The following is a 69083-nucleotide window of genomic DNA, read 5'->3' on the forward strand; positions in this document are numbered from 1 at the left end:
AACTAATGTGGAGTCTAGAAGAGCTAAGATGAAGTTCCTATGGCCACACTTTTTGTTCATATAGCCACAGTGACTCCATTTGTGCTATTCCAGTACTAGTGATTTATTTGATGCTTACAGTTATCTCATTTACTCATCATTTTACTACTGATATCTATAAGCCTTATGTTTATATGATCAAACTAATACAATTGTTCACAACTATAGTGATTCAACCTTGTTTATAACTGTATTAGCCTATCAGCCTATATTTATCCATAACTATAGTGGCATACTGACTTATCACCTTTCACTGTTCCATATCTTTTTCTTGTGGCTTAAATCCTATGTATTATGGTTACATGATTTTATTGCTATTACTTAGGCTTACTCCTGATAAACTTATCTATGAACTTCTATGTTACTATTGCTTATCTATGTTATCTTACCTTATTCCTATAATCTATAACCTATAACCTATGTCTATGACTTATTGATTATATTGATTAGTTCACAGCACAGCAGTTTAAATGATTATCTCTACTTTGGAGAAATGTTAGTGGAGAGAAGAGAGAGAGAGAGAGAGAGAGAGAGAGAGAGAGAGAGAGAGAGAGAGAGAGAGAGTCATCTATTGCTTAAGAGGAGTTTTTTCAGAGAAATGTCTCCAGACAAAATTTCATCATTGTGTGAACATCATACATTTACTCAAACTAGGATGTCTATAACATCACTAAGCAATATATTCTTCTGGGACCATCTTCATATATGTGGTTTGGCATTGAACAATAGGTCATTATGGACATTTCACTATACACAGTTAGCCCTCCATATCTACAGCTTCTGTATCCACGGATTTAACATTGCTTGAAAATACATAATGTGAAATCTAACTCAAAACTTTGTTTTATACTATTTACAAAACAATTATTTTGGGAAACATTGGTGCCATTCACTCTACCTTTTAAAATTTATATGAAAAAAAATATTTTCAATCCTTTTTTTCTCAGAAAAAAAAACTAGAGCCTGACTTTTGTAGCATACAATTGTTTATCATGTGTACTTATTGCTACTCTTCCCATTAAGATGAAAAGTAAGTAAACTTATATTATAGAAATATTGATTTTCATGTATAATATCATCTTTTTTTAGTTCATGTATATATAAAAATTAATCTTAACTCAGATGGGAGAAAAATATTGTTTACCATGATAGAATTATACTGTGTATTTTAATAGCATATTTTGAAAGAAATTAAAAATATAAAATGCCATAAAATGACACGTGAATACATGAAGTGTTTCAATTATATTTTAGAATTACAAATAAAATACTTCAAATGATAAAAAGAAGTTTCATTTTTTATTTTTCACTATAGACACTGCACAGTTCCTGGTTTAATTTTAGCAATAGATAATTCACCAGGTATAGCAGTGACCCCCTCCCCACCCCAGTACATAACCATGTAAGTCTTAAGTAGTGGTGCTTAATTCTTTGATCCTCCTCCCATTCAATACCCCCTTCTCTTGAATCTGGTGAACCTGTGACTATATCAACCAGTCAAGTACAATAGATGTATGCCATGAGAATTCCAAGTTTTTATTTCAAAAAGCCATGCAATTTCTGCCTTGTTTACTAGAATTATTGGTACCAGAGTTGTGAGCTAAATCCTAAAAAAGCTGACTTCTTCTGACAGCCATATTGAAGAAGTATTCTATTGGTATTCAAGAAAACACGTCAGCTAAGACCAAACTTCCAGCTGTTCTGCCAAAGCACCAGGTATGTCAGTGAGGCCATCTTGAATGTTGCAGAGTAGCTTCTTCCAGCTGACTACCACAAAGTGATTCCACATAAAACCACATGGAACAGGAGAGTATGCCACCCAACTACTGCCAGAACTCTTTCCCACAAGTAAGTGACTATATTAAGCATATTGTACCTTTGAGTCATTATCTTTTGAAAGAGTTTTTTACAGTAATAAATACATAAAAACATATATCAAAATGATTTCAGATGTTTCACTCCTCAGTCAAATATCCAGAGAAAACACTGCCTATAAATGTGTCACATAAAATTCCCAAACCATTATTAATTATAAGTTATTGAAGCCAAAAAAATATTTGCTTCTGTTTATTGAATGTTTGGTTTTTCCAAACATGGGACTAAATATTTTGTGAGTAACTGATAAGAATCGCACTATCTTGATTATATACACTGTATATGATAGCTGACTCCAGGTATCATATCAAAAGCAGAAAATTGAGAGCAAGGAACTTAGAAAATATGACTCCTTGACAATACAATATGGATGTTCTTATTTGTTTTGAGATTTCAGCTATAGTTAATCATAATATTCAGTCTATATTATAATATTATGTTGTCAGCTGTGGAGGCCATTATGAATTATTAAAAACCATCCCACTGATACTATCAAAAACTGTGTTAAATTATGAAATATGACTACTCTATAGAGAACCATACTTTCACCAGAATAAGGAGAAGTATAGAGGCAAAAAATATTCTAAGGATCCATAGTACATTTTTTCTAAGAAATATCTAAACAGATTTCTAAAAAAAGATTGTCTGAGCTCTTTGGGGTTTATATAGGAAAGCCAATACCATTTAGATTAAAACAACATCACTGACTGACTTAAAGTGAAGACAAAATATTTTGCAACATGTAAATTGAGAAAATTATTTACACCCTTATTTCTTATGATATAGCTAAACACTTTATTTGCAGGTAAAATATACCACTTGTGTCAATGCTAAATATCATGGCCTTTATTTATTTCAAAAGCTTACTACCATTCAAGACACACAAAATTTAAAGATAAATTTATGAGACCCTCAGGAACCTCACAGATAGAAGTTAAGAAGGATGAAGGCCATTTTTCTAAAGTTATAAAGTCCAATAAAATAATGTGTGTGTGTATATCATACATAGGTTGAATAAAACAGCAGAAGATTATTTTCACCTAGGTTAGGCAAAGAAGATGAGTATGATAGGTCTATATGTTATTTTTCTATTCCTGCTCTACCTATTATTACAAACTCAAGTGTTTTAAAATAATACAAATGCATATGGCAGCAATCTGTGGACCTGGCTGGATTCTCTGCTCCTGCTTTAACAAAGCAAGTAATGTAGTGAGTGGTTGGTCTCTTATCAGAAGCCTCTTGGAAGATTTTTTTTTTTCATATTAATTCAGACTGTTGACAAAGTCCAGTTCTTTGAGTTTACAGAATTGAAGTCCTCATTTCTCCAACAGATGCCTTTCTGGTCCTTATATAGAGAGTTTCTACTTTAATAGGTACATGCAAGTAGATTAGACTTACTCAAAGAATCCTGAATTCTCTCTGCCTTTTAAAATTCACAGTTTTACTTGCATCTACAAAGTTCCTTTTGCTATGTAATGCAATAAATTCACAAGACTCAGAGATTAAGATATGGATATTTCTAGGAGAAGCTTCTGCCTAGTTGTGGTTCATCAACTTATTAGACATTTTTAGAATAAAAGATCATGACATATGTAGTAGCAGAAAATGAGTATATATAGTTTGAGAGTGAACTATCTATACATGCACAAGGCACAAAATACTATAATATTAATAACTAATCTTCTGGGTAAAAATGATGCTCCTGTATGTGAGGAAATGTGTATATGCTACATGTTGTTATACTTTATGTGAAGAGTTACTATAGTTTTCATACATATAGATGCAGTTAGCTTGACCTGGCTCAGCTTCAGCTTTTTTGAGAGGCCTCTTTTGTTTTTTATATGGACTAATAATGAAGAGAAATAAACAACAAAGACAAATCTATTTTGACAAAAAAAAAGGCTCACTCCTATTCCCCAATTATTGAAGTGCCTGCGCCATACTGAATATAATACCATATTTGTGATGCTGGAAGTACAGCAATTCCTGGGAGAAAGGATTCTGAAGTTTACATTTCATTGAGATGTGAGACAGCACTGTTAAAATGGTTTTATTCATAAAGGTGGTTGGATCTTAGGGAATACAAAATTATACATATATTCTCCAATTTTTGTTGTATACACATTCACTCTTCTTCACTTGAAAATACTGAGGGATATTTAACCCTATATGAAAAATATGAATGTACATATTTATTTGTATATGAGGAGAATGGACACAAAAGTATAATAATAGTTGAGGGCATGGGTATGTAAAAACACTTATTTGCCATCTGAAAGGAACTTTAAATTTTGATTTTTTTATTAGTAATGGGGATTTAAATAGTGGGACTTTATTGCCAAGCCACATCCTCAGACCTTTTTATTTATTTATCTATCTTGAGACAGGGTCTCACTAAGTTTCTTAGGGCCTTGCTAAGTTCCTAAGCCTGGCTTTGAAATTGCAATTCTCCTGCCTCAATTGCCAGTGATTGCTGGGATTATAAGCGTTTGCCACTGTGCCTGGCTGAAACTTGATTATTTTTTAAGAATATATAATCAATGTTCATCAATTTTAATTATGTAAATACATGAAGAATAAATATTATTTGATATAAATTTTAGATGTATTTATTAATATACCAGTCCAAGAATACTGTGACTACCTAGAGATTGGGTTTCAGGAACAGTGTCACAGTTATGTATTTGTAGGAATGATTGCATAAGAGAAAATATATAATATACAAATAGAAAGAGAAAATATCTAATATACAAATAGAAAATATAATATTAAAATTTATGTGAAAGCATAACACACTGCAGATAGCCCAAGAAATCTTGAATAAAAAGATTAATGCCTTCTGCAGAACCAAAGTATTCAAAACAGCATGCTACTGAGAAAAAAAATAGAAATGAAGACCAATGGAACAGAATATAGATCCCAGAAATAAACACACACATGTATAGTGAACTGATACTCAACAAAGACACCAAAACACACATTGAAGAAAGGCCAGGCTCTTCATTAAATTGTACTGGGAACACTGGCTATTCATATGCAGAAGACTGAAATTTGACACTTATCTCTCAACCTGTGTAAAAGTCAACTAAAAACATCAAAGACTTAACTAAATGATCTGAAAATCCAAAAAAAAAAAAAAAACTAGGAGAAAGCACTGTGGAATCACTTCAAGTTATTAGAATAATCAATGATATGATTCCAAAAGAACAGGCAACAAAAGCAAAAGTAGATAAATGGTATTACATAAAACTAAAAAAAGTTTTCATAACAAAGGATATCATTAAGAAAGTGAAAATGTAATATATCAAATGGAAGAAAATAGTTCTCAAATTTTCACCTGATGAAGGGTTGATTTTTAGAATATAGTAGAAACTCAAAAAATTTACAAAAAACATATAATCCACTTTTCAATGGGCAAATGAATCTGAACTAATATTTCTCAAAAGAAATGCAAATGGCTAACAAATATATATTTTAAAATTTTGTATATTCTTAGCCATCATGGAAATGCAAATTAAAACCACAATGATATATCTTCTTATTTTTGTTAGAATGACTATTATCAAAAATTTAAAAAAAAAAAAACTGTTAGGACAAAGTGGTTGCCAAGGCAGTGACCTCATTCACTTCCCTGAAGGAAGTGACCTCAACTCACTTCCTTGGTGATGGAACTCTCTGAACTTGGGATCCAGGAGGCGAGGCACCCACAGGCAGTTCCAGTCCCAGTGGGGTCACTTGTTTGTCTGTTCCAAGGCCAGAGTCATTCTTTCTTGGCGCCTAGTGATGTGTGGATAGCCAAATGCCTTGAATGGTCTGAACACAGGCCTTTCCTGAGAAAGAAGTATTGGCTAATTGCTGGCTCCTGACAACTACACACAGATGGCCAAGGAGACCAGAGCTGAGACAGGACAGGCAATTGCTAAGGAAAATATTTTCACCCACAAGTCAGAGGACAGAGTGGATAGATGCAGACCAAATACAGGGGTGGTTTGTGTGTCTTAGTGGGTGTATTTTTCAATTTGTCGTTTTGTCTCATGTTCTGAGAGCATGAATGAAAACTTTTTTGTTGTTGTTGTTGTTGTTGTTGGTTTGAAATGGAGTGTTAACTAGTGAGTCTTTCTATGTCAGTGGATCCCACTGGGTTTGTGGTTAAAGAGAGTAGAGGGAAGAAAGCAGCCGTGAATGTGTCCTGTCTAGTGGAAATCTTTGCAGGACTCCTTATGGCCAATTTATGAATGGACTGCTGCTTGCCTTGCAGATGGGCAACACCTCCCAAGATGCTAAGTTCCTGTATTCTTCCTGAATTTTGGCCGCTCTCTGAAGGGTTCCTGGTTTTGTGTCCAAGATGTGTACCACCATCAAGCTCTGTGACATGGCCATGGACTGGATTGCTGAAGGGAATGCCAAGCATCTCAGAAAAGTCAAAAATTAACATGACTGGTAAGGATCTCTCTGGAGAATCCCTGCTTGGATAGATAGCCACCCAAGTTGCATGATTAGGAGATGTCAGTGCCACAGTGTTCAATTAAAGAAAAGTATTTCTCCAGGCTTCTTTCCTCCCTATTGTTCTGTTCCCCTGAATGTCAAGGAGGTGTTTGCCTTCAGGCACTTTTTTGGGAATCCTCCAGAAAACAGTTTCAAATGGAAATGAAGAGGCCTCATCTGTGCCTTTTAGTCAAGAAGTCATTAGGCCAGCAAAGTTCCATGTTTGTGGTTTGTTTATCCTGCCCCCTACTTTTGGGATCTCTTCTGCCACACCCAAGTTTGTGAGCTCCTCAGAATTTCTAATTCCAGATATATATTCACATATTTTTTCCTTTTCTCCTCTCATTGTGTCTTATTTGGGGTGATAGTAATGTCAAGGCATTGTGGTGAATGACAGTAATAGATTTTTATCTGCAACCAGGAAGCCAGGATTTCTCCTCTTGTAGCCGCGAGTCTCTTGCAGCCTCTCTGCCCTTGCTATCCTTATCTGAGAAACAACAAAATTAGGAGGAGCCTAGTAACCGTCCTGGGAGGCTGTGGGCAGGGCTGGAGGAGCTCGCCCAGGGGAGACCTCTGAGCACACTTTGTAGCCCATGCCAGTCAGCTGAGTTCCACATATGGGAAGAAAGAGGATTTGAGCATCAGGAAGGAGGCTGGAATACTTTAGGGAAGGAGGTGGTAAAGGGCAGGGGTGGGTCAGGAGGATCCTGAGCCCCCAGGGTGAGCGGTGGCAGCCAGAGCTCATGGACAAGCCATAGAGGCAGGGGATGGGCAGAAAAGTCAGGCCTTGATAACCCGACATTGGTGTCTGGGGGGACCAGGGCTTCCGGGAGGAAAACTTCTCACAGCAGCAACCAAGTTAAGGTGGGAAGCAATGGCTGTCCCATTTGTGTGCCCCTTAGCCACAAGGTGTCACCACCGCAGCAGAAACAGCTGTTTCCCTGGATGTCAGAACTGATCAGTCCCTTTACAAGGCAGCTTTGGATCCCCAGCTCCTTCACAAAGGCAGACCCACAGAGTGGTTGTGCCCAGCTCACTGCAGAGCAGCTGTGCCCCACGCTGCCCCACCTGCCAGGTATCGTCTGTGTGCGCCTGGCCTTAGATGGAGTGTCACCTTGTCAAGCTTCAGGTCTAAGCTTACCCAGGGTCTGCAAGCACTTCCCACAGAGTGTTCCTCCCCACAGCGTGTTCCCCTCTTAACAAGATTCAGTGCACTGAGGAAATGGGACCACTGGTGCCATAAACCCTTATCAGAGATTCCCAGGGCTGGCTAGCCCTGGGGACGTGGAGAGCTGTTCCTTAGGGGGCGCATTAACGCCTGTCCAGAGACACCTAAACTCGCTTTGCTCATGGACCCCCTTGCCAGGACCAGAAGTGTTATTCTGGAACACGCAGGTGGGATTCCAGGGCAGAAAGAGCAGCCTCTGAGAGAATCCAGGGGTCAGTGCCCCAGTGTGCAGGGAGGAATTAGAAGAAAGTACTGCATTTGTGAAAAGATTGAAGGAAAGCAGCCCTAGGCCATGTGGTGAGGTATGGGATCTGGTGGTGCCCACTCCTGCAAGGCTTCCTCCGACCCTTCAGAACACATGAAACCTCTCGCTCTTGGCTCCAACAGCGTCATTGGGATTTTGTTCTGTGTTTTCTCCTCTGTGGACAGAATAGGCCAAAGGACAAGGGCCCTCCTTAGCTGTGGTCAGCTTGTAGACTCCAGGTTAAACCATCTGGAGGGACAGCTTTGGGTCCCTTGCACATCCTCATAATGGGCATGCGTGGCTTTCATAGTGTGAACTTTGAAGGACAGTTGTGCTGTTCTCCAGGGAGTTAGAGACCTGAACAAGACTTTTGTGTTCAGGACCTGGAGATGGGCGCCCTTGTTCCACCCACCGCACAAGACTGTTGGAGGGCTGAGCACGTGGAGGGCTCTGTGCACTGCATGGCACATCCAGACAGGAAAGGCTGCTGGGGAGAGACCAGAGGCTGCCAGGCGGGGCTTCCCCCTGGGGAAGGGGCAGGGGATTAAGCCAGGTGGTGGCCAGGCCAGGCCTATGACCTGTCACCAGGAGAGGAGCTGGACTTGTTGCTGAAGGTTAGGGGCAGCTCTGGAACAGCGAGGGCTGGACCAGGGCCCAGGAGGGCATGTGACCACCTGGTGGCAGCAGGTGTGGAGGCTGGCTCTGCAGTCAACAAGGAGGCCGGGTCTCCAGCTCCTCCCTGAGGCTGCTGCTGCTCCCTCACTCCGGTTGGTGTCTTCACTCCACTTCCCAGCTGAGGCTCAGAGAGGCTGGCTCCCTGGAGCCATGGGGGTAAGAGAGCCTACCCAGAGCCTGCCTCCACCCCAGCCAACACCACACGCCCACACCCCACACCCACACCCCATACCCCACACCCCACACCCATACCCCCACTCCCCCACACCCTCACCCCATCCCCACACCCCCACACCCCTATACACCCCCTCACACCCATACCCACACCCCACTCCCCCCAGCACAGGTGCACACTCTCGGGACAGACACCTGTGCTCAGCCTGGCCTTCTGAGCTAGGTCTCGGGTGGTGAGTAGCCTTCCAGCCGTGAAGCACCCTCTGAGCCCTGCTCCTGTGCTTCCCTGGAGCCCTCAGGCCACACCAGGCCACGTTCACCAGCAGCACCTCATGTCCCGCCCATGAGTTGCGGGGCAGGTGTGGCCAGCTCTGACCATGGTGGGGAATCAGGCCCAATGGAGCCACATGGCCTGCTGAGGACGCAGGGCTAACAAGCTGCGTGCCACTGAGCCACTGTGGCTTCGGCTCCGGCCATGGAGGTGGAGGTTCCCCTGCCCAGAGTATGCGGCTGCTGAGGCTCCGTCCATGGGCCCTGCCTGCCCTGGCCTCACCCTCTGCTGTCCCCTCAGTCTCAGGCCAGACCGTCTTTCTGAAGAACATCTCCACAGACATGTCGGGCTACTACATCTGCACCTCCAGCAACGACGTGGGGACGGCCTTCTTCAACATCACTGTGGCTGTCAGACCCCGTGAGAGCCGTGGGGCAGGTGGCTGGCCGTGGTCCCAACTCAGCTGAGCCTCGGGAGATGAACTGGGACTCCCTTAGGGCCACTCACTGGCAGGGCAGCATGGGGACCTGGCAAGATGCCTCCTGTCCCAGGCCTGCCCTCATGTGGGGGCCAGTCTAGTTCACTGGATCTTTGGAAGTGGAGCCTGAGACTTTAGCACCTGGCCTTCTGGAGAGTCCCAGTCCTCTGCCCCAAGAGTCACTCAGGGATCATGGGGCTGTACCCAGGGACAGCTGCCATGGTCCAGGCCCATCTTTTTAGGGTGGGACACTCTTCAGCTAGACACCAGGTCTAGCTCTAGCATGAGCTAGGAGCTGGAGGGACTAACACCCGAGGTCTCAGAGCTTGGGTGACCCAGGGTGTTGAGGTACAGAGCCAGGGACCAATCTGTCCCTTCTCTAACCTGAGGAGTGTCCCTGGCCTGACTGGTCATGGTCCTGTAGACTATAACTTTTGAGGGGTGTGGCCAGAAGCCAACAGTGCCACGGGCCCAGAGGCTGGGAGGGACCTGCCCCAGCCCCCTGCACTGCCTGCTGCCCCCTGGCATGAGCCACATCAGGGGCTGGGGAGTGAGCTACTCTGACCTGTTGCAGCCTCTATGAACGTGACCCTGTATGCGGGCATTGCTGGGGGCGTGGTGGTAGCCCTCATCATCATCGGCATCATCATTTACTGCTGCTGCTTCCGGGAAAAGGATGACAAGGAGGTGGACAAGGAGGACACAAGGCTGTAAGTGTTGGGCACAGCCATGGGGAGCCTGGGCAGCCCACTCCTCACAGACACATCCACCCCCTCCGGGGAACCTACTACGTTGGCACCCGTGTTTTTTAGCAGCTCACCCAACAGTCCCAGGGCTGGCTTCTATGGTCTGTGCTTGGCCGGGGCCAGGCCTGGGTGGGTCCCTGTGCTGCTCCCTAGTGCCTGCAGGTCAGGTCTGTGGCACCTTCCTGCCCACTCCCTGCCTGACCCTTCCATGCAGGTCCCTTTGCAGTGGCAGTGGGGTGGCAGGTGTGAAGACTGCTCTTCCCATAGTCTGCAGGAGCCCAGCTTCCCGGGGCCCAGGTGAGGGACCTTCCCCTCTGTCATCACGGCCTGCAGGAACCGGGTGGCTTACCAGGAGCCATCAGAGCAACTGAGAGAGCTTTCCAGAGGGAGGGAAGAGGAAGACTACTACAGGCACGAAGACCAGAGGAGCTCAGGGCGCAAATCCCCTGACCGTGCTAGACAGTGTTGGGCCACTGCAGCTGGGGGCAGGGAGGGTCGGGGCGCAGCCTCCTGCTTCCTGGCCTCCTTCTCCCAGGCCCAGCTCTGTCCTCCTGCCCAGGCAGTGGTGGGAGCACTTCTTCCCCATGCTTGCTTCTGGGGGCCTGGCTGGCCTGGCTGAAGGAATCCCCCCTGTGACCAACCCACCAACCCACTCCCCTGAAAAATGACCCCTGCCCACTGCCACACCTAGTTCAGGGTCTGCCCCCAGACCTGGACCAGGCCACAACCTCCAGCGGCTGAAGCTGGCGGGAGCTCCTGCAGGCTTGTACTGCATGTGGGCAGCCCTGCTCAGAACTGCCCAAGGACGCCATGCCAGCCCTGCAAGGAAGCCCAGTACCCAGAGGAGCACCCCACAGAGGGTTGCGCTTAGTGCATTTTTGCTGAAAGAGTGAAAGAATAAATGAGTACACGGAGGACTCCATTGTTCACCTCACTCCCAGGCACAAGCCAGTTGGCCTTCAGCCTCCAGCTGCCCCAGACTCAGCTGGCCTGGAGTAGGAACCCCTGGGGTGCCCGGCCCTCACAGCTCCTGCTTCCCTGGAGTCCCCACAGCATGACTGGGAGCCTGCTTTGGAAGGGCTGGCCTCCTTTGTGGGTCATTTCTGATAGGATGGTGTGCCCCACTTGTCAGTAAGTTAACTGAATTGATCTAAAATGAACACCCACGAGCTCCAGATGGTACAGGGCCCCCCTCCCCGTGGCTCCTCCCTTGGTGGCTCCCAGAAGGAGTGGCGAGCCCACCTCTGCTTCCCAGCCCACATGGTGCACCTGGTGGAGGTTTGTGAACGCCTCAGCCTCGACCCCCCAGCCCACTGTCCTGCCTGCTGCCTGGGGCCACCCCATGGATGTTCTCATCCAAGCGCAGTTTACTGTTAAGCAAATATCGGTGTTTTGTCTGGATGACCCAAGTGAGGAAGAGAACCAGGAAATGGAACCCATCACGTCAGCACGACAGCAGGTGATTTGTAGGCACCTACTGTATGCCTGTCCTCTTGGTCCCCAGGACACCCTTAGGTAGGAGTGAGGCTCTAGTGGAGGAAGTGACCCAGCAACACCATTACCTGAGTGAGGGATGAGGCCACAGGACATGGTGGGGCAGATAGCAGCCTGAGGCAGTCTGGGTTCTTCAAAGAGGAGACGACCTACAGGCTGCACCTTGATGCCGTGGAGGTGAACTTATCTCAGTCTAGAAACTCAGTGGAATTTGGTTGTTGTAGGTTCTCACTGTCAAAATCACCCACAATGTGGTCTCCTTAGGCTGACTGGCACCCGTTCCCACTTCACGGTTTTCATGGACAGTTCAGAGACTTAGGGTGCTGCAGAAGAGTCAAAAGCCACCCAACTGGCCCTTGTTTGGCACTTGAGTCAGTTTTCACACAATCCTTCCTTGTGGTTTCAAATATTAAGGCATATGACAATGTTGGCTGTGCATGTCATCCAAGGACATCCCTAGGCTGCTTAGAGATGTCCCCACAGGTCATATGTAGCTTTGGCTTGCTGCTCACATCCGTCCAGCAGATGATTATTTTTGTCCACCTGACCCAGGTCCATCTCACCTGCGGCCACCGTGCCCTCAGTGGCTGACTGGTCATGGACTCAGAATAGGACAGGTTGGTTACCTTCAACGAAACCTTGTCCTCTGTGCTAGTGTAACCAGACATCTTATCACATGCAGAAATTCTAGAATATTCTCTGGTCTTAGCCCCATCTCTGGATATTCTGACTTGTTTTGACTTGGGTGAGGCTAGGAATGGAGCCCAGGCCTTGTGCATGCCAGGCAGGCACACACCCTGGATATTCCAGGTGGGGCCCTGGCACCTGCAGAAGTGGTTCTGTTGGGAAGTGTGGTCCTGTGGGAGGTGCCTCCTTGGCACCCTTGGCTGCTGAGTTTGCGTAGAGAGCTCTTCTGTTCTCAGGTGCATTTCTAGAAAGACCTGGCCCTGGTTTCTGCTTAGTTCTTCTGCACCTCCTCAGTCAACCACGCCAACCCTGCTCCTCTCTTCTTTCCCATTCCTACTCCAAAATTCCCCCAGCTCCAGGGAAGTCAGGAGGTCTGGAAATGGCTCTTTTTTCTTATAGGGTCTTAAAATCTCTGCTGTGGTCTAGGATGTATTGATTTAAAGCTTATCTCCACGAGGGCAAGCTCATATCTCTTGTTCTATGGTTCTGGGTGGATTCTGTCTTAATGAACTAAATTGCCACACAACACGGACTGAATGTGTGTGAGGCCCAATCAACAGCAGTTTCCCTCTCGCCCACCCAGCAGGTTTTGAGCCAGACCCAGGTTCCCAGTCTTCTGCATTTCTCCTTGGTGGCCTCGCATGCCCCAGGGCTGGGAACCTTTTGCCAGCAGCTAACAGAGCAGGTGTGCCAGGCAAGAGGCATAGCAGCTTCCTTAAACTGCCCCAGAGGTGACCATGTCCATTCTGCTCGGGCAAGCACTAGTCATAGTGCTGCCCACCATGCAGGGCAAGCAGGGAAATGCAGGATCCTCGCCTTGTTAGACTGTTCAGGAGGAAAAGCCATTGGCTGCCAGTTCTGCCACAGCCACATCATTCTAGCTCCTCCTCCTCCCATATCAGAGAGGAGGACCAGGGCTCCAAGAAGGACCTCATCAGGTAACCTTGCCAGCAGGTGGTGGAGTGGGTAGGAGGCTCTACTGCCTAAACCCCAGCTCCCTGCACTGCCCACTCCTCCCCCCAGCCCTGGGCATGTGGGAGGATGGGGGAGGGAGTGTGAGAGTGGAGGCCCAGTCAGGGCTTTTGGTCTGAATCCAAACATGGCACTGTGAGCCATTACAATAGACATTCCAGGATGACACCACGTGCATTTCTGAAAAACTTTGCATTCTTCAAAATCACACTCTAAAAATAATAGGAATTATAGTAGAATTAGGCTTAGAGGCAGCTACATCAAAGCAGGGAAGTAATGGGACTGAAGAAATGAAGGGGTCATTCCCAGATCACGCTAAGACTCTGACGATCCTTGTGGAAACACAGTGGTGCTGATGGACACCATGTGCACCAGGCTCGCCATCCGTGGACCTCAGCGCTGGCCCCACTGCTGAAGACCGGCTCATCCGCAGTGAAAATGACCCAGACAGCTCCTCTGACTTCAAGTGAGGGATCTTCCAGAATGCTGGCTTTCTTCACAAGACTCTTAGCCATGTGCCTATGTTTGACCTTGAGCTTTCTTGCTAGTGTGTGGATAGATCCTGCCCTTGCCAGGTGGGAAAGGCTGGGTACATTGCAGGGAGGAGTGTACCAGGGGTCCATCTGTTTAAAAGGTGGTCCTAAGTGTAGTCTTTTTCATCTATAACTTCTTTTGTAACACAGAGGAAAGGCTTTTGTTTTGGTCAGCTAACACGCACTCTCAGTGGCTCATGGTAGCACGGTCACTTCTTGCTCAGGTAGCATAGCGGATTGGCTCAGCTCCGTTCTGGGTCTTCCTCATTCTGTGGCCCAAGCTGAAGATCACCCTAACTCCTATACAGTGCTGGTCTCAGGCTGAGGGAAAAGGAAGATGGCAGGACCACAAGGTGACCCTTGAAGCCTCAGCTGAGCAGGAGCCCCTGTGGCCCGTGCTCCTATTCAGGGCCCAGATGGAGCCAGGTGTCAGGACAGGACTCACCTCCTCCCACAGGGGGAGGCAGGGAGATGTGGAAGGTCACCCCCTCCTGTGTCTTCATGGGTTCTTCCCCACATGGCTGACCGGCTCACCGGCGGACCCTAAGGCAAAGCAAATAGACTGCTGATCCTCTTCACTTGAAGTCACCTTTCTCAGGAAAGGAAGGCTTTGGTGCAGCGCCTTTAGCGACTTTCTTAAGGCCTTCATCTGTGGCTCAGCCTGTGCCTTTTATTGTAGAAAGGGTGTTCTGAAAACACTCCTGAGCTCCCCCAGGCCTAGGGAGCCAGGGGAGAGCAGGGGTGCAGCCTGGAGGGCTGAAGGCCAGCAGGAGAGGGAGCTACTGCCAAGGCTGCAGCACCCACCTCTGGAGTGGGCAGAGCCCTGCAGCCAGTCCTCCTCCCACTCCCCATCAGCCCCACCCACCCTGGCTGGAGCCAAGAAGAAGCCAGAAGACAGCGAGCTGGGCCACACCCTCTGTGGGGTCACCAGGCTGCAAAGCAGGGAAGAAAAGAAAGAGCAGAGGAGGGAGAGAGAACCCCCAGACATCTGCTCTCACCAGCAGCCCTGTGCCCTCCATCCCCACCACCCCACCTTGTGCACCTTTGGGAGGAAGAGGAGGGCTCGCCCCCATTCTACACCATTTTATAGTGAATGCCCTAAAGTGCATTCACTATAAAAGTCACTGATGCAGTTTAAGTTCCAAAAAGGAAACTCACAGCCTATTCTGAGCACCTAAAGAACAAGCAGTGTCTCCAGGTCACGGGGGCCTGGGGAGCTGCTGGACACATGCAGGGTGGTGGGGATTGTGTGGGGTCCCTCCCCTACACTTTCCCTGTACATTATTTTTCTTGAAACAACCTTAATCTTACAAAAAATGTCTAAATACACTACGAAGATACCTATTTGAGGGCAGGTTGCAGTTACAGGGCTCCACTGCATCTCCCTGTACAAGTGCGGCACAGCCACCTAAACCCGGGACCCTCCTGGGCCCCTGCAGCCAGCCCACTGGTCCCTCCAGCCTTTCAGCAATGTCCGTGAGAGCAAAAGGGTCTAGTTTAGAAATACTCTGTGCATTTGGTTATCGCACGTATTTAATATTCTTCAGTCTGTGACAATTCCTGTGTCTTTCCTTGATTTTCTGTGACTTTGACACTCTGATGAGTACAAGACAGTTATTTTGTAAAATGACTCTCGATTCGAGATGACTGATGTTTTCTCCTGATGAAGCTCTTGCCTCTGACAAGACAATCACAGATGAGAAGCTGTTCTCGTCGCACCCGCCACGAGGCACAGGGTTTGCTGGATTTCCATTTTCCTGTACTGGAGATACTAGCTTTGATCACTGGATAAAGGTGGTATAGCAAGTCTTCTCCATGCCAAAGCTACTCGCTTCCCACTACAATGGGAGGATCTTAGAGACTATGTGAAGATTTCAGTTCTCTTCAAACCTGTAATTTATTCATGGGTCTCCGAAGGCTTTATAGATTCTTGCACTTCAGTGTTATGCACCAGGTTAGAATCCATTGCTATAGTTATTTTGATACTCAGTTGTCCCAGACCTGCAGTGGGACCTGCCCTTCCAGCTGGCTTCTTGGACCTTTGCCGGGTCCCCATCAGTTATTTTGATATTCCCTCACTTTCTGCTGTCCCTCTTCTAGGCTGGTTGTGTTCTGTTTTGTCCCATCCTGACACAGCCATCCCTCCAGGACCACTGGGCTTGTTTAGTGGAAGTGGAACCCAGAGGCCAAGGCCTGTGCGTGAGTGTGAATGAGTAGTGCTCACAGCTGTGAGGGAGCTCTGCGCTCAGGCCCTCTGGCGGTGGAAAGATCTAGCAAACCAGACCTCGACTTCTTCCTCTTGGTATTTACTTCTCCATCCATCGCTCTGTAGTAAAGAGGATCCTTCACACCAGTGCCTGCAATTCCAATCCACCACGCCCCTGGGTTCGTCTGCCTTGACTCAGCCAGTGACCAGCTGGGTCCCGTATCCTCTGGTTATTGGCTTATTCTGTCAGTCTCCCCGATGGCCACATTTACAGCTCTCACTGGCGCTCTGCACCCTGAGGACCTGATGTAGGTGTACTCCTACTTCTCTTCTAGGAGCCAGGTGGCTTCTGCTTCCCGTGTATATGGCTGACTTTTCTTGGACTGAGGTTCAGATAAAGTGCGAGGGTTCAGCTTAGGGGTTAGTGCTATTTTTAACTCTGTGCAGGTCCAACTGTTCCAGCACCATTTGTAGAAAAGCCTTTTCTCCCCCCTTGACTTGCCTTGGTACCTTTACAAAAACAAAACAAAACACCATCTATGTGGCTCTAATTCTGGACTCCATGCTTCTCCATCGAGCTATTTATCTAGTTTTATGCCAGTACTACACTGCTTTGATCACCTGGGGTCTACAATAAGTCAGCTGGAGTCCTCTTCATTCTTCTTCAAGGTTCTTTTGACAATTCTAAATCCCTTTGAAAATTAACTTTATGCTTACAAAATAAATGCTTGTGATTTTGATTAGTATTACATTTAATTACAGATCAAGTTGGAGAAATTGGTATCTTAACATCTGAGTCTTCCAATTTGTTAGAATGGTGTATTTATCTGATTACTTAGGTCTCTAATGTCTCTCAGAAGAATTTTGTAGTTTTCAGTAAGGGGATGTGCAGTTATTTTGTTGAATTTAAAATTTGTTAAATTTTTGTTAATACTATGATAACTGGAATTAACTTTTAGACTTTCATCTGTTTTGCTTATTTTGAAGTTCTGTTATTAACCACACACATTTAAAATGATTGTCTTCCTACTGAATCAACCTTTTTGTCAGTAGAAAGAAATGGTCTTTTTTATCAGTGGCAATGCTCTATCTCAGAGTTATATTGACTGATATTAATATAAAACTTTGATATTTTGTTCATGAGAGCTTTTTTTCTTTTCTTTTCTTTTTATTTTTTGTGGTATCTGTGATTGAACTCAGGGGCACTCAACCACTGAGTCACATCCCCAGCCCTATTTTATATTTTATTTAGAGAAAGCATCTCACTGAGTTGCTTAGCAGCTTGCTTTTTTGCTGAGGCTGGCTTTGAACTTGTGATCCTCCTGCCTCAGCCTCCCAAGGTACTGGGATTACAGGCGTGCACCACTGAGCCTGGCCATGATGTCTTTTTAAATTATTTTAGATTTGACCTGTGTCATTCTATTTACAATGAATCTTCCTTTTAAAATCCACTCTGATGGTCTCTTCCTTTGAATGGAGGGTTTGTTTCCATGTAATATTATTCATATACTATATATACTACATATTATGTAATATGCTACATATGCCATAAATCATATATACTACATAGCACACACACACATATATTCAACATATCAACACAGTTTATGTCACATATTGTATGGCCCTCAGGTTGTCCCTCTGAAGTGGTGACCCCCTGGAGCACTGACCTTCCAACTTCCCTCCGCACAGTTCTCCTGTGAGGAGCTGCCCCTAAGACAGTAAGTGAACAACAGAGGCTGACAACTTGGAATCTGCTCTGCCACAGTAGCCAGGTCTTGGCCAATCAGAACGACCGGCACTGGCCCATCCATCGCAGGTGTCTCCACAATGAAATAAGGCAAAGGCGTCTGTCTTCCTGCTTCTGTTTTCTGTGTGTGTCTTCCTTTTCTCTGGCTATAAATACAGCCTGCACATGTGGTGGGGTGGTACATTCTGAATTGCTGCCAGATTCTAGAATTGCCAGGAAAAGCCAATGAAGATCTGAAAAACTGGATTCCTTATAACAGGGTTGCTTTTGGGCTGCCACTTCCCCAGACTTCCTGGTGCCCCGGTGGGTGGGTGGCAGCCTCCTGAGGCAAAAGAGAAGAGACTGAAACATGTGCTCGAACAGGTGCCCAGAGCCGAGTGCTGACCTGTGCATCCCTGCACTGAATTCAGGTGGCCAGAGGAGGCAGCTCAGGCACCAGACGTATTGGCTCCACCCCTGGTCCCCCAGGCCAAGCTTCCAAGGTGGCCCCATCCCATGAGCCCCAGTCCTCAAGGGCCTCCTATGTCTCCTGGTCGCAGTCACAGTCTCCAGGTGTGGCAGGCAGAGTCAGACGCGTTGGTTTTCACTGGCGAGGTCTCAATGCCTGCGGCCAGTTCCAGAGGTGTGGGCTGCAGCAGCCCTTCCTTTCTCCATAATGGCTGGATGGCGCGACTTGGCCAGGGCCACGCCAAGAGCAGAGGGCCCCACTGTGTGTTCCCAGCCCTAGTCCTCCAGATTAACCAGAGGCGGGGCTGAAGGTGCCCCTTTCAGCTCTCCTCTGTGAGTCCTCCCATTCCCCAGGGTCTGGCAGGCCCCCTGAGGTTCACCTGGGCTGCATTCCTGGTTGGAGCCATCCTCCCAGGTTCTTCCTTCTCACGGGGGCGCCCAGGCCAACTCCATGCAGAACCAGGCGGGGTGGCCCCGACACAGGCCATGTTTCCAGGAGGTATCCCCTCCTCAGAATGAATGCCACGGGGCCTCCCTCCCCTGCTGGCTTGCCGTGTCTGACCTGAAGCCCAACAAAGAGCATGTGCACCCCAGAAGCCTCAACAGGTTCTGACTTTGGATTCACTGCTGAACAGTAAATTCCAAAATATCTATGGAAAGAAACAATACAGGGAATTGTACAAAGTCTGTGGTACAGTTACTTCACTCTGTCCCAGGCCACCCCTCAGAGCTGTCCTTGGATCAGGCCACCTTGGCACTGGAATTACTGTATTCCACAGGATGCTGTGGTTAAAAACAGTACTAAGTCACTTCTGTGTTTATTGTCAGGACACTGTTGAGAACACTGCTCACCAGGTTTGTTGAATCCACTGGAGAATTTTCTCTCAAGTCCTCTTACTAGAAAGGTTATGAACAACAAATTTGTTATATACCTAGTGTTTTTGCTTAAGGACACCATGAACTCTACATAATTTGTGTTCTCTTTAGAGTGGTTTTGAGGGAGCTCCAGGTCAAACTTGGGCACACCCAGCCCCTGTGCAGGATATTCCTAAGTAGAGCTGGTGACAAGTGGTCTATCTTCCAACTTCCTTCCCCTCACTTTTATCTTCACATTGATTTTGCCTTTATTTGGTTTTCATCATTTGTGCATTTGTGGAATCTGCCTTAAGCCTTTAAAAAAATGGGAGTGAATGACCTTGAATAAGGAGATCGGAAACAGGAAACAGGCGGGCAGTCCCTGGAGCATGGAGGGCTGTAGCTGGGGCAGGCTTGGGACCCCAGGCAGCAAGGGGAGGCGATACCCTCTGGGGGTGGCCAGGAAGTGGCCGGGCCTTCTGAGGACACCTTGAGTGTCCTCGCAGAGGAGGAGGGGCTGCTTCCGCTGCTGGAGGAGGGTCAACAGGGCACCAGAAGATGTCCTTTCTTTTCTAGCACTTGAAGCAAACCCACCAGTTTCCACTTTGCCCTTTTTTGTCACAGAACTGGCTGGAGGAATTCTAAAGTGGGAAGACTTAATTGGGCATTGCTTATTCAGCTCGAGAATCTTCCACAACCTTTTTTCCTGAATCAGTGTCAGGTTCCCATGATTAAAGCTTTTCTGCTTGCACATGAAATTCACTCCTCATGTTCCCAGAGGCCTGGACAGACTCTCACTCTGAGCCTTGCCTATGTGGGGACCTCCAGGGTTGGGCAGTGCCTCACAGTGCGAGGGCCCTGAGCGACAGCAGCACCCACCTGCATGCATCTCCAGAGCAGCAGAGGCGGAAGTGGGTGCCTGCAGGATGGCACCTGGGGAGGGAATGGAACACTGAGGCTGTTCCATTCCCTCCCCTGCCAGCAATCAGAACCCAAGGAGTTTTCTAATTTCTTTGTGCTGCCCAAATGGGCACGGGCCTCACTGTGCCAGCGGCAATTATCCCTGATTGCTGTGAGAAGAGGAGGTGGCAGCTGTCTGGAGGCAGGAGCTTTGCAAGGTGGGTTTTAAGTATCTTCTCAGCAGGTATCCAGGAAGAGGCTTCAGACACTCTACCAGCTTTCCAGAAAATCAGACTCAGCAAATCCAAATTAGCTGGTTTCCCTGCCTAAATATCTTGTGGTGTGCACAGGCATGCTGGAAGCTGTCAAGGGTGGAAACGGTCTGTTAGAAGTTCACGGAGCCAGCTCAGGAGCATCTCCTGAGAAGCACTGGGCTTTATAAAGCAGAATCAAAGACACACACCATTTTAATCTTCATGCCACTATCAGCCAGGTATTATTAATCTCAATTTATAGATGAAGCAACCGGGTCTCAGAACATGATGGCACTTGTCAAACTTGGATCATGAAGCCGATCAATGACAGATAGGACCCAGTCTCAGGCCTAGCTATTTAAGTTCTGAGCTTTATTATTGAACTTTCTTTTTTAGACTGAATGTTTATCAGCTTTTTGTCACTGTAACAAAATACCTGAGAAAATTGTCTTATAGGAGGAAAAGTTTATTTTGGCTCCGAGATTCAGTCCATAGTGGCTTTGGTCCCACTGCTATAGACCTGTGGCAGCACAGGGCATGGAGGAGGAAATCCACTCACCTCAAGGCAGCCAGGAAGGAGAAAGAGGGAGAGGCAGACGGAGGGAGAAAGGGGAAGGGGGTGGGACAGAGACAGTCCCCAAGGGCATACCTCCAGGGACCTACTCCCTTCAACAGGGTTCCATTCAGTTAAAGCCCCACCTCTGAACCGCCTTGAGGACCTCGCCCTCAGCACTCAGACGTGGGAACACCCCAGGTCCCAGACACAGCAGAGAGATGCAGAGCCCTTAAATACAGGAGTTCAACACGTTGCTCACCTCACAGCTCCCTTGGTCCCTGGCTCTCAGCCTTTCCCTCCCGTGTGCTCCCCTCAGCCTCGTGCTCCATTTCTGGCTTCCACTGTCCCCTCACAACATGAAACCATGTTGCTTTTGCTTTGAACCTGTCCCACGACCAGGAGGGCTCTGGGGCTTGGCCAGGGAACACGCAGAAATGCGGCCACACCACGTATCACTCAGCCAGGTAACAAGGCCAGGCCACCAAAGGCAGTCAATTGATGTTATTTTTACTCCCCTAGCTCTACAGGCGAAGCTGTGGAAATAACTCAGGAAGACTAAAAACCAGGGGCCCTGCTGTGTGTGACTTAGCAATGACAAGCCCTCTGGAGGGTTTTTGGTATTTTTTCTTCGTTTTTTGGTTGATTTTTTGCCTCACTGAGACAGGTGAGGCTGAAGGTCTGCTAGCACTAACAGTCACTCTTGCAGTAGAAACCAGGTCATTACCACTGCTTTTGACTTGGTGGAGAAAATGCAAACACGGGGAAATCATAGCAAAGAAGAGTATATTCTTTAGGGCTGATCCTTGAATCAGGAGAATAATGTCCTTTCCTTCACCACTCTTTGAGAGAGAACAGTGCTCGGACACGGTGTGTACGCAAGCATTATTAGTTGAATTGATTAGTTAATTATGTGAATTGAAATACCCAAGAAATCCAATATTCCTAACCTTAGATTCAAACCTTAATCAACATCTGAAAACATCTGTGCTTTGTCCATATGCTAATTACACATCAGCTACACTCTAGGGTCCCATGCCACCTTCCAACTGCATTTCACAGGAGCTGAGGTCTCTTGGACAGAGTATTTTTGCTAGAATTTGATACTGTTTACAGAAAGGTAATAATTCAAAATAAAAAGAAAAGCTTCATCAAGGATATGAACAGGCAATGCACAGAAAATAAGTGAAAGTGACTGTTAGCCCTTTGAAAAGGTGCCCAATATCACTTTTTCTTATCACAAGATGAATGTAAATTGAAACTACACTAAGATACCATTGCTTGCCGGTAAGGTTGGCAAACAACAAAAATGTGGCACGTGCTCTACAGGTGAGGCAACCATGATGCAGGAGGGCCCTTCGGCACTGCTGGAGGGAGGGGAGAATGGCACAATTCAGACGAAGAGGAACTTGGCCAAACCTAGCAGAAAGATGCCATTTGACAAAGCAGTCACCCTGGAAGTTAGTCTTTTGGGAATCGAGATTCTACAACACTATCCCAAAAACATACTAGCAAGAATAGCACAAGGCAAGATGCACAGGTACCATTGCAACACTATTGGTGATAAAGACTAGCAGCAGCTGGAACCGATGGGTCAATAGTTAAATAGGCAGAGCTCCCACCACACAGCAAAATACACTGTAGAAACACCAAGGAGGGTCTCTCACTACAGTGATCACTAGGGGACAGTGTTGAGGGAAGCAAAGTGAAGAAAAACAAGCATGATATGCTACCTTTTATATAAGAAAGAAAAAATAGCTGTCTATGGACTAAGACCTCCAAGACTATGAGCTCCCAAATAAACCTTTCCTTTAAAATTGTTCTTGTCTGGTCTTTTAGTCACAGCAGTGAGAAATATGACTAAAACACAGGTCATGAGACCTTCCTGTAGGAAGTGCCCTCCTGGCTACCTGGAGGAAAGAGCTTGTTGATCACTGGTACCTCATATCCTTTTGCCTTCAATCATATTTCTCCATGACTGACCGTTCCTTATCAAGTCCACTATGAAAATCACTTTAATTTAACTGTGTTACCATTTTGTTATAAAGGCTCTCAAGTCATGTGGAAGTTATAATTTGTATGCTTTTCTGTTTTCTGTTTTTATTTTTGGTTATAAGATCTTAATCATGAACCCAAAATGAGTAGAAAACATTTTCCTCCTCCACATTAGCATTTCTGCTTTTTGATAGAGGGAAAAATCATACATGGCATGATGAGTACGGTTCTGCTATGGACTGAGGTTGAAGAAGCTGCATCTGTGTACCAAAGACCCTACAGACATGTGACCTTGGCTAAGTGGAACATCAGAGGTGTGGTGTAGATTGGGAGCCAAAGTTATCTTGGGCTACTTTTGTCCCTTTTAACAGTCACTTCTTATCAACCTCTGTATCTGACACCCTTGTGACTTACAGAAAAAACTCTCAGAATGTATTGCTAAGCTTGAAACACCTCTAGCCTCCACCAACCTCAAAGCTGAGACACCTGAACCCTGTGGAGGAGACTGCGCCATCTCACTGGGGTTCGCCTGCTGGAGGACCTCACCCATGTATTTAGTAAGTACATTGGCTCATGACTTTTTATTCTGTGACTATGAAAGTTCATGTAACCTCTATCACAGTGGAATGTCATCCAAACTAACTTGAATCTGTGTTTCAAGGCCACGGTCACACTGATATTTGACTGAAAGTAAACGATTTTCTTATTTCCTTTAAAGTTGAGTTGTTATTTTACATCAATAATTTCGAAGAAACTGATCCCATTGGTAGTCTGGGGGAAAAGGAATTGGGTATTCTGGGACAATGGTGTCATGCTTAAGTGTTTCTGTTTACCCTTTTTAACTTCTGAATTTGAACTACAGAAATACCTATCCTATACTTCTATAAATGTCTTTTGTCCCTATACTGGGGAGACAAAATATACATACACAGCTTTACTACAAGATGGAAAATGTGACATGCTCTGAGGCAGAGGACAATTGTCCTGGGCTGGGCTGGAGAATCATTAGGCAGGAGTGAGAATTTATGTTTTTATGTGTGTCTATTTCTCTATTTTTTTAAGATACTGAGACTGAACCCAGAACCTCACCATACCAGCAGGTGCTCTACCACTCAATGTCCTAGTGAAGCCAGACTTTGAGAGCAAACTCCATTCTCCTCTTCTCCTGGCAGGTGGCATCAGCTCAAAGTGTGGCACCTGGAAGAGCCAACTTCTTCCTCTGGTATTGAGAGTGTGTTATGGCTCTCAGTGTGGGAGCTCAAGATGGTGGGCCATGCCCACCATTGTTGCCACAGACACCATTGCTCACCGCTAACTTTTCCCTGGGTTCTTGTCTTACAAACCCGACAACAGAATCCAAGCTAGAAAGAGCAGGATTTATTCAAGTGTGAAAAAGAACAGAAAGTATATCTAAAATGAACAAATAAAATTAGAAAATAGAAACAGAACTCTCACAGGGACAACAGGTGAGCCAGATAGAAATTGCCACCTGAATGTGCTAGTCTAGGCAGCTTCTCTACACTTGGGTTAACACCATTGGTCCAAATTCATGCTCATCAGGGCTTGGGAAATTGCCATGATACTGGCTAGCCCTACAATCACATTCAGCTCTGCCTCACTTGTTTTACACCCATTTGTTGGGAAGCGAGAGGTTCGTGAAATTGGGGATGTTGGAGTGGGGGTATATGTAGAGCAGGTGTCCACACCAGGCCAGCCTGCCCCTGTGAGGTGACAGGTCTGCACCCTCTGGCTCCCAGCTCCTCAAACCCACACTGGGATGGTGGGTTCTGTGGCCCTCCAGGGCCACAGCTCAAGGACAAGGACTTAACTTCATTGTTTAAATATACTTCAGTGGCACTAGAAGGAGCTTCTCACCTCTGTGTTCAAGTCGTGTTCAGAGCAGAGTGGCCTCTGACATTTTGTTTTGGTTGGGGGTAGGTTAAAAACAGGTCCCAGAAAATGAGAAAAGTTGAAAAAGGCTGTTGACAGCATTTTGTAGAGTCACAGTCTAAGGTCATTTGTTAGAGGCCTCTTAAGTGCTTGCCAGCCTCCTCTGTGACCTGTCCAACGTTCAGGTAGCTGTTCTGAACACCAGGGGGTGCCAGCAGGACCTTGCTACTCCCATAGCGCCCCTGGCCTTTTCATGTTGTCGTGTACAAATGTTTGTCATGTACATGTTTGTCATGTACAAATTTCCTGAAATATTTGTGCACTCAATTATCCTCCCTTAACTATCTGACTTCTACTCATCTTTCATATCTACTCTGAAAAATCCAGCCTGGGTTAAGTGTTCCTGCTTCCTGTTCCCATGGCGTCTTATACTCTCAGTGTCATATCATTGACCTCACTGCATTATAATTGCCCATTTATTTGTCTGTATCCTTCACTAAGCTGTGAATTCCATGACAAGGACTCCTTTCTATCTTATATGTGGCTGTATTTTTATAGCCAATCATGTCAGTACATTATAGGCTTTTGGTTAAATAAATAAATATTTTGGAGACAAGATTTCTCTCTACAATATGTGATAATTCATAAGCATCAATTAAATATTTATTCTTACCAAATACATTTAATATTTTTAGTCACTAAAATGTATAGCTTCAAATTGCCACACACATGAATTTCATTTGGAGACATTTGAGATGTTACAAATTATATCAAGAGTGACACTCTATTCCAGGCACAAATGCACAGAGCCAAACACAAGAAGTGTTATTAGACACGGTACTGCACAGGAAATTGGGACATTTAAATTCAGATCCACATTTCACCACAAACATTGTGTCTTTGGCAAATCTCACCCTTTTCAGGCTTCATCCTCATTTGTAACATAAAGGGATTATACTAAAACGTTCCACTTGGTTCTCAAAGATCTAGCCTTAAAATTCTGAGTACTAACAATATTAGCTTTGAAATCAGGTATGTCTTAGTTCAAAATCTGGTCCTTAAACTGACTGGCAGGATTTCCTAGTCTGTATAATGGGGGTAATTGCTACTCAATAATGTTGTCATTGATGAATTAAATAAGATCAAGTTAGTTCTTGACCTGGATCAGGTACTTAGTAAGTGTTCATTTCTTTTCCCTTTAGGAAATGTGAAATATCATAAATAGGATTTAACTGGGATAAAAGAAGATAGTTTATGTAATAAGTTCTGTTTTCACCTTGCTAACTGCTAACACTGCAGGTGTTACTAGGGAGCAAAAACCACTTGACTTTTGGTTTCATTTTCTTAGAACCCTATTCTATTGCCAGACACCCTGGTGTTGGTCATCTTGCTTAGGAGGTAATTAAACCTGGAAATTTGAACATGACAGGATAGCAAGTACCAAGCCGTTGATATGTGTATATAATGGGGGAGAGGAGAATCTAAATTGATGACCTTATACCACCTCCAAAGATAAGTAAAATCATACTTGATCATTCAAAAGAAGGACACAGATTAAAGTGATTCATAAAAAAAGACCCAGAGACTGGTGAAATCTCTGTTTACCAAGCCAGTAACAGTTTGAATGTTTAGGTTTCACTCTGTTTAATCCTATATAGATAGATGAATTTGGAACTCTAAATCCAACATGGTTTGTAGTAGCTCTTTGAAACTTGACAAGATATAGAAGTTCTCAGTTTTGTCTCTATGATTTGTTTCCTCTTCAAGTAACCCTAAGCAGAGACTGGGGCAAAACACTTTCATTGAAAGGGGTTGCCAAGCTTCAAAAAACTACGAGTTTCCTGAAATCTCCGCAAATATTTTTTCACCCAATATTGATGATACTTGGTGTTAATGATCAGTACACCAATGCCACTTGGTTAACCAAATTTCATTCTTCTAGGTTGAAGCGGTCGTTTGCACTAACAGTTTGAATATTTAGGTTTCACTCTGTTTACTCCTATATAGATAGATGAATTTGGAACTCTAAATCCAACATGGTTTTTAGTAGCTCTTTGAAACTTGAGAAGATAAAGTAGTTCTCAGTTTTGTCTCTATGGTTTGTTTCTTCTTGAAGTAGCCCTAAGCAGAGATGGGCAAAAAACACTTTCATTGAAAGGGGTTGCCAAGCTTCAAAAAACTTCAAGTTTCCTGAAATCTCCACAAATATTTTTTCACCCAATCTTGTTGATACTTGGTGTTGGTGTTCAGTACACCAATGCCACTTGGATTACCAAATTTTGTTCTTCTAGGTTGAAGTGGTCATTTGCAGTAACAGTTTGAATGTTTAGGTTTCACTCTGTTTACTCTCTTGCTGGTCCCCAAAGCCTTCAGAATCAACTCAACCTCCTTCCTGTTGATGACAAGTACACACAAAAAGGGGGACTGTTGAAACTCCAAACAGCCTCCCGAAGTCATCTGGGTACCCCTAGAGAGCTGCTGACAGTGATGTTCTTCACAGCCTTGTGAAAATTCAAAATGAAGATTCTTAAAAACAATCCAAACATGTGGCCACTCAGGATTATTTAAACAAGTTAAGGTAAACTAGTATACAGTCAGACCACTGGACACTATCCAGAACTCAAAGTCAGGTTGTGGAAAAAATAGGTAGAGCTTATTTAAATGAAACTGTGAGAGGGTTTACATAAACTATGTGATTAAACAGTTCCTTGTCCCTAGGACATGCTCAGTAGCACGTTAGCTATTAAATAACAGAATATTTAAAGTTCCTGGGTTTACACACACAGGAAAATACAGAAATGACATCATAACTTTTGTGTGGATGAAGATCTCCATTAGGTGATTATATTTCCTCTATATTTTTCTGGGCTCACGGAGTTTTCTGCATTAACAAGTATCTACAATTAGAAGAAGTATTTGCTATTGTCATGTTGACTACTAAGCTTGGTTACATAGCTTTCTGTTCAACACATTTTATACTATGTTTTTAACCTGATTTCTCCCATCCTTCAGGCTCTACAAGTTGACCTCTTTAGACTTGAACTAGGTTTAGTCTGAGAAACTAACTTGTTATGACAACTTTTTTTTTGTTTTTGTTTTCTCATGCTAGGGACTAAGCCTAGGACCTAGAGCATGCTAATCAAGCACTTTACCACTGAGCAATAACCCCAGCCCTAATTTATTTTTGAAACTTCAAACAACTAAGAAAAGGGCATAAGATTTTCATGTTTTTATCAAAAATAAAATCAGCATACTACAGTGACACAGCCACATCAATGGTTATAGCAGCACAATTCACAATAGCTAAGCTATGGAGACAACCTAGGTGCCCTTCAACAGATGAATGGATAAATAAAATGTGAGATTATATATATATATATATATATATAATTCAGCTATAAAAAGAATGACTGACATTTGCTGGTAAATGGATGGATCTGGAGACTATCATGCTAAATGAAATAAGCCAATCCCAAAAGATCCAAGGTCAAATTTCGAAGCTAACCCACAATAAGAGGTGGGAGGGGGAAACGAAGGGAAGGGAGGGGGCTGGGAAAAGGAAAGAATGGAATGAGCTTGATTGACAGCCATTCTAAGAGAGACATTCAGAGGTAGAATAACAAGTCTGTGGCAATTAAAAGACTGAACTTTTGAATAAGGAAATTAGGTTGGGATTTCATCATTGCAACATCTATTTGACTTCCACAATCAGTACCACAGGAAAAAAAAATATGGCTCTCTTTCCAAAAAAAAAAATAATTGTTGTGGGGAAAAGGGAATGCTAAAACGGCTTTATGAAATTTCCTTCTCTGGGGTGTTGCACCAATCTACCCTCTGAAATGCAGTTCACCTTTAAACAATTTGGAATCACCAGAATGATGATTGTGACTGTAATCTTTATCCAAAAAGTTGGGCAATAGCAGCACATGGGCTCAACTGTCTCCAGAAAACACCCTCATATCTGTGTCCAACTGGGACACAGATATGAGGGTGTTTTCTTGGAGCCACATGAATCCAGAGGTTTCATTCAGCTTACAAAATAAGAATCTTATCTCTTTTAATCTATTTCATTCTCCAATCATTGCAGCCTGGAATTCCTTGTATCTGTTTCTAAGTCACAATAATTCTGGAATGATCATTTCACTAGCCAGGTGGGGGGAATAAAGTTCTCCAAAAGCTTTCAGGATAAAAACAAAGCAGTTCTATTATTGTCAAAAGCTTTAAACATCTGAATTTGGTCTTGGAAAAGAGCACTGTGTAATATCTTTTCAGACTTGTATAGCACATAGAAATGGACAGTATTATACATATGGAGGTGTTCATTTTGCAGAATACTAGCTATCAGATGTTCTTAAATAACAGGATGAAGAACACATGCTTAATTAGCTCAATTGTTTGTGGATAACTGTATTGATGCTCGACTTTTCTTTCCATTTCAAGTTTAGGATGCCTTCAAAATTCTCTCTGAAACCTGCTATAGTACATAATGCTTGCACATTATATTTTAATACAATTAGCCTGACTTACAATTATATATTAATACAATCTAGCCTGACTAAAATCCTGCCGTGGTCCATCAAAATCTTTCTACTCAGCAACAAGATCATCATGTAAAGTGATATAGCCATACCTAAAACTACAATTTTATGGGCTCTACATAAAATTTGAGGACATCATACTCTATGACCCACATTCAATTGTGAGCACATTTTTCTATTATTTTTATTTGTAAAAGATAGGCTTTAATATGACCTAGTAGATTTAATTTTTATTTTAGTCATTTAGTCATTGAATGGGTGTTTTAAATTCGATGAAGTCAAATGCTGAAGATATCAAGCATAGAAAAGGGTGCTAACTGCACTCAACTATAAAGGGTGCAGCTGCCACTCAGCTCCTGTGAGTTGTTGTCAGGCAATAACAGGGGCCTAATGGGTGCACGTGTATTTGTTTCCTGTGACTGCTATGACAAGTTGGCACCACCTTGGGGCTAAAAGCAAGACCCATTTATGATCTCACAGTTTTAAAGTAAAAGGGGTCTCACTAAACTAAAGCCAAGGCAATGGCAGGGCTGGACCCCTGTGATGTTACATCAGATCCAACTGGATGATTAGGGTAATATCTTTAATATAATATAAATTCACTAGTAAATTCCATCTGATTCAACCTTACCATGTTTATTAGTGAAGTTTCACCAGAGAAATGAAACTAAAAAGACATAGACTGATGGTAGATGACAGATAGATAGATAGACAGATAGACAGACTGACTGATAGGTATAGACATGTGTAACAGTATGTTTATTATAGGAATAATCTCATTTCCCGCCTGAAAAATCTTGGTGTCTGCATGCTAGAGAACCAAGAAAGCTGATGGTGTTATTTAGTTCATGTTCGAAGATCTTATCTGAATCAGAGTGCTGATGATGTAAGTCCTTGTCTAACTCTGAGAGCCTGAGAAACAGGAGCACTGATGGCTAAAGGCAGGAGGTGGTGAATGCCCCATCCCAAGCAAAGAGAGTCAATTCATGCTTTCTCTACTTTTTTGATTTACTGAGGCCCTCAAAGTATTGCATAATGCTCACTCACACTGGTGAAAGTCAGAACAATCCTTTACTCAGTTGGCTGCTGGAGATGCTAATTGCTTCCAAAACATAATCACAGATACAGCCAGATAAGTTCTTGCTAACTATATGGGCATCCTTTGGCAACGTTATATTGGCCCATATTCACAGATCTATGGGTTAAGGTGTAAGCATTTGGGGGGAGCTATTCTGCCAATCACAGAATATATTTTCATTTTTAAGATATCTGGAATTCTCAATTTTAAGTGAAATATCTGGATATTTCAATATTCAAAATGAATTATTACCTCTGTTAAAGCTATGAGGTACAAAGTATCTCCGTAGGTCCATCTTGACTTCCAGGCTGCCTGTGGACAGCTACTGGTCTATTGCATACCTGACCATGCAGAGTATCATGTATCTGTACTCATGGTTTTAAACTCTAATTGAGAAAGTAAACACTAAAGAACATCCTTAAAGCAATATTTGAACAACAGTACACAGAACACTGTGTAGGGATGAAGTGAATGATCACTGTAGGATGAAGCAAAATAAGTATAAAAAAATGATGGACCTAGACTAGCAAAAAGGAAATGTTAGGGTCTGTAAACAAGTCAGGATGGGGCCTGGCATTTTGCCAGAGGGAGTGGTTTGTGAAGTAGCCAGCAAGCCATTAAGTGTGGAGATTCCTTATTGGTTGACTGCTGTATCTAGTTTATGTTAATTAAGATAAGCTGTGTGTAATGTATATATACCCCTCCTGTCCTACAATAAACGTCTCCCACTCCTGCTGTATCAATGTACACAGTTGCTCATCACCCCCCCCCCCCCCGTTATTTTGCTACAGCCGGACTGCGGCAAGGAATTTAAAAAAATATTGTGATTGGGAAGAATAAGACTATCAACAGAAGAAATAGTGAAAAAACAGAATGTTGAGATGTCCAGAGGCAGGTTTTGCTAGATTAGGGACCAAATTGAGGATAGTTTCTTTGTTAAAATAGATCAATAAGTAGGACTTTCTTTAGAAATTGTCTTTTGAGATGTAATAAACTGTTGTTTGAAATTCTTGAGCCAGAGAAATATGTGAATATATTTTAAGAAGGGTCTTAGAAGAGAAGAAAGCATAAATACCAGGAAGATAACTGTAAGTTTTAGTTATTCAGGAATGAAATAAAGACAATGATAAGCTTTCAAGTTTGGGTACAAAGAACACAGAGGAATCATTGACTGAAACATAGAATCTGGTATTTAATACCATTGAATTGAGTGCATTTTTTTGCAAGAGCAAAGAGCTTGAAGTCAAGGACCAAGCTTTAAGAGATACCTACATCACAGTAGTGGGGAAAAGGTGGGAAAATAAAAGGAAGGGAAGAGTAGAACACAGGGTCTCAATACTCAAGTGAGAGGAAGTTTTAGGATACTAAAAGGATTCCACAGTAACAAATACATTATATTGCAATGTTAGATTTCTTGACTAATACAGAAACAAAGAAAAAATATTTAAAAAGAGACTTGTTCAAAAATGTTTGCATTGGAGTTTGAGGCATAAATGACATGTCATCTGGGTGTGCAATAATGGGATAACTTGTCTAGAGTGCTCAAAGCTGGTTGAAAACCTGGATAACCTGAAGAGGAGGGTGCAGCAGACATATTTGAAGCCTACAAAAAGGCAGTTGATAATCAGATTGACCTCAGGATTCTTGTCAGCCAAACTGGTTGTAAGAAGACAAAGCAGTAATGTCTTCAGAAGTTTAAGGAAGTTAGAAGTCTGCAGGCAAACTTTAGAGATGTTGTATGTTTGGTTCTAGATCACTGCATAAAGTAAATATGTGGCCATATTGCAAATTACATGGACTTTGGTTTCCCAGTTCATATAAACTTAAGCTTATACTAGACTAAATGTGTGATAGCATTAGGTCTTTAAAAAAAAAAACTACATGCCTGAATTTAAAAATACTTGATTACTTAAAAATTCCAGTATTGGGCTGGGGATGGGGCTCAAGCGGTTGCGAGCTCACTTGTCTTGCGTGCAGCCCAGGTTCGATCTTCAGCACCACATACAAACAAAGATATTGTGTCCGCCGAGAACTAAAAAAATAAATAAGTATTTTAAAAATGCCAGTATCATCTGAGCCATCAGGGAGTCTGTTTTTTGCTAGTGGAGGGTCTTGCCTCGATGTTGACGGCTGCTGATTGATGAGTGCGATGACTGCTGAAGGTTAAGTTGGATATAGTGGTTAACAACAAGTAAGGAGAGAGCAAAGAAAGATATCCAGGATTTTCCTCCTTCAGCATTTCAAGTATATTTTCCTTGGGTTCCCAAATCACGAACCAAAGCCATTCCGCCTTATTTCCAAAGAACCAGCTCATTCAGAAAGGCTTTTAACGCATGGCATTTTAAGATGAAACCTATTTTGAAGCCTTCACTTCCATTTACCGTTTTGTTTGTCCTTTCTGTCTGACATGCAAATACACGATACTGCCTCCATTCTTTCCATGCAACCTAATTCAAAGCAACATATGTTAAATCCACGCAGAATCATGTGAGTATTCAATCCGCATACACACCATTACCCCACAGAATGCATTCAATGAACTCCAACATAGTTCCCTGCGTGCAGTTCGGAGAAGCCTGGGATGTATGTATGCAGGGATCTCCCCCAACTCGAACCATCCACAACGGCGCATCGAACCTGTTCCCTTTTAAGAAAAGGGGGCTGTTTAAATACCCACTAAGGTAACTGACCACAATGCAGGAGCAAGCCAGCCTGGTCCTACGGGCAACACTGGATGCAGGCTCTTTCACAAAGCTCAAGGAGGCTGCAGCGCCGGAGCTTGCAGTCATTTATCTCCCTGCAGCCAAAACGCCCGGCTCGTCCCCCCTCCCGGATTTTACCTAATAGCTCCCAAACCCCATATTGAGAGGGCCTGCTGTGGATCTTGCGGAGGTACAAAATGGTGGATGTGAGCTAATTTTTCCCTGCTTTCCCCATAACTTATCGCATCCATCACCGCCGGTCCTCTGCTCCAAGGACCCCGGCGGCCGCGCACCCGAGCACGCCCCGCGAACCCGGCCCAGGGGCAGAAACGCGGTTACCAACCTGATGTCATGTATCCCCGCGAAGCCTGGGGCGCGAAGGCCGCGGGGAAGCGCTTGTGCAGGCGGTAGTCCTTCTCGCTGCGGGACATCATGTGGTCCGAGGCCGGTCCGAGAAATCCGAGTTAGGCCAGGCTCCCCGAAATGTTATGCTCTGGGTCTTCTTCATGGTGGGGAGGGCGACCTGCTACCCCGATCCTCGGGGCCTCAGCGCCGGGGCGCAGGGCGCTGCTTCATCCGTCTAAGGCGGGCACGACCCGGGCAGACTCTGCGCACATTTTCCCAGCCCCTCCTCGTCGGCGTCTACCCGCCGCCAGCTGCGGGTCCGGCCCTCCCCACACCCTCCCACACCTCCGATTTTACACACGTTCCACAATGCATTACACTTCATTTGCAATCCGCCCGGCTTATAGCTTCCAGATTCCTGGGGGGAAAGGCACGTTAGGAGGCTCCCTGTCCAGGAGGAGGCGGGGAAGGGGCGGGCGGGGTGCGGGCACCGAGACTTGCAGCGTGAAATCAATGGGAGCGCAGACAATGGCCCGATTCAGCGCAGGAGTGCTTAGCCAACTGTGAGCCACCGCACAAAAGACCCAAACAAATGAGGAAGCCCTGGCCTCCGAGGCTGACCCGGGATCCGGCTCCCGGGAAGCTGGAGGGGCAGCCGCAGCCCCACCGCGCCGGCGGCTCAGCGCGAGGCGTGGGGATGACAGTGTCCAATCGTGTCCCGTCCCCCCCCCGCCCGCCTATCAGCCGTGCGGGCCGCAGTCCCCGGCGTCGGCTGGCTCGGCCTCCCCTGCAGTTCCTGGGAGGCAGTCCTCATTCCCGTGGTTTGAAGGGGGGGCGTGTGAGCACAAGGATCGCGGCAGGCTCTGCAGACAGCAGCTGCGGCAAAGCAGGCCGGCTCCTGCGGAATCCAGGAAGAGCCCAGTTGTCCCGGCGACTGCGGCGCCTCGTCAATCTTCCTCCTTCTGAGGCTCCGGGTGGTGTGCGCGCGGGTGGGTGTGGGTGAGTGGGTGGGTGGGTGTGTGCGGCGGCGACACGCATGTGCCCCCCTCCACAGGCATGCTCCTACTTACTGGCCCAGGCCGCGACGGGAGCCATGGCTGCCAAGGATGCCGAGCCCTCCGATGGACCCCGCGGGTTGGCACCGCGGCTCAGAAGCGGGCACGCAGAATGGCTGTGGAAGGGCAGGAAGCAGGACAGCCGCCGGGCTCCTGCTAATCACCAAGCGCCGCCGATCCCGACAGGCTTCTCATTTTCATGTAAAACACCCGGAGGCGGCGCTGGGACCTTGGCTGGCGCCCCCAGCCTAAGACAGCGCTGGGATATTTACATATTTTTAGGATGGTCCCTCCCCCTGGCCGAGAAAGCGAGGCTTCGTGGGAACTGGAGAGCTGCGGTGCCCTGCCTTGCCCACCTGCGCCAACCCCGAAGTGAGCCAGAGCCAGAGGGAGAGGGCGCCAGCGCGAGTTCCTCTGACCGCGGCAGACGCGCAGGCCCGGGCGGACGCCGCCTGGAAACGCAGTGCCAGTGGCCTCGGCTGCTTCTCTCTCCCCCAGGATCCCCGGCCTAAGTCACGGCCAGCCGCCCGGGATGCACTCAGGTGCACAGCCCCTGCACACCCGCGGCTCTGCACAGCTGTTTCTGGTCGAACAACCAATCGCTATAGGACAACAATGCGCGTGGCGCTAGAGGGGAGGAGGGGGCGATGTGCCGCCTGGGCCAGGGCGCTGGGCCCAGGACACCGAGGTCATGCCGAGTTAAAGGCGCCTGGCCACATTGCTGCGAATCCCAACCAGGATCTGCCTACTCCCATTTTTTCCAGACCGCCCCTATTTGGCTTTCAAAAAAAAAATGCTTTCGAGCTGTAGACAACAAAAATAAATATTTTCCCTTTTAACGTTGTATTTTATTTCACGTTTGAGCATTCTTTTTCACCTGTAACAACGCAATGCTCAAAATCTTTTTTTTATACTGTTGTGTCACAGTCACAGGTGCCAAGATGCAAAGACAGGGGACAGGGATATTAAATCTAGGGATATGCTCTTTAGGCTGATAGCGAAACGCCAGGGGATTTTAAATGGTTAATGTTCAGGAAGTTCTAGCACAATCTGGTGCTATTCCAAGGGTTGAATTCTTTGGGAGAGAAACAAGATTCTTGGAAAACCAGTCAGAGGCATTGCAGAATCTAGAACTAAAGCGTCCATCGTTCAGTATGCCAAGGCTGCCCTCTGTAATCTGCGGCCAGTATGATCTCTCCATTGGGATACCAGGGGTAAATAAATGACCACTAAGTCTCTTCTGGATCTTATATTTACACTAATCAGTATTTATTACCAACTGTAAACCAATCAGCTAATGCTTAGTGACATTTTTTTAAGTTAGAATTTTGCTAAAAGTCACCTTTAATGTAAAAGAACTGCTAAGAGCCTAAAGACTACAGCTTTAGAAGCTATAGGCTAAATGTGTAAAGAACCAAAAGGAAAATAAAAATAATTGTATTAATGAATGCAGAAGATACTGACCTTTAGAGATCTCCCATGAATCAAAAATGGTTATATGAATGACCATAATAGTTTGATTTAAGGCTAATGGTGATACCTTTGGCAACTGTGATATTCATTCATTGAGCAAATAATTCTTGACTCTTGTATATGCTAGCTAGCACCGTGATGGGTGCTGAGAGATAGAATAAGTTCTGTGAAGAAAAAAAAATGACCTCTATGGAAAATTATGGTTGAGCTGATGATACCTACAGCATAAGGAGCTACCTAAGCAAAGAGTTTGGGAAATGATGTTTGAAAACATGGGAACAGCCCATGCAAAGGCCCTGAGGTAGGAAAGAGTCAGCTTCTTTTGGAAGAAATGAAAGAAGGCCAGTGTGGCTGGAATTGTAGTGAAAGAGAGGTGTGTGATGAAGTCATGAGGGAGGGGAGAGCCAGATCATGCAAGAACTTGCTGGCCATGTTAGAGGTTTGTACTCTAATCCTGGTGTAATGTGAATCACTGAAGGGTTTAAAGCAAAGAAACAGCAATAGTTTTAGAATTTCTATATAGAAAGGGCTTAGAGAAGGGGGTTTGTTTGAAGGGAGGAATCAGCTAGGAATTTTCCAGAAAGTAAATTTGAATCACATTTGACTTGAAATTGAAAAAATATTAACTTCTTCATCTAAAAAACTGGGGGTGGGTTGATGGATATTTGGGGAGGAGGGCTACAGCTTCATTGAGCCGTTTCCCATTCTGAGTCTAGCACTGCCTTTCCAGCCCTTGGGAGATGCCCCAGTTCTGAGTCCCCAGCAATCCCACCCTCTGTCAGAATCTTACCTAAAGTCAGTGAGGGAATCTGATCCCATCTATAGATTCTCACTGTCCTGCCTTTGTTCTCAGAAATGTAGTATCTATCTCTCCACGGCCAGGATCAGAGGGCTCTGAGACACCTTTTCTCAAACTGCATCATTTTCATTGGGCCTTCAGATCTCTTGCTGGAGGAAGTTGACCAGGGTCCTGGGATGGCTTTTGGGTCTCTAAATTTTCTATATTGGGCCATATTCTGAACGCAGCAGGTTTAACTCCAACTCAGAACCTCATAGTTCAGTGCCTGGCACAGAGTAGTGATAGAGTGTACATTAGCTTCATATGATGTGTGCTTATCCTTGTCCTTAGGATCTCCACACCTGGCTTTTCTTTTTTTAATGGTACTGGAGATTGGACCCAGGGCTTTATACATGTTAGGCAACCACTCTACTTCTGAGCTACAGCCCTAGTCCTGTGGTTTTCCTTAGAATGCCTGCCATAGGCAGGGCAGGGTCTTAGGCACTGTGAGAGCCACAGCAGTGTCTATATCTATGAGCTGGACAGACAAATAAACAGGCAGACCCTCCTGCAGAATCTTACAGAGCTTGCTGTGTGGCCTTTGGGTGCTGGCTTTGTGTAGCGCCATCTAGTGGTGTGTGTTTTTCAATTTTCTGCTTTGAGAGTGTCCCCTTAACTAAGTAGGAAATGTTTTGTACTTGAGGGCCTAACTAAAGACAGGTGAAGAGATACTGACCAGCAGTTCCCAGACTCGGGTTTGCCCCTGCTCCATGCCTCGCCCTCACGGGCATGGCAAGTCACAGTGCAGGGTGAGTGCTGGGCCCTGACCTGAGCCTTTCCTACAGGCCTGCCAGCTAAAGACAGAAACCATCACCTATGAAGAGAAGGAGCAGCAGCTGGTCAACGACTGTGTGAAGGAGCTGAGTATGTCCCCTGCACACTCGCTCCCAACCCCCACCCCAGCTTCTACTTCTTTGTATCTCCCATTGTCATGACCCAGTGGCTTTGTATCATCCTGATGAAGAACAGGCTCCCTGCCAGCCTGAAATCAGTGAGACCTGACCTTGTATGGCACCCCCTCCCCATTTGTGAATTGGGTTCCAGGCCATTAACCATATATTATCTCAGTTTCTTCTGAGAGGGATATTTAATTTTGACTTTCTGCTGGAATATTAGAATTATTAAATGCCAAAGTTAGGCTCAGATACAGAAATCTGGCTTGAGAATGTGAAGAAAACTGCTTTTTAGTGATTTGATTTATGAAAATTGAGGCCTGAGTTCTCAGTTTTGCAAATAAGTACTCCCCTACCATTTTCTCTATTGTAAGTTTGCAAGGTAAGATAAAAGGGCAAATAGAATCTTTTGCATTTCATCAAAATACTAAGCAAATGAACCACACCCCATGTTTAAGTCTTATAAAATGGGTTATGTCTGAATAGGAATGAAAACAAAAAAGAATTGTAGTGTGCATCAGCAACTGGGATTTCTAGAACAAGGTGCATGTAGCAGGGCTTCCTGTTGGTGACATGGATCCATTCATGTGTGGAATGTTGATATTTGGCCAGATGCACCATGTTTGGGGTGTCTCCTCCTGGCTCACTCCTAGTGCCTGCCTGATTGGCTCTAAGGAGACAGACTTGATAAGTGGGGTTAGGCCCTTGCACCGAGCCCAGGATGACAGCCCATGGGAAGATCATGTTCCTTCTCATGACTGACTGAGTCCTGAGAAGCCACTTTGCTTCACCATGGAAGAACATAGTCACTATGCATCCCTTCATTCTGTACCCTATGTACTCCTTCCCATAAAGATGGGTTTTCATGTGTGAACCACCAGGAAACTACTCTCTCTGTTCTGTGTGTGTAGTTTTCTCTCTTACTCTTTGTCATTTCTTTGTCAAAGGGGATGCCAACGTGCAGATTGCCAGCATCTCAGAGGAGCTGGCCAAGAAGACTGAAAATGCTGCCCGCCAGCAAGAGGAGATCACTCACCTGCTGTCACAGATCGTCGACTTGCAGAAAAAGGCAAAAGCTGTAAGGCTTCTGTCACTCTGGCTAACACCACAGTGGTTGTGCCAAGATGGGAAGGGGCCATTACTCTAGAAGAGTGTGTGTTGCCCCTTTGGAGAACAAGCTTAGTAGATTCAGTAATAAAATGTCTTGTGGCCCTGAGTTGGCAAAGGGTCTTTTCATAACCTCTTACCTCCTGAGAATAATCTACAGATTAATAGAATTCATCAAAAAAGGTGCTGCAGGAATTCATTAAAAGCTAATATACTGGCCACAGTAATTATACTTGACAATAGCCTGTGGTTGTTCAGTCCTCAATCCAATCCCAGCACTCAAATTTACATCAGCAGGAATTGGGTTACTAGAGTGGAGCAGCCTTCCATGAGTACATCCTCCTCTCAGTGTGACATTCCTAGATGTGGCCATACTAATTAGTTAGAGAAGTAACATTCCGCCAGAGGCCAGAGGCCAGGGTAATGAGAGTTACTGTACTTACAAAATAAGAAATTTTTCTCTTTCTGCCAAATTCTACTTTCTTCTACTTCTGCCACTCTATGTTTTCCTTCCTCTTCTTTTCTTAATGGGAGGTGGTATTATTATGTCTCAACACTTCTATATGATGTGCTCAGGGCATGTATTTGAAAGTGTCTAAGTTACCAGTTCCCCAGAATCCAAATTGAGACCTGATGAGGCACAGTGCTCTTCATCCAGAGGTCTCCACTTTGAGGTAGATTCAGTACTTTGATGAGCTTTGGGGGTAAGATTGGGGTTCACTGTGTGGTCATGAAGAGTTATACATATGATGTTGGGTAGTCAAAGGGTGGACTATTGTAGACATTATTTGTTATTGTAATTAAATGGATTTTAATTCTTATTTTTTAATGAGCTCAACTAAGATAATTTACAATGCAGTTATGACTGTCCTTGTGGTAGTTCTGGCCAATGAGAAATCCCATGGGAGGACATTATTTAGAAAATAAAATAAAATAAAAAGTTGCTGTTGATGTGAAGTTCTGAACTTTAATTTAATCAACTGCCTAGTATTTGTTTCAACTCAGTGCACCAAGTATGTTGTGCAGTAGAAGTAGCCCCTTGAGGATTAAGTGAAATGGCAAAATGCAGTTTTGTTTCCCATATGAAACCTTTGCTGTGAGAGGCTAAATAATTTTGGAAAAATGAAAAGGGGGAAGAAAGAAGCAGAGAGAGAAAAAGAAGAAAGATGAAAGGAAGGAGAGAGACTGGCTTCTAGAAAGCAGCCTTTACATTGGCGGTATTGAGTGGAAATTGGACTGTAAGACCTTCAAAATTATATAAGACAAAATTTTATTCCAATTTGAGATAACACTTTTCATTGTAGAAAGGGGATGGGGTCCTAATGGATCAGGTAATGAGGGGAAGAGTTGGGCTTATCTGGTGTCTACTTACGTGTCTTTGCTGTGTTTTAGTGTGCAGTGGAAAATGAGGAACTCGTCCAACACCTGGGAGCTGCCAAGGATGCCCAGCAGCAGTTCACGGCTGAGGTGGGTGTGTCTCCCTTACCTCTTGAGGGCTTTTGGTTCCAGTGAAGATAGAGCATATTCCCTTGACAGGCTTTGTTCATGTCCATGGTAGCAACTGTTTTTATTGTTGGTGTTGTTGTTTGTACTAGGGGTTGAACCCAGAAGTGCTTAACCACTGAGCCACATCCCCAGCCCTTTTTACTTTTCACTTTGAGACAGGATCTCGCTAAGTTGCTGAGGAACAACTGTTTTTATATTGAATTTAATATTGCTTTCACCTCGGTTCTGTGCCTGCTGCCCCTGTTGCTGGTTGTGAGCACAGGGAGAACATGCTCCACACCAGCCCAGGGCCTGGCACCTGCTAAATCTTGCCTCTGTAAATGCTCACCAGTGTAAACCATGCAACATATGGCTTGAGAGGAGCCTGTTCAAGGATATGCCTTGAAGCAGAGTGTGCTGTTTTGCATTTCTGTTCATTTAAGGTTGTTTTATCTGCATTGCTCATTGTTGGTATTTTAGGAGATTTTTGAGACTGTAGACTCACTCTGAGTAAAAGTTAAAGAAAAACCAATCTTGAGAGTTTTTGCTATTTGGCCAGCAGGGCAGCTGTTCCACACTGGAGGCCTGGTTAGATTGCATGCCTGATTCTGGCTCTTGTGGGGGGCATGCACCCAACTACTCATGAGGTCCTGACCCTCTGCATCTTTCCTGGTCTTCTGTAAATGTGTGAGCTGGAGGACAAGTAAGCAGAGTGCATGGTGATGCTTCACGAAGCGCAGGAAGAGCTGAAGAACCTCAGGAACAAAACCATGCCCAACACCACGTCCTGGCGGTACCACTCGTTGGGCCTGTTTTCCATGGTGAGCTATTTCATCTTTCTGATACCCTCTAGAAGGAGGAGACCTCAGCGCAGGCTTTCTAACCCACCATGTGGTTGGAGCATCTTATGGAAGGTGATTTGAAAAATAAGAAGAGGGGCTGCAGGAAGGGGGGTGTCACTTGACTTCCCAGAGATGAATTGGCAGGTGTGTACAGATGGGAGACAATGACCCACACCTCCTCCTCTCTTCCCAGGGCTGAGATGAAGAAGGCCAAGTGGTGACCTCGAAAGAATATTTCTGTCCCCAAAGCAGAGAGAGATAAGAACTGTGAAGCAGAGAAGCAAGTGCCAGGTGCAGAACTTGGGAGTTTATTTTTACCCTGTTATCTCTATACTGAAATGTCAGGCTTGAAGCTGCCTCTCTCATGCTTTATCCCTGCTCCCCACAGTGTGGTGATGTAGCCTGAAAACAGGCTTCCTCTCCTCCTCTGCTTCCTCTGCTTTTCCATGAGAGTAACAGTGGTATTGTGATGGAAGGCTAGAAACAGTGAAAGAGAGAATTGGGAGAAGAGACCTTTTATTTGTTTTTTTTGGGGGGGTTGGTTTACTTCCTCCAAGGGATCAAGGATGAACAGAGGCCCTCTGAACTGTTGGGCGTCTACTGCAAGGTTTGTCACATGGGCTTTTTTATGTTTCAAGACATGAATACCCAACTAAAACTGTTTTTTATAACAAAGAACTTTGAACTGGCCAAGGCTACTAAAATATCCAGGATTTCTCAGGCTGCAGGTAAGGTTTGATCCTGGGCCTCAGTACAGTGACAAGGACTTTGAGTTCTCTATCTTTCATCCTGCCTTCTGTGAGACTAGCTTTATCCTCAGGAGTCACACTGTGCTTCTCCACACCCCCTAACACTTCTGGAATCTTCCCTTTGTTCACAAATAGCTGCAGTGATTCTAAATTTCACATCTTCATTTTGAAGGCTCCCAGGGAAAGACAGGAAGTGTGTTTTGCCAGCAGGCTGTTGGCAGTCTCTTCTTGGGTTTCATTGCCTCTTATTGAGTTCTGTGCCATCCCTGAGCCAGTCACTTTGATGTGGGGGTAGGAGGTGAAAAACACTTCTGAGTAGGAAGAGCCAAATTATATTCCCCAAAACAGGGAAGCAATAATTTCATGGAGGAAATGTGGGGTGTTGAATCCAGAAGGTAGGGAACAGATGCTGAGCTACAAGTATGAGCCTGTCCTGTGGTTGATTCACATTTTCCTTTCATCCTCTCAGGTCCAGGAAAGCCTCCTAGACAGGAGGAACTTTTTTTCTTACCCCCAAGTAGGCTAACATTGACATGTTTCCTTTCCAAATGTCTGTTTATTTTAGGTTCTGAGTACTAATCCCAAGTCTGTCCCTTTCAAAATTTCACTGGTCTATAGAATTTCCCCCAGATTGACAGGTAGGTTCTGGCTGAAGTGAAACATATTTGCCTGTCAAAAGCTTCCTGCATTTAAAATAAAATCCACACAGTACCTGCTGGCCAACCGACAACTTGCTCTCTTGCTCATATTTAGCTACACTCACTGCTTCTTATTCCTTAAGTGAGCCAATTGATGTGGAGCTTCAGAACCCTCCAAGTGCTTTTTCTGTCCAGAATGCTTTGGATACATTCAGGGTTCTGTTTAAATAGGTCTTAGATTAGCCAAGCAGGTAAGACACTTGAAATTGCCATGTTCATCAATGGTTTGAGTCTCTCTTTCCCTCCTCTAGATTACCAGTAACATTAAGAGGGGTTGTTCTTAGCTGCAACTATGAGCATGGCCTCCAAATCCTGCTTCTATGTCTGGTACATTGTAGGTTCTCATTACTTGTTGAATAAATGAGTGAAAATTCCTTTTGAATGGTCTCGTGAACTTTTTAGGATGGGGCCATTTCTGATGCTTTTCTTGCCTTTAATTGGGTGCCTGTGAAAATGCTGGGCATAAAAGAGATAAAATAGTCACATTTTTCAAATGAAGGTGTGGAAGCTCTCTGCTATTGGGATTTGCTCCAGATTGTACCATATTGGCAGGTCCTGAGTGCTTCTTTGAGGACTTCTTCTAACAAAGCCATTGCTTGTGAGTATCTGAAGGCATGAAACTGAAGAAGGGGACTTGGGACCATTTCTCTATAAAGATTTCTGAGTACAGTGGCAGGACCACCATGCACCTGTAAAAGGCAGAAAATAACATGTGAGCATGACATTGTTTACACCTTCACTCAATGAGGCAACTGAGATAAATGCACTATAATAAAAATGATATTTAACCACATCTATTGCAGACCCACAGGTCAAGGTCAGAGCCTCCATGTGCCAATCACCTGATGGAATCCCCAACCACTCTTTGGACACAAACTCTCCCTGTGACTTTATTGCTTGTGATCATCCTCAGGACAATTGAGTGAGGGTATGGGTGTCCCAGTGCTGCTCATGAAAACTCAAAAATATGGCACCTACCTACAGCCATCAGTCATTTCTATGCTCAATAGACAACAAACCATCCAATGTGCATGATCCTTCTCTGTCCCCACATCCAGGCCCATTCATTTCTCTGCTCTTTCAGGGCACTTTGACCTTTTCTGTACACAACTCTCCATTATTAGTGATAATATCTTTATTTAGGAAGTTATTTGATTAATATTCATTTTCCTCACTGGACTCCTGACTTCTTAAGGGCAGGGATAGCTATTTTTAGCTGTTATTGGTGCTCCAGCCTGGCATCTAACACACAGATGGCCTTGAAAATGCTTTCAGCTCAGAATCAGAGGCTGAATTTTTTTCACTGTTAATCATACCTGACACCTAGTCACCACCTGGCCATAGAGTACTGTCTGGCATAGAAGAGAGGGTCAACAAGTAATAGAAGAGAAAGTAAATAAATGGACACTATTATTTTCCTTCCCAGAGAAAGAGTATGGGGGGAAGCCTTACCAAACCCAACAGTTTCACCCAAGTCCCTTCCTTCAGGCTCAGTAGGTCTGGTTCTCAGGCTCACTAACCCAACGTGCCAGCAAAGGGAGCAGCTTCAGGCACAATCTAAACTAGTTCTCTGGAGAGGTTGCACCTTTGGACTTCGGTGCAACAAGTTCTGGGTTAGATATTTAAAGTTTAAGTGGGTCACAAATCCTGGCCCTTATCACATACCCTTGAAAAACTCAACAAGCAAACACCCAGGAATGGTATTGTACTTTGAGAGACAACCTGGCTCCAGTCTCTGCCTTCAGGTCAGGATACTGTAGAGAAAAGGATTTCTCCATAGCCACAGAAACCGGCACGGACCTCGTGCCCAGCAACCCAACGTCAGCCACCGCGAAACCCAGGTGAGACTCCGAGCAAAGCAGAGACCCAGCAGGCACAGGTGCCGGAGTGGAGCCACAGACCCTGGGTCACGCCTCAGCTCCGTGTTCACCATGTCACCCTGCCCTCTGGGTGGATTATGTCCCAGGTCGCTGGGTCGTGAGGGTGGAAAAGCATGTGGGAGCACGTTGGAGTGGCCCGGGTGACCAGCTATGGTCACAGAGACACCCAGGATGATGGACGGCTGGGGAGGAGGTGAGCGGGGAAGGAGGCAGGTGCGTGTAGGAGGACGCGGAGGCTCGGCCTCCCCAGTGCAGCCAGAGCCCGCAGCCAGCGAGCCTCCCGGGATCGTGGGCGCGAGCCCCGCACTTACACTGTCAACACCACCACGAAGTCCATCACGTTCCAGCCGTTCCGCAGGTAGGAGCCCTTGTGGAAGGCAAAGCCCAGGGCCATGATCTTAATTCCAGCCTCCAAACAAAAAATCCCAATGAAGTATGGTTCTGTGTCGTCCTGGGGGGGGGGAGAGAGGCAGGGTCAGGTCTGGGCTGGGCCTAGGGGGCCAGGACCCCGGCCGCCTGCAGGTCCACAGCCTCCAGCACCCGCCACCCGGCTCTGCATCCGCCAACCTCCTCCCGCAGCCTCGCCAGCTACTTGCTGTTTCACTAAAACTGTATGAGAATTCTAGTTGCTCCTTTTTTCAGCATTGACATTTGAACTCAGTGCCTAATTATGTAAGGCAAACACTCTACCACTGAGCTACATCCCCAGTCTCTAGATGTATTTTAGAATCAGTTTGTTCTTTTTTAAATTAAAATCCATGCTATAGATGTGATTAGAATGCATTGAATGTGTAGGTGAATATGTAAATAATTGACATCTTAAAATAGCTAGCCTTCCTATCCATGAGCATGGTATATTCTTCATTTATTTATGCTCACTTTAATTTCTCTCACAACATTTTAGTGTATAGATATTACTCATATTTTCTTAAATTTATTACCAATTTTTCATATTTTTAATGCTATTTTAACTTTAAAATTTTAAATTTTCAATCATTCAGCACTAATGCACTTAAATATAAATGGTTTTTTGTATAATGACCTTGACTCCTGAAACCATTTAGTTTCTAAATTCAAATGTTAGTTCTATCAGCTATTATTTGGAGATTCCTTAGGATTCGTACTGTGTTCTGAGTCAATACTGTTTTACTTCTTCCTTTAAAACCCACACACATTTCTTTCTTTCTTTCTTTTTTTTTGGTTATATCAAGATGAAAAGAACCTTTAGTGTGACCTTGGCTAGGAATAGTGAGAGAATTCCTTTCTTTTTCCTGTTACTAAGAATAAATATTTAGTCTTTCAACATTACATTCTGATGCTGTTTATAAGTGTTTCACAGTTGTCTTTTATAAAGTTGAAGAAATTCCTTTTTGCAATTAATCAAATATTGTTTTCCCCTTCCAAATTCTCATGTTGAGGTTCCTCACCAAGAAGCAGACTCTCCTAATACTGTAATCTTAGACTTTCAACCTCTAGAACTTGAGATGTTTGTTGTTTCCAGCTACCCAGTTTCAGCCACTGACTTTGAGATGTTTCTCTTGTTCTGTGCTCATATCTGCATTCTCTGGACCCTGAATTCCACTAAATGTACATTTAGTTTCAGATATTATAATTTGTATTATGTATTGTATTTGTAAAAACATACAATAATAACAAGCTTTAATGTTCTCAGGACTATTATTTTTCAGAGGTACTTTAAAAAATTCCTAACATTGAAAAACAAATTAGCTGAACAAACCCAATATTTATTTTGGGTTGAATTCTGGTGATGCTAGAAAAAGTTATGGAGAATAGAAATGCACCTGTAGGAGCTTGCGAGGATGAACTATCACTCCAAACACTAATAAATGGAAAATCCTGTCACTCAACATTTGGCTCTTTTTAAATCATTGCACGTGCACCGAGGTCACACCTTCCTTTACGTATGGAACATATTTATAATAGCTGCTTTCACTCCATTTTTTACTAGTTTCATTATCTCTCACTTCTGATTCTACTTACATTGATTGGTATTTTTAATCTTCTGGGGCATTATTTTTCTGCTTTCTTTCTTGCCTTATAATTATTTATTGGATGCTTGACATTGTGAATTTTATGTTGCTGGTTGCTGGAATTGATTTGATTATATTCCTTTAAATAGCATTGGATTTTATTATGGAATGCTGTTAAGTTACTTGTAATCAGTTGACTCCTTCTGAGACTTGCTTTTAGGCTCTGTTAAGTCAGGATCAGAGCGTCCATTGGTCTAGTGCTAATTTGGTTTCACTACTAATGGGATATACTTTTGAAGATTCTTCCCAACACTTACTCCTTGTTCATGGAGTCTTTTCTCTCTGGTTTCTGGGAACACACATTCTGCTTTGTCCTGTGTCACCTGTGGGGATGGTCCCTTTTTCGCCTGAGTGGCTCTTCTTCAGCGTTGGGAAGTGGCCGATAGTGTCTAGTAATACAGGCATATCAGAGTTCCTGAGACTGGAGGTGACCCTCCTGCAGATTTCTGGAGCTGTCTCCTTTCAGATTTCTGGGGCTGTCTTTCTGTGCAGCTCCTTTGATCCTGAGAGGGTGATACCAACATCCTAGCTGCCTTGGGCTCCACACACTTGAGTTTCTCCTTGTTCATTTCTGTGAGACCATCAGACTCTGCTTGGGTTCCCTCTCCCTATTCTGGGGTCTGGAATCTGCTCCCTGCAGTGAGCAGGTGCAACCGGAGGGCTCTCCTTGTTTCCCTTCTCAGTCCAGGGCTACCTGTTCAACTTCTGTAAACCACAATTCCACGTGTTCTGCCTACTTCTCCAGACTTTTAAAGCTGGATGGTAAGTTTATCTTTGCTAAACTATTTTTCTAGAAGTCCTTACTCCTTTTCTTAATTCCAAAGAAGAAGGCCTTCTCTCTGGCTTACAGGGTTATGAGTTATCAGTTCCTTTGTTGTCAGCAGGTAAGAGGGGAAAAGGTTGTACTTGGAAACCAGGACTGGGTACTGAAACTCCTCAGAGGCTTCAAACTAGGGACCGCCCAATCCTGCCAAGTTGGAAGGTGGGCCTAGTTTAGAAATAAGAAAACCTTGCTCTCTGGGCCTTGCACTGTTCATTTTGGCAAAGCCCCCTGCTCTCTGTTGTGCTGCCCTGCCTACTCTCCTTGTATCCCCTCTGCCCTGTAGATACCCAGCAGCTCTTCACACCCTGGCCCCCTGTTCCCTGCCCCTCCTTTCCTCTGTGGCTGGCATTTCTCCCATTATTTACCCCAGCTTGTTTTCTCTTCTAGTTACATTAAAATTCATGAAGACCATTCACACACTGCACTGTGGCAGCATCTCCAAGAGCACCCACCATGTTCTAAGCTGAATGCTTGGTACCTCGGGTAAAATGAGTAACACTAAATCTTAAAAATGTGACAACAAAATGGGGTAAATGCAGTGATCCAGATGTGCTCAGGGTGCTTTGGGCTGGCACCTGAGGCAAGCCCATGCCCATTCCACTCTGAGCTGAAGGGAGGGCTTCCTGGAAAAGAACCCTGAACTTCTTTGGAGGATGAATAGGAGTTTGCCAGAAGGTGAAGTGTGAGCTCAGGATAACTCTCTAAGAAGTGCTAGGATAACTCTTTAAGAAGTGCTTGTTGAATTGTGTCTGACTGTGGTCTAATCTCTACTCCCTGGACTTCCTAGCTCAGTAATAGCAAGCTTTAATGTTCTCAGGGCTATTATTTTTCAGAGGTACTTTAAAAAATTCCTAACATTGAAAAACAAATTAGCTGAACAAACCCAATATTTATTTTGGGCTGAATTCTGGTGATGCTAGAAAAAGTTATGGAGAATAGAAATGCACCTGTAGGAGCTTGCGAGGATGAACTATCACTCCAAACACTAATAAATGGAAAATCCTGTCACTCAACATTTGGCTCTTTTCAAATCATTGCACATTATTGGAATACATGCCCAAGCTCACTGTCTCTTAATATTACTGCTTAATTATAAGCTTACTGCTGGCATTTTGGGTAGCGTAATAAAACTGTCTCAAGTCAAGATTGTGCATTTAATACAGGATCTAATTTAGCAGTATGAAGGAGACCTTTCTCAGCTGTCAGAAAGCTGTGATGATATAGAATCATGTCATTAGCAAATAGTATTAATTTGAATTCATCTTTACCTATTTGTATGTGTTTAATTTCTTTTTTTTTGTCCAATTCCTAGAGTTTCAAGGATGATGTTGAATAGAAGTGGTAAAAGAGGACATCCTTGTCTTGTTCCAGTCTTTAGCAAAAATGCTTTCAATTTTTTTTCCATTTAGAATGATGCTGGCCTTGGGTTGAGCATATATAGCTTTTCCAATATTGAGATATGTTCCTACTATCCCTAGTTTTTCTAGTGTTTTGAACATAAAGGTGTGCTGTATTGTGTCAAATGCTTTTTCTGCATCTATTGAGATTATCATATGATTCTTGTTTTTAAATCTCTTTATATGATGAATTACATTTATTGATTTCTGTATGTTGAACAAACCCTGCATCCCTGGGATGAATCCCACTTGATCGTGGTGCACTATCTTTTAAATGTTTTTGTATGTGATTTGCCTGAATTTTATGAAGAATTATTGCATCTATGTTTATCATGATACTGGTCTGAAGTTTTCTTTCCTTTATTTATACCCAAAGGACTTAAAATCAGCATATTACATTAATGCAGCCACATCAATGTTTATAGCAGTTCAACTCACAATAGCTAAACTATGGAACCAAACTAGGTATCCTTCAATAGATGAATGGATAAGGAAAATGTTGTTTATATATTCAATGAAATATTACTCAGCTTTAAATAAAAATGAAATTATGGTATTTACTAGTAAAAGGGTGAAGTTGGAGAATATCATGCTAAGCAAAATAAGCCAATCCCCTCAAAAATGCCAAATATTTTCTCTAATATGTGGAAATAAATTCACAATAAGGTGGGAGGCACTAGAGAACAATAGCATTACCTTAGATTAAGTAGAGGGAAGTGAATGGAGGGTAAGATAGGGGAATATGGGGATAAGAAGGAGAATACAATGAAACAGACATCATTACTGTATGTATATATGTGACTACATGACCAATATGATTCTGCAACATGTACACTCAGAAAAGTAAGAAATTATAAATGCATTCTACTGTCATGCATAACTAATTAAAACAAATAAAAATTTAAAAATGAATGATTGGCCTGGTATATATGTTACATATTCTCATATTTTAATATATAAAGACAATCAAATTACTTTTCCTCTTTCAATCTTTTAAAAGAGTATACTCTATTATATTTTCTCATTTTAAACCACGCTTCCATTCTTGCAGCCTCACATTTGCACATTATTTTTTAAAATATCACTGTTTTATCTCTGATGTTGTAATGATGACATTCTTCTGTGTTCAATGTGGGTGGGATTGGGCAGTTTTCTCACATGTGCCCTTCTCTGTAGGTTACAGGGTTAACTGAAATCAGGAAAGAAAAAGGAGAGCCTCATCCTTCCTGATTTGAAGGAAGAGTCTAGGATTTATCAAGAAGATATGACAGAATTCCCCAAGGAAGGCAACAGTTTTCAGATGGAGGTACAGAGTCTTTTTTGATTACTTTCTTAATTTTTTCCATCTTAGGATTTTCTTTAGATCTTTAGAAATAAAATCCTAACACAGCATAGTTTTACAGTCCCCACAGTTACAGCATCATAGTCCTACACATTTCTCTTGCAGCAGATAAAATTATTCTTTTGGGGACTGGAGACATATTTCACCATGAGTGTTTTATCTGTGGGATCTGTTTGGTTTTTTTTTTCCTACATTCAAACTTTTCTTTCAAGTAAAATAAAATCATCTCCCTCAGTCTTTCCTCTTGTTATTACCCAAATGAAAGATAGCAGATTGGGGAAAATTGCCAATCTCTTGTCTAAACTATGGCAATTTCTACATGTCTGGTGGTTCCTTTTCAGCCAGTCAGAACATTACAGTGACAAGATATTCTTCTTAACAAGAAAGCAAAACCAAAAGAGAGATCTGGGGGAGAGAAGGACAAAGCAAAAGGAATTTCTCAGCATCAGAATCTTAAAAGACCACCATAACAATTCTTGTACTTCTTTCTCAATGTTCATAGGCTATTGCTACAAGGTGGACAGTAGAAGTCAACTAAAGTTGTTGGTTAGAACAGTTTTAGGCAAAGGAGTAAAGAAATCCAATATTTCAGTTATAATATCAGGGTCAGAGTCAGTCTATAGAACATTCAGAACAATGACTTTCTTTTCCATAACAGAAAAAAATATTGTTGAAAATGACTTTTAACTTTTTTAAACTTGCCTTTCATAGATTTACAACTGATTCAGCACAGCATTTATTAACAGTAGTTATTATGGCAGTGTCCATTTTTCTAGACATTCCCAGTAAATATTCACTAAAAATCCTCATTGGATTGTTTCAAGTATTCTAAGAAATGATAATAAGGCCCAAGCCTCATGTAACTGGAGCTGGGTATCATTTCTCTGTGCGTATTTCTAATTGTGAGGCTCTTCAAACCTGGAATGATAGAAGAGGTGCTCATAACTGCATTAAGACAACAGCCTCTCTTCACCCCCAGTTTGTCTTAGCTCAGATTTGAGAATGTGGCTTTTATCTGCCCACGCTATGCGATCACTCCAAAGCTTACCTATTTAGGTAAATGTGGAATATGGCAGGCTGCAACCGGTTTGCTGCAATGTCTGAGACCAGGACCTTTCAGGTTCCACTGAGTGTGATTTTCTCTCTAGTCCTTCCCAAGGAAACAGGAGAATAATGGGTGGGAGCAGGGTCTTGCAGGCCAATAGCTCAGAGAATCTGCTTCATTTCATTTACTTCTTCATACTTTTTTCATTTGCTTCAAAAACGCTCAGCAAGTCAATCCCTAAACTTCTGACTTCTTATCATAAACATGTCCCCACCATAGGAAGGTTCTAAGGATTAATCAAGATGTCATTTACAAAGGGCTTGTCATGATGCCTGGAATGTTGAATGGTTACTAGGTAATATTTTAAAGGCCTTAAGGAGTTATCTAAAACAATGACCTTTCCAAATTTCTGAAATAATATATTTCAACAGCTCCCAGGATTAACAAGAATTCTTTTCATATTTTCCTTAATGTAATATTGTCATCATCTGGATCATGGCAATCATGTAGGACCATGATTTCTTAGGCCATGTGCTATAGAAGTTTATGTTCCCCCAAAACTCATATGCTGAGATCCTAACACCAAGGTGGTGGTATTAGGAGGTAGGGCCTTCCAGAGATGCTTAGGTCATGAGGGAAAAATTCTCAGGACAGAATTAGGGTCTTATTTTACTTAGGTTTTGGATTGCTATGAAAAAAAAAAAACAGCAAAACAACTTAAAGGCCGGGTGCAGTGGTGCTTTCCTTTAATCCCAGCAGCTCGGGATGCTGAGGCAGGAGGATTGTGAATTCAAAGCCAGCCTCAGCAAAATCAAAGCACTAAGAAGCTCAGTAAGACTCTGTCTCTTAATAAAATATATAATAAGGCTGGGGATGTGGCTCAGTGGTCATGTGCCCCTGAGTTCAAACCACCCCACCAAAAAAATACTTAGAGTGACAGTTTATTTGGGTTCATGGTTTCAGAGGTCTCAGTCCATAGATGGTTGACTCCATAGCTCTGGGCCCAAAGTGAGGCAGAACATAACAGGAGAATGTCCCAGAGGAGAGCTGCTCAGCTCATGGCAGAGACAGGAAGCAGAGCAAAAGATAGAGGGGAAGATGTGCCCTTCCTGAACATTCCCCAGTGACCCTCCTCCTCCTGTCACGCCCTACCTGCCTACAGTTACCACCAAGTCAGTCCACTCAAAGTAGAATGGACTGATTAAGATACAGTTTTCATAATCTGGACAATTTACCACTGAATATTTCTGCAGTAATAGGAGATTTGGGGTAACACTTCAGGTCCAAACCATAACATGCTTTTTTCTTGGAGACCCAGAGAGACAGTTTGCATCCTCCATCATGTAAGGACACAGGGAGAGGCCCCATGTGTGGACCAGGAAGAGAGCCTTGACCTGATGCTAAATTCACCAGATGCTAGCAGCTTGATCTTATAGGCTCCCAGCCCCCCAGAACTATGGGAAACACATTTCTGTTGCCACTAAGTCACAGGGTCCATGTGATTTGGCTATAATAGCCCCCAACAGATTAAGGCACTTGCTCCTCCCTTGTTTTTGTGTTTGTGAGAGGTGTCGTCCAAATTCCTTTGCAGAAGATCTCACAGAGATGTCATAGTCCTCCAAGCAGAGAGATGAGGTGGGAGAACTGAGTCATCACTCAGTACTGTGGAGCATGAGCAAGCCTACTCAACACCTGCACAGCAGGAGAGAGCCCCTGGCTCAGGCTGCAAGGTGAGCAGCTCAGGTCCACAACTGCAGCAGTTCATTGGCAGTGAGCACAGCAGAAAAGATTCAATGATGACATTTTTCATTAGATGCTATTTTTATGCTTTGCCATTAGATTTGGGAACCACTTTTGCATTAACTGATTCATCGAAATAATTCATCACAGATTTCAAATAGTCATAATTAGAAAGGAACATTTAAACTCATAACTAACACTGGAAGGACACTTATGCTACATCATGCTATGTGCAGGGCATCCTTCTAAAACACCTCACTAATTTCTATAAATGTGTCACATCCTCTAATTCTTACTCCAACCCTCAAAGGCAAGTGCTAGCATTTTATCCTTATTTTACAGATCAGGAGAGCAGGAGACAGAGAAGCAGAGTAACACACAGGGCCATGTAAGCCCATGTGGCCACCTCAGGCTTTAACATCGACAATTTTACCCACATGTAGTGGGTATTTCACTGTGACACTTACTCAGGTGACAGGCCATCCTCAGGAAAGTTGTATAACAGTCTGACAAGAGGAAACCATAAGCCCATTTCTAAGTCCATTGTAGGCAATTTAGGTTCAGGGAAAAAAAAACACTCATCAAATTAAATTAAAAGTGAATGTTATTGGTTTCATGGTTTAGTTTGTATGTAATTTACAAATATGCTTATAACATCCTTCTTAGAAATGTATATTTAGTTTTATATTTGTATTTAAATAGTTTTGTAAAAAAATTGTTTAGGTCAACACTGAAAGGTCAAAATATTCTTACAAGGCCCTGTATCCCAAGTTTGAGAACACAGTGGGGTGACATTTCTTGTCTAACCCCCTCATTTTATCACTTACAATGTTCCTCCTGCCCCAAGGCCCAGTACGACTCTGTTTTCTCTTACAAACCTTGACCCTAGAACAACATGGAAGAGCACACCACATGCACCCCTGGGGTACACTGGACGCGGTAGCTCACCTCCCTTTGATTCTCTCTCTCTCTCTCTCTCTCTCACCCTGTGTGTAACTATCTCCTCACATGATATTTTCATCCATGAGGACAGGAAATCTGTTTTCCTTGCTGTTCATGCAGGGTCCTGCATCTAGTAGATGTCCCATATCTGTTAAATAAAAAGAGCTCCACCCAAAGACTAAGACCATCCTGCACTGTTAATTTATCTGCTTCCATGTTTCACAAAGCCCTGGGGGACTGAATTTTGTAATCTTACTGCAAGTTCTCCAGCAAGCACCCTCTGGTCTGTGCTCCAAGGCCTGCAGGAATGGAGAGCTCATTCTGGAGGAGGCACCATGCTGGTAGGAGTGCTATGGGGGTCAGTCCATCTTGAGACAATATTAGGCAACCTAGTATGGTCTTTGTGCCATTGCATTAATAATATCGTATTAGACTTTGCACTGCTGGGCCCAGATCTGCTCTCTGGTGTTGACAGAATCAGCCTTGTCCATCAGTACAAAGAAACATACCTGGAAGTTGGTTTCCTTCTCCATTTTCTCATGAGGGAACTAAGGCACAAAGGATCTAAAACATTTGCCTAAGGTCACTCAGGTGAATACAGAGGCAGAGATAGTTTCACATGTGAACTAGGCCCTCTGGATTGGAAGCTACTGGAGATCTAACCCACATCTCCAGTTCATTTGTACCTTCCTTACCACTTCCTTACCACTAGTCCTGGTAGATTTAAAATGAGTGTTTCTTCAGTGGAGGAATAGGTGCATGAATTAATCATTCTGGGACCAATAAATGTAAGCTAAGTACCCAGATACTGTACCCTGCAGTTTCAGAAGGCAGGCAGCAATTAGCCTGTGCTATTTTGTGGAATAAAGCCACAAGGTGATTCATGAGACTATTTGGAGATGATACAGGATTCTGGTGAGATTCTTGCCAGAAACCATACACTACAATATGCTGCAAAAGAGGCAGCATTTGGTGACTTGGCTCATGAAATATACAACATGGGAACAGCCTGAAGTGCTGTTGAGCTCTGTCCTGGCATTTCCATGAATTCTCTAAAGACATGGAGCAAAAGCCTCTGAAGAAGAGGGGTGAAACTGCTCACTCCACCTGGGAAATCAAGTGGGCAGACACTCAGTGCTGGAAGGCAACCCCTTTTGCAACTTCCTCTGGTGGAAGGAAGAAAAAGCCAGGGCATCCTGCCCTGGACAGAGGCAGCTCTGCCCAGTCAGTGGGGGTGGCTATGGTATTGCAGCAGAAAAAGCAACGGAGGGTTTCTTGCCAGGAGAAACAAAGGCCAAGTGTCCAGGCAGGGCCAGCATTTGGTCAAGGGTTATAGCAATGGTAGGTAGGCCAGGTATCTGCAAGGGAAACCACATCATCTTTTGTCAAAACCAAGACTTGTCCTTGTCCACAGTGGCTATCAGTGTTATGAATCCCAGATGGAGAACAGAAAGGAGCTACAGGAGAGGGACTTGGGGTGACATGTGCTGGAGGGTTGGAGGCTGGTGCTCAGCCTAAGGGAGTTCAGGGAGCTGGAGGGCAGCAGCCACGAGAAGGAAGCTCTATAGGGCTGTAGGAGCAACTTGCAGAACAGCCATGCAGACCACGAATGAAGCAGATTGAGTGATGGTCCTGAGAGTGGTGGCAGCTGGCCTGGCAACCAAAGGAGATGGGGACATCCGAGAACTCCCTGAAGCTTTCCCAATATCCTTGGAGAATTGAACTGGTTTTCCTGCAACTGAGCAGGATGAGAGTTCAAGTGATGATCATTTGGAAAATTAATGTGGCCTCATGAGTCTTTTCATGGAAGAAAACTGAAACTTCAGCATTTGACAGCTTCCCTGGCAGACAGGGGACATCCACTGGATGAAAATGAACTTCCCCCGAGTGCTAAGACTTCAGTCATCATCATAAGACCCACACCTCCAACTTCCGAAACCAGCTTAATGCCAAGAAAGCTTTTGTGGATCCAGAATTTTGCAAGGTGGTACTAATACAAAAGTTGTGAAAAAGAGTACTTTACCCAAGTGGCTGGCCGTCTTTAACACAATCCACCCATCTTTCAGGAGTGAGACTTTGATTCCTGCATGCACTCTTAAAGAGTGTCCTCCAGGTTTACGGCTTTTCTAGTCTTCTAAATTTATATTCTTCATTTCCTAAGCAGCGTACTTCATTTTAAGGAGTTTTAGAAATGTCTAAAAAAAAAGTCATTTTGAGTGAATTACCTCTCTTGTAGATGACGGGAAGGATTTTTATTTATTTATTTATTTTTATCCCTTTGTTTCCAGAGCTGTAGGAAACAGACAGTAGGGGTTTACATCGGAGGCAGGACAAATCAATGGCTGAAGAAACCACACACAAAGAACCAGTTAACCAATTACCTGACTTTTCTTTGGCTTCAGGTGGTTCGCTCATTGTTCCTCCAAATACAGCCCACCTGTCCAGTAGTGGCCCTCCATACAGCAGATGTCCCAAAGAGAAAAGTCAACTTTCATTGGAATTAATACATTTTTCTTACACTGATCTTCTTTTAAAGAGGTTTCTTTCATTTTTCTTTGTTTAAGAATAAAACGTGCTATTGAACAGAGCAAGATGGAGGGCCACATCTGAAAGCCCTGGACTCCTTGAAGGCCAGGCTGATCACCACCTGCTGCTCCTCCCTCTTTTATTCCATGGCAAAACCAGCTCTGACTTCCTTCCTGCAAAGGCCTCTTTTATCTCATTTAAAAAAAAAACTCATTAGCACATTTTGTCTTTCCCTAAGAATGTTACTGAGCTTAAGCTGTAACAAATGGAATTATGTAATCAGCCACAATCTTTGAATATTCCCCCTAAGTTCATAGAAGGAATGAGATCATCAAAATAATCTCTGTGGTCCCACAAAACCCAGGTCTCACAATCATCTCAGGTGGCATCTGCCCATGACTTGAAACTAAAGCAATTCTGGTTGCTTCCTCTCCTTAACACTTGGTCCTGTTGATGGACAGTTGTTCCAATGTTTCAATTATGTCACTGAGACGTGACTTGCCCCCTCAATAGCCATGGAGAAACTCCAGAGTCAGGCCAGCTGCTAGGCACTATAGATCCAGCAGTGAGGTAAACTACCCCTGCACATGTGAATTTTTCATTCCAGAGCAAGGAAGCATACAATCCACTAACAACTAGCAAGTAACTCTGCACTGTGTCAGATGGTGACAAGCAATATATTTGCCATTTGATATGCGTCATTTCAGAAATGCCAAGTCAAAACACATAAATTTTAATGAGATTCTGTAATAAACACAAGAGATTTCTAATAAGCCAGAAAATGGTGAGCCCAGTGAGCTGGATGATGGCACAGTCCAGAGTTAGCATCTTCGTGTCTGAGCTTCTGCAATCCAAACTAATGTCTGAATTACAAAATTGGATTTGATCCACTTGGCAGGGAGGAAAAAAAATATGAATCAGAGACTGAGAGCAGAAAAAATGTAACTAGTGACATCTACTTAAAAGCATGGGTATTATGCACCTAATGTTATCCTCAGAGCAATCTAAGAAAATCAACAAACTGGACATCACCCACCACACACACACACACACACACCACCCCAGTGGTCACAGGTCACAGGCCAGCAGCATGGGGCCCAGGTGATTATACTCTCACTGGATGTCAGGGCAGGGTGTGCACTGGCCCCAGTGCCCTGCCCCAAAGTTCCTTCAACTAGATCAAGGTGTCTTCTTAGTGAAGTTAAATGCAAGGTCTCCAAAATGACAATAGGTGGTAATAATCCAAGCATCTGTGCTCAGCTCCATACTGAGAATTCACCTGATTGAACTCCCTGATGCCTCCCAAGGAATCTCTGTAGCAGATCACACCTTATCTCTGCCTTTTACAGATGAGAAAACTGAGGCACCAAAATGTCATGAAATTTACGATCATTAGTAAACTGTAGGTGGTGACTCTTGGTGCTAACATCCTAATCGATAGCAGACATCAGTCTCAGTCTCATTGCTGCTGCTATAACAGAATATTACAGACAGTGTAACTTGAAAGGAAAAGAAATGTTATTTTCTCACAGTTCTGGAGGCTGGGAAGCCCCAGGTCAAGCAGCCAGCATCTTTTCTAGCAGTATCCAAAAGGGTGCAACAGAGAGACAAAAGGGGGCAAATGTCTTTCCTTTTATAAGGAGTATGTTTCCACAACTTGAAATCCATTCCTGTGACAGCAGTGTTACCATATCCACTGTGCCTTCATGACCTCATCACATCTCAGTAGACCCCTCCCGACATGATTGCCTTGGGGGTTCAGTTTCCAAAAGGCACCTTTTGAGGATACCTTCAAAACGGTGATACCCCAGCTGGAGATTGGATAATCTTACTTATTCTGGAATTCTCCAGCACCAATTCCCAGGATGAGCCCTGGGAACTGAGCTGCACACCTGAGTCCTGACAATTCAAGGCCAACATCCAGATGTGAATATCCACTTTGGCCTGAGAAGCAGACCAAGGAAGATGCTGCATCTGGATGAATAGAAAGAGGCTGTTCTTGGGCAGAGCTATTAGGAATTAGAGAGATGATTTTCAATTCATTTTGCTTCTCTAGATGAGGACTTATGGGCTATGTACTTTAATTTTATTTTTAATGTTTATATGACAGAAGAGCTGAGATGCCTCCCCCACACACACACACCACATCTTCCCAAGATGGTGTTACTTTCTTCCATCATTCTATTTTCTGAGGGAACCTTGAGCTGAGTTGTGTGCTTGTTAACCCTAACTTATTAATAGCACCTCTGTCCAACAGCAGGCTGCTGCAACTCTAATGCAAACTCACAGAGAGCAAGGAACTCAGCACTCCTTCAGGTTGAATTAAATAAATATAGAGACAGTATGAAACAAAGATGGCCCATCTAACTCAGGAATGGCGAGTGTCAAGTTTGTCACAATGAGTAAAATCACACTGGCCTCCTGAAAAGGCAAGTCAGAGTGCTGAGCCGCAACCTCACCTCTTTGTCTGCTGGGGACACGAAGCCTCAGAGACTTTTTTCAGCAACTCTTCCTGTGATATGAGGTGGTCTAGAAAAATCTGCTCTGTGTTGTGCTGTGATGATTATCACATCTGGGCTGCTGCAGGAGCCAGGAGGAAGCAGAGAGACGGTTTGAATTCCCACACACTGGGATTCTGCAGGCATTTCTGAGTCTATGTTGATGAGGAAACTGCATTGACTCTTGGTGCCAACATCCTAAGGAATAGCAAGCATCCCTGTTCAAGAGCAGGTCATGCATTCTGGCATGACTAAGAACATGAAGAGAATTAAAGTACTATGAGTTAGGAAAGGCCAGCTGGGAGATGGGAGGGATGCCTCATCACACCATCGCTGTATTAAACTGCCCAGAACAGAAAGTTAAGTGAAGAACACAAAGGTTTTTTTTATTATTATTAATGAGAATACCCCAAGTTATTCTTAAAGTAGTTTTTTCAACTCCCATTTCCACTCAAATTGATTTCACTAAAACTTTACCAATCTCTCATCCCATCTCATACCCAGCAGGTACCAGAATTCCATGAGCTTCCACTACTGACTGCTCTAAGTCCCTGACAGAAGGGACAGAGAATGACTTCAGGAAACAGCCAGATGGCTCCACATTCCCCCGTCTACCTGCCACAAAGAAAACCCCTCAGCCACATGCCTTGCAACAGAGCCAAGTATGTGGTTCCTCCTGCACCACTTGGACCACAGGGGTCGACAGCCCCAAGTGACCCACCCAAAGGCCCTCTGAGCTTTCCAGAATCATATTCCTAATTACTAATAGCTTAGCCCCAAATTGGACACGGAGGGTCAATCTGGGATGGCTGCAGGTGAGTTAGTGAAACAGTGTCTGGGATTGTCCACCCTATCAAAGCCCATTATCTCCTGCTCTGTTGGTGCCTGGTTGCAGGATTTATGACCAACCAGCACCAAGGGAGCCCTGGCTAAAACACAGACTCCTAATCCCCACCTCCCAGACCTGGGGAACTGTTCTGACATTATATGAGCCCCTCTTCATGAGGAGGTAGGACAGGACCACAGGCAGGAATCAGTGGAAGGAACCAACAGGGGCACAGGGAAGGGGCCTGGGGACACGAAGCCGGACAGCTGGGCTCTTGGGGAACAAAAAAGGAATATTTTGTGGTTTGGTTTGGGAATGGCCTGTCACTGTGGATGATTTCCATATTGGCCAGCATGGGGACAGAAAGATTTTTCTTCTCATAACTCTGTCCCTGTCACAGGCCAGTCATAAACCTATGCTGATCTATTAACAGGGCAGGCTGACCCACCCTTCCTTGACCTCACCTCAGAAGGCCCTGTCCAACCTTTCCACCTCCTGCTTGGGCAGATAAAGTCAGAGAAGAGCCAAAACCATCCTCTAGGGAAAAACGTGTTCATAAAAGCATTGCCCTGGTGCACAGTATTTGAAAGCCCTCCTCCACATCAGCCCTGCTTTTCCCTTCCAGTCCTATGAGTAGCTGGGTTCTTGGCCTCTGGTTCCCTGGCAAACCAAATTACAGCACAGGTAATGGCCCTGGTTGTGGTCACTTACATGAGCCCAAAGATATTGCCAGAGGTCTCTCTGGCCAACCTAAGTTCTGCTTTCCTGGCTCTAAGACAAAGTCCTCAGACAGCCCACATGCATTCCAGGGGCCAGAAAAAGCTCTGCCACATGAGGTACCAAGGCAGCAGAAGTGCCCATTTACCCAATGTCCTCCACAGCAGGACTGCTTGTCCAAAATTCTGCATACAGTATTGATTGCAAGCCTGCAATAAACGCAGTGTTCTACAGCTTAGAAAAGTGGGTTTCAGAGAAATTCAGAGTGCCTCTCCCAAATCAAGCAGCCAGCAAGTGAATTATTGGTGTTTCAGTATTCCAATAAACTAGACTCTTTTCAAGTACTGAGATATGGTACATGTGTCAAAATTGCTTTACAGCAACAAATATACAATTGGTTTTTATAAAATCTACTATTTTGTTGTTGTAAAATAATCCTGATTTTTTTAAAGAAATGACTCTGAATCACTTTATGATTTTTATTAAAGATCAATGACTCAATTATCCAATCAAGGAAAAAAAAGCCCAGATCCTATGTCCAAACTGCATGTCTGAACAGATCTCTGCCTGAGCTGCCAGGATAAATAAATATTACAGTATCAGCAAAATTTTTATTTCAAGAATAAATCTTAGTCTGCATTTTTAAAGTTTTCAAACAAATGGAACAAAAACAACAGTATGAAATTGATGTAGACACCTAAGAAAGCAAAGAAAGAAAAGATCAAACAACACACTCTCAGAAAAAGCAAAAAAAAAAATGTACTTAGCTCCTGTCTTAGTCAGATATGGCTGCCTATCAAAAGACCAGAGGTGGGGTGGCTTAAATAACAGACACCTCTTTTCTCACAATTCTGGAGGGTGGAAGTCCAAGGTCAAGGTGTGAGTGGGGTTGGCTTCCCTTGAGGCCCTCTCCAAGTCTTGCAGATGGCCACGTGGCCTTCCCTGTGCCATGCATGCTGGTTTCTCTTCCTCTTCTTCTAAGGACAACAGGCATATTGGATTAGTGTCCCATCCTTCTGACCTTATTTAACCTCAGCTACCTCTTTAGAGGCAATGTGTCCTACTGTGGTGACACTAGAGCTTAAGGCTCAAAATGTGAATTTGGGGGAAGATCACAATTCAGTCTGTAAAGCTCAGCAGTAAAAACACATTCCAAGAAAAAAAAAGAGTATTCAAACACACCTCTTTACAATGATCAAATTTGAAATTAGCTGATAATCATGCCATCACCAAATTCTTCTCTAATTAAAAAAGATATTTTCAGCAGCTGGAAGAATTTACCCCCTTACAATCTCTCTTTTTGGTCTTGAGGATTGAACCCAGGAGTGCTTTACCACTAAACCACATTCCCAGTGCTTTTTACTTAGTATTTTGAGACAGGGTCTTGCAAAGTTCCTAAAGACCTCACGAATTGCTGAGGCTGGCTTCAAAGTTGTGATCCTCCTTCCTCACCCTCCTTATTCACTGGGTTGACAATAGTGTGACATTATGCCTGGTTCCATACAAGGTCTTGAATGAATCAGTGATGCAACAATGTATTTTAATATGGCACTTTGAAAAAGAGATCAAACTGGGCTCGGAATATAGCTCCATGGTAAACACTTGTCTAGTACATGCAAGGCCCTGGGTTCAATCCCCAGTACATAAATGATAATAATTAATAAATTAAATTGAAGAAAAAAGACATCAAATGACATTTTATAATTTTTCACTCTTATTTAAATTATTTTCACTTGGGGTCAATAGTTTTTTATTACTATTATATTTGTATTCATTTAATCTGCTGAGAATTTATATGGGTATGATTATAAATGTTTTACATTCTATATGAACTCTCTGCTCTAGGGAGATCTCACCTATCTCCACAGCAGTTGTGTGTCACGTTAGTTCTTTACCTTTGTATTAGTTCTTTACATTTGACACTTAACCCTAGTGTGACTTTTGGTGTTAATCCAAGATCTACATCATTGTAAGATTATAATGTTCTTTAGGGCCAGGAGGACAAGTCTCACCTGTATTTGCACAATGTACATCATCAAATATTTGCTGAACTTGGGACCACTTACCTAGATCTAGAAGCCAATCCACAGCATTATTTAAATGGTTCTTTCCGTCAAATAGTCATTCAGCGATTGTTTTCTGCACTTTTATTCTGCTAAAGTTTTTTACTGGTCTTGACAAAATTTCAAGATGATATTAATGAGACAAAAAATACAGCTTAATTGAGAAGATTATTGCACAAATGCAGATGCAGGGAGCCCACAGGGAGCTATGGTCCACAGGAAGGTCTAAGGGAGCTAGCAGGATACCTGTTCCTCCTCACTGCAGTATGTGCTCAGAGAAATATCATCCAAAGAAAGGATGATATCAAGCTGATTGCAGAGCTGGGAACTGCTTCAAGGTGGCCACTTGCCTGTGGTTCTCAACCGTGGCAGCCCATCAGAGTCACTGACAGGGCTTGAGAAGGAAATGCTCGTAGGGCCCACCCCAACCCAATGAACTCACAACCCTGGGGCTGGACTCACAAGTGGACTTTGTTATGCTCCCTGGGTGATCTAGCACACTGACTTGTTAGTCAGTAAGTTTGTTGGGGGCAGGGGGTCTCAGCAGGGGCTGAAGCATTCAAGAGCCCATCTTCTTCCTGATTTCTTTCCCTCTATCTTCCTCTTCCTCAGTTCATTCCAACCATCACCCAGAGAACTTAAACTCAAGGAGCACAGGAGAGGAGGATGGTCAACTGGAGATGAGCCCCACCACCACCATCATATGGGATGTATGGCAATATCTGGAAGTGCTCTTAATGGCCACTCCTGGTGAAGCAGAGTTACAGGTTCGGGCCGAGTGTCGCCCACTGAGCAGAGATTCCCCTCGCAAAACCTGAGCGACCTTTCCATCAATTGTTGGGCTCAGGATCGCTGGGAGCCCAGAACGCTCCAAACGCGAAGGCAAGGGGAGAGGAGCCAGCCGCAGGCGGGGGCTGAGCGGAGCTTGCCTACCTCCCTCGCTCGCCCCAGCAAGTCCTTTCGCCCAGGGCGCAGGGCGCAGGGCGCGCGCGATGAAGGCGGTGAGCCCGGTGCGCCCTTCGGGCTCCCTATTTTATGTAATAGTCTCATGCGGGATGAGACTGTTGAGCTCTTGGCCTCCGTTTGGCTGTGACAGCGGGGAGCTGGCGCTGTGCTGTCTGGCCCAACACGGCCACAGGGCGGCGGCAGCGCGCTACAAGGCAGCCGAGGCTGTGCCTACAGTGCGATAAGAACCACTGCTTCAGTCGCCTGCGGAGGCTGGATCTCGCCCAACAAGAAAGTCAGCAAAGTGGAGATTCTGCAGCACCTTATCTACTACATCCTGGACCTGCAGCTGGCGCTGAAGATGCACCCGGCTCTGCTGCAACAGCCACCACCGCCCGCGCCACCGCACCCACCCGGCCGGATCTTGTCCGGCAGGGCCGCCGCGGACCCTGCTCACTGCGCTCAATACCGACCCGGTGAGAGGCCCGGTGGCAGCTGGGGCCAACGACAAAGGGGGTGCAGGAGGGTGGTAGCAGGGTGGTGGGAAGCGGGTGTTTCCTCTCTTCGGAGTGGGAGCCGGCCGAGAATGACAGCCCCCAGTTGCTCTCCTGCAGCCCTTGCAAACTCCCAGGTAGGATGAGTGTGCAAACTAAATGAAGAGGATCTGCTCATCGCAGATACAGTAGGAGCAGTTACAAGGCAGCAAAAATGTCCAGGCAGCCATTCTGGTGTGCGCTCCGAGGCCATTTCTCCTGCACTTGGGCCCTAACTTTGCTGACACCGCTGGGGAAGCTTCTGCATTGCTCACAGGGCAAGAGGCTGCCGCAGTTGGCAATGTGCCTCACCTGCTCAACATCGCCATGGCTCATCAAAGGCCTTTAATCAAGCATTTACTTTTAAATCTAAACAGTTCTAGAAACACAAATTTCTGGCACAGTGGCCCTAGCCTGCCTAGGGTTGTGAAAACCCAGCAAATTTGCTGCTGACATTCCTCGGGTTACAAGCCACCTAGCCCTGCCTGCAGTGCGAGTCATCTGCTGCCCTCTTTTGAATCTTAGGACAGACACACTGCACCCTAAGAAGGGCCAATGGCCTGAAGAAGGTCTCTTCCCCCTGTCAGGGGGCAGCTTCAACGTGGCTGATCCAGGCTGGCACAGGGCTCTAACTCTCCCTGGGAGTACTACTTTCTCTGAAGGTGCACCTCTGAGGTGAAAGCAAACCGGACTCTAAAGCAGTAAAGGAATTAAAAGACATGAGGTTATGGGTTTTTTTTATTTTTAAATTTATTGATATATAATTGATAAAACTGTATATATTTAACGTATGGAATCTGGTGTTTTTCTATGTAATACAACGTGAAAGGGTCACTGCAATCCAGTTAAGTGACACATCCCTCACCTTAATGTCCTTACTCTTTGTGTATGTTTGCTGAGACACTCAGAAAATATTCAGTACCTGACACAGAACTGTCAACGCCAGTCGCCTTGCCATGCATTAGAGCTCTAGAATTTCATCCTGCAGGACTGGGACTTGGAACCCTTGGGCCAGCATCTTCTTATTCCCTGACCCTTTCCCCCCAACCAACTTTTATAAGTCTAAGCTCTACTTTATGAGTCTCGATATTCTCAACGCCATGTCCAGGTGCAGGAGGCATCTCTCTAGGCCTGGCTCATTTCACTTCACACTGTTCTTCAGGTTCATTCCTGTTGTCACAAATGGCAGCATGCCCTTCCTTTTTTTTTGAGGGCAAATAATATTCCATTGTGTGTATTTGTGAGTGTGTATATGTGTGTCAGCACATTTTACTTATCCATTCCTCCACCAGAGAACATTTAGTTTGTTGTTCCACATTAGATATTATGAATAATTTCTTTTCTTAATCCAGGTTTTCACCCAAAAGGCTTCCCCTTTGACCTAATTTATTTAATGCCCTAAAGTGCCCACAGCATTGTAGGACACATTTCCTGAGCCTCTCCAGTGGGTCCTGTCCATGTAGGACAACAGTGAGATGAGGTCTTCACAGGTCCTCACCTGCTACACTCATGCAGCTCCTCCACACAGCACCCTGCAGCCTGTTGCCTGCCTCTCCACCAGCTGTGTCCTCTGCTATCCCCCCACCACCACCCCATGCTCCTTCTTGCATCCCCCCACCCCCACCCCTGTGCTCTGGTAGTCTGGGCCCCACTTCCCAGTCCTTCCCTGATCACATCTCCTCACTTGGACTTCGTGCCCCCTAGTCAACCCCTTACTCCCAAAGAATGCACAAAGGAGCAGGTCGGAATGTGTTCCTGAGAACATAAAGGAAGAAGGAATTGCCACCTTCTCATCAGGGTCAAGGGGTTATGTAGAGGACAAGAAAATGGCATCAAAGTAGTGCTGGGAAAATCAGGAGGCAACTTGTCTAAGATCTTGGCCATGGCAGTCTCACTTTGAGAATGGCCACACCACAACCATGGAAATGCAGATCCTGGTGGGAAAAATGATGATAGCACATTCCTCTTCCTGGAGGAAGAAATGCTGGAATTTTCTGATTTCCCAATCAGACCATTAGGAAGTTAACATGCACCCAGAATGTAGATACCCTCCCTGTCCCTGGGCAAATGTTTCTCTGCCTCATGGCCCACTCCCTGGGCACACATCTCATGAACTGAACAGGGTCCTGAACATAGTTGGGCACACACAGTGTGGCTTTGCTACCTACCACTGTCTTGTAATTCTTAATAATTTCTGAACAAAGAGCTCCTCTTTCCTGTTTATGTTGGCCCCACAGAATATGTAACTGGTCCTGCCCAGCACTCAGGGATGACCGGTCCTGTGGCACCCTGTCCCTGCTGAGATGAATGTCTTCTCTGCAATTCCCAGATCTCTGTGGTCACTTCCTACATTCAAGGAAAGAAAAAAAGGAGAGTTCAATATTTGTATATCGGTATCCCTTTTTCTGGAGGAAGCAAAAACTTTCTCAGAAGTACTCTAACCAGACTTATATATAGCTTATATACCTTGTGTTCCCAACCCTTAACAGAACATGACACCTTGTAAGTGACCGTTAAATGCTACAAAATGTTTTTACATTAGCAATCTAGTCAACAAAACTCTAGCCTTAGAAATTCAGACAAGAGGGGATATAAATGTAAAATTAAAATACAAAGCAATCAAAAACCTCTCATTCCAGTCAGGCAGGTGGCTCATGCCTGTAATCCTAACAGCTCAGGAGGCTGATATGGGAGGATCACGAGTTAAAGCCAGCCTCAGCAACTGTGAGGCACCTAACCAACTCAGTGAGACCCTGTCTCTAATAAAATACAAAATTGGGCTGGGGATGTAGCTCAGTGGTTGAGTGCCCCTGGTACTGCCCCCGCCCCAACAACAACAAAAAACCCTCTTATTCCTCTTTGAAAGAAAACCTTAAGTAACTAAAGTGAGACATATTTCAATATTCTTTCTTGCTTGCTAGTAATTTAAAATGAACAAAAGAGGCTTCAATAATATACAGCTGATGATGTTTCTGTTCAAATAAAATAAAAAGAACAAAGATAAAATAAGTGATTGATAAATTTTTGTTGTAAAGGTTTTCCTGGTGAAATATCAAGATACCAAAGATGAAAAGGAAATAAATATTCAAGGTTTACAGGGAGGAAAAAGAAAGTTTAAAAAAATCCAGAAGCTCGTTAGAAATGCAAAATCTCAGACCTCAACCCAAACCTCCTAAAAAAAGTATGTTTTAGCAAGATCCCCAAGGAATTTGTAATGTGCCCATATTTTTATCCTTTCTTCACCCTCAATTTTTAATTATACTATCATATAAAAAGTGTTCTATTATTTCACATAAACCTAGGAAGGATTCTCAATGTTATTATAATTATGTATATGACATTTATATAGAGCTAAGTAATATGGTGTGATCTAAGGTAAGGAAATGTATAGTCGACCTCCATTTACATTCTATTTAGGCATCAGGGTTTCTCAATGTTGACACTATTAACATTTGGGGACCCATTGTTCTTTATTATGAAAAGCTGTCCTGTGCAGTGTAGGCTGCTTAACAGCATTCCTGGCCTCCTCTCCCTAGGTGCCACTAGCAATACCCACTCTAGTTGTAAAAACCAAAAGTGTTCCTAGATATTGCTAAATTTCCCCAAGGGACAAAATAGTCCTGATTGAGAAACAATGCTATGCATTAAAAGTTTGCCATTTGACAAAGAGTCTTCAATGTAGTGCTAATTTCTTTCCTCTTCTTTTACTTCTTAGTTTATACCCAGATGTACTGTTTACTATATTCCATGTCATTCTCTTAGCTTGTATTTGTTTCTTCATTTTGTTTCTATTTTTCTTTGAATAATTTTTTCAGTAGAGGTTGTGTGGATAGGAAACTTAACAAGTTCTTATTTGTCCAAAAATGTCTGACTTGACACTAGTTTGACTCAGTATGGAGTTCAATATTCAGTAAATCTGGCTAATCCTATGTTGCTAATGTGAAGTCTGATACCAGTATTATCATTTCTCACATATCTTGGTATAAATCTGCTATCTTAGTGTGGGTTAGTTTATATGAAATTGTCAATATTTTACCATTCTTTATACTACAACCCAACAATTTCATGTGGTTTAATCTAATTTGCCTTCTATTTTTCTTGCTTATTCTATACTTACTTTCTCCCTTTAGTCACCTTCTTTGGGAATTTTTGTTTGCTTGCTTGCTATTTTTTTTTTACTCATCAGTTTGAATGTATACCTTCTTTTAGTATTAACGATTTTACTAGAAATTATAACATGCATCACTGACTTGCCAAAATCTAGTGGCACATGATATTTTTACCTTCTTCCAGACAATTCTGGGCATCCTTTAACTCCAATTGCTCCCTCAACTTGATGCTTTGAATGTATATGTGAACCCACAAAAAAAGAAAACAGTTGTTATTATGTACCATGTTTATTTAGATTTATTCCCGTGATTTTGCATTTTGGTTGCTTTCTTCCTGTATCTCTTGACTGTCACCTGGGACTATTCCTTTAATACAAGGAGGGGGTGTGCACATTTTAGATCAGTTCCCATTGTCAATCTGTGAGGTTTTGTTTACCTGAGATTGTCTTATCCCACCTTTATTCTAGATGGATATTTGGCTGGTTATAGGATTATAGTTTGTCATGTGTTTCTTTTAACACATCACATCACTATCCTGGTTTCGATTTCTGCCCTGCAGAATTTGGTATCAGTCTTACTTTGATACTTTCCCAATAATCCTTTTCTCTTGCTAGTATTAAGATTTTCTTTTTGTTTTTCTACGGTTTCATTACATTTGGGATTTTCTCTCATTCCTTACCTCCTTCTCTGCCCCATCCCCTTTCTTTCTCCTTCTGGGAATTCAATGGACATGTGGAATCTATATGGAAGTCTTTTATCAGGAAAACTTTTCAATAATTATCTCTTAAATACAATATTTCAATCACGTTCACAAAACTATCTTTTATACTTGCACCATTAATTTATAGCACCAAGAAAATTAAAAATAATCCCACAGCCAATTAAATAAACTTTAAGATATACCTCTGTCATTGAATTTTTTCTTATATTTTATGTAGAAATTCCCTTTTATAGAAAAATTATGCTACATACACATATTTCATTGTTCATACCTGTATTATGGTTCTCCAGATAAATATAACCACACACACATTTCATTCTCTTGAGAGAAAGGGAATGGGAACACAAGTGTATTTTATGAAATCGATTTAC

The 69083-nt window shown here is 44.0% G+C and overlaps 1 protein-coding gene and 1 long non-coding RNA gene across 2 annotated transcripts; both read left to right on the plus strand.

Annotated features, from left to right (window-relative positions):
* Positions 1-34006: 34006 nt before the first annotated feature.
* LOC144370531 (uncharacterized) lies at positions 34007-35315 on the plus strand. The gene is made up of 3 exons (XM_078031336.1): positions 34007-34393; positions 34469-34841; positions 34968-35315. The coding sequence occupies exons 1-3, from the start codon at positions 34007-34009 to the stop codon at positions 34979-34981; spliced, it is 774 nt and encodes a 257-aa protein (XP_077887462.1). The 3' UTR covers positions 34982-35315.
* Positions 35316-37569: 2254 nt separating this feature from the next.
* LOC144370616 (uncharacterized) lies at positions 37570-40873 on the plus strand. Its single transcript, XR_013430523.1, has 3 exons — positions 37570-37644; positions 38621-38751; positions 40173-40873. It is a non-coding gene; the product is annotated as an uncharacterized LOC144370616 (long non-coding RNA).
* The last annotated feature ends 28210 nt before the right edge of the window (positions 40874-69083 follow it).

Source organism: Ictidomys tridecemlineatus, chromosome 14 (genome assembly GCF_052094955.1).
Source record: "Ictidomys tridecemlineatus isolate mIctTri1 chromosome 14, mIctTri1.hap1, whole genome shotgun sequence".
NCBI classification, from domain to species: Eukaryota; Metazoa; Chordata; class Mammalia; order Rodentia; family Sciuridae; genus Ictidomys; species Ictidomys tridecemlineatus.

Excerpts from the sequence above, each read along its gene's own strand:
- LOC144370531 (XM_078031336.1), top strand. The coding sequence starts at position 34,007 with ATGAGGAAGCCCTGGCCTCCGAGGCTGACCCGGGATCCGGCTCCCGGG. Across the intron at positions 34,394-34,468 it reads CTTCTGAGGCTCCGGGTGGT|GCATGCTCCTACTTACTGGC; the intron begins GTGCGCGCGGGT and ends CCCCCTCCACAG.